We start from the raw sequence: 72,089 nt of genomic DNA, 5'->3' as shown, positions 1-72,089 counted from the left end.
TTTTCTCTCTGTTGGGAAGGTCCCCAGTGTTTAATTTTTCAGTATATCTAGGAAACTTCCTTTTGAATCAGTCATTATATGTTCTTCCTTTCATCCCCATCTGTCAATATTCTGTCCCATTCAAGGCCAAGTATAAATTCTACTTCCTCCATAACGTTCTTTAGAATTTTACCCCCAAGCTCAACCTTCAAAAATATTTCAGTGCTTCTGCACTGATTAAAAAATAAAAATAGTTTTAATACTTAGTCTAGTTCAGCATGTATTTATTTAAAAATATTTGTATCTCTATGCTTTTTAGCTTACTCATTTTCTATCCCATTTTGCCATCTTTGTAACTTTTACAGACGTTTGCAAAAGTCTTACAAGACAATTACAATAACATTCATATTCAATTAAAAACAGGCTTAAATAAAATACTAAACAATGAAGTGAAAATGATGATCTAAAAAGATATGTTCAACAAGTCATAGAAAACACGAATGAACTCTTAAATCAGTTCCAAAAGAAAACAAACATATAAATGAATAAGGAAGCCAGTAAATGTTATAAAAATTGTATTGAATCCAGAGATAGAAAGACTGAATAAAACCAAAATGAAATTATTATGGAAAGAAAATATCATATAAATTTAGTGGGAATTCTCTTATCCTCTTCAATAGAATATGTATGTATAATGGAAGAGAATATCCACACTTGAAAACAGGGAGAAGATTGAAATCATTTGGGCAAGATCAATGATAACTTTTAAAATGTGTGAATATTTGAGCCCCTTAAAATATGGAGTCTATGAAAAATAGCTATAGAAGAGTAAGAAGAATTTTATACCAATAAACCAGGGACCCCTGTGGTTGATTCAGGAAAAAGCTGAAAGAAGCTATGGAGAAGGGTGACCCTATAGGAAGACCAGCAGTCTCAACTAACCTGGACCCCTGAGATCTCTCAGACACTGACCACCAACCAGGCAGCATACACCAGCAGATATGAGGCCCCCAACACACATACAGGACTCAGTGAGAAAAGATGCACCTAACTCTAGAGATACTTGAGGCCCCAGGGAATAGAGAGGATTAGGGTCATGGAGATAGGGTGGCAGGGACATCCTCTTGGAGATAGGGAGAGGAGGTATGGGATTGGGAGCAGTCAGGGTGGACAGACCTGGAGGGGGAGAAGTCTGTAGTGTATCAAAGGATTAAAGAATAAAAAAAGAAAAAAGGAAAAAGAAAACCCTATCAGTGAATTCAATGAAAATCACTCCCCAAATGTAAAGGGAAAAGTTGCCCATTCTGAAACAAAAAGCACACAGAACACCAAATGCATAGAAGACTTCTGATCTTAAGGGCCTGGATTTATAGTAATTTGTGAGATACCATGTGAGTGCTGGAAACTAGTCCTGAGTCATCTGGACTAGCCAATACTAAAAGCTGAGTCATTTCTCCAGCCTTGAATACTTCATTTTTAATTCTATGCAATTTTTCCTCATATTAGTCAACATACAAGCCATAATTCTTTCAAATTTCATATTTGACACTATCATTTCTATACTATATTATTATTAATTTAATATATTTAATACTTTCTTGATTATGACTTATATGTATATTTCAAACATTATTAATTTCAGTAATGAATATTGAACATAATTTGGTTTTGGTAGATATTGTCAAGGTAATGAGTTATTTTATTTATAATGAATGCCAGATACAATTATTTCAAAAGCAAAAGTAGAGATATATAATTTTTATACTTAAATAATTCTATAAGTCCATTTTTATAGAATTGGTCAATTTTGAGAAAATTTATATAGAATTTGTTTCTATTTTCCTTTGATTTGGTGTGTCATAAGCTTGGAATTCATGTAGTATTAATTTATTTTTAAGGAAAAAGTGATATGACTGTTTTCTTATTTTTCTACTTCTTAATTAATTTTATGCCTCTGCATAAATTGTCTTTCAATGACACCTCATTTTTAGGTGGTTCCTGCTTACTGAAACTAATATATATTAAATTAAAATATATATTTTATAATTTCAAATATTTCAGAAATGGTCTAGTGCCACTTAATAGAAAGTAGAGTATCTTTGCAATTACTTGTGGTGAAAGTTGTTTTTACTGTGTTATTTATGACTTTCCTCAAATTAAAGGAAATAGAGGAATTACTTTATATATAAAAACAAATAATTGATGAATTAGTAAAATAATTGGAAATAAAATATATTTAAATTTTTTATGCATATGTTTTTATCAAATACAGATACCTACATTAAAAACATTAGTTAATTTTAAATTGCAAAGACAGTAAACCAGATTAATGTGATATGAACATTATTTGGAAAGAGGTACAATTCTGCTGTAGGACATATACTGCTGTAATGCACTACATATTAGCTAATTTATCTGACTGATGCACATTTGCATACCAATTTATTGAGTGCAATGGCATGTCCTGTTTGCAAACAAACACCAATTTCTTGATACTGTGGTGAAATTTGTAAAATGACCAAGAATTAAGTTTGGATTTACAGGAAATATTATATAAGTTTTAGTATTATTTATGATGAAGCAAACTGATGTCATTTGCCTATTAGTTTGAAAAATATGGATTAGTACTTTAGACCAGAAAAAGCACCTAAATTACGGCTTAAATATGAATAGTCTAAACAGTGTTATAAAACCACATTAAGCCATGTCTCATTGGAATTTATAAGGAAAAATTAACTCACTAATGAAAGAAAAAATGATTTCCCAAACTTGTCATAATGGTTTATATAATGTCATTAGTGAAAAAGATTTGGCAAGAGATAGAAGACTTAACTGGAACTGAAGATTATTTTTTCTTCCTTGTCAAGGAAGTTGTTTTGAATTACTTATGTTGCATGTACATGTGTTATCTCTATAATTTTACATACATTGTATAAATTTACAGAGCGATTATTTTTTATTGTACAATGTAGTCAACGATTCTATCCTTGAAGTCTTATTTCATGAATTAAATGAGACATTGCATTGGAAATATGCTCTGAATTATAAATAAAAACGTATTTAAATCATGGAGTTTGAGTACTTAAAATATTTAATTTATTGATCATTTATATATCTTAGAAACCAACTACATATACAAAATAGTGTTATTTGTATGATTCTTTTCTATTTGTAGATAACTTTATAAGGAATATTTATTTATATAACTTCATACACACACATACACACACAGAGAGAGAGAGAGAGAGAGAGAGAGAGAGAGAGAGAGAGAGAGAGAAAGAGAGACTAACACAGATACCCACACACACCATAAAAATATTTGCACTTAAATATAGGTTCAATAATTTGATGGTTTACTAGGGTTTCCTAACCAGACTACTTTTTTTTTTAAAACAAAATAAGGATGGATGTATTATATATATATATACAATGTGTCCTGCAGAATAAGGTCTACCCTATAACAATTTTGCAGTGCTAGTATGCATGGAACCTATTGCTTGTTTTTCACTCCTTACATCAAGCTTCTGGGTATTCGTGCAGAATATCTTACAAGTTTGTGGGTTGGTTCATCTATAATTATCTCCAAACTTGGCTAATTATCCCCCTGCTCCATTTCCCACGGTGACCATTATATCCATTTCCTTCAAGTTCATAAGTTAAACCCTTCAATCATCAGATACTTTCATGGAAAATAGAAGCAACCAAGGAATTCATTTAATGTTCTATTCCCTTAACTTAAACATTAACTAATTCCAAAATTAACTGTTTCCCTTTTCAATTACCCCTACTTCCTCTACAATTAATTCTTTTAACAGTGGTTTAAAAGAACATATAACATTTTAGTCTTTTCAGTTTTATAGCTCTGCCTTTTGTATTTGAAATGCAGACTCGCATACACATAGGGTAAAAATGAAATCCATCCTCAGTTTTAGCACTTAGAAATCAACATTCTCAATATTAGAAGATTTCTTCCATTATTTATGGTAAAGCGATCTCTTTACAGTAAAATTATATTTGTAAGTGTCTTGCTCTTTTAATTAACAACTTCACTGGAACAATTTCTTGTGGTATAATCTTCTGCAATTAGAATAATGAACTTGCTATTTTCCATGAAATGTTTGCAGAGAGTACGTTATCCTGTATTTTTTCATTATCTTTTCTGAAATCTTTTGTGCCTAACACCCTTTACTGTAAAGCTGAATATTTTCATAACTGCAACTCATTTTTTTCACTGACTTTCCATAAGAGCTGACAGACTTGTGTATTTGTTTAATAAACAAATATTTCTCTCCTGTCCTCTCCCAGGGCAGGAAACATGTCTTGTTTTTTCTTTTTTCCATTAGTGCTTTGTCCATTTCTTGTACTTTCAAACTTTATTTCTTCTTCATAAAAATGTGCTTCCTTAGCATCAAAATAGAACCTGTGATAAGATTGTTGATGCAAGTCTAGGCCTTGCTTAAACTATTGCTAGAAACCTTCCTTTAACAGTAACTTTCAAATAAGAAATGCACATTAATTGTCTTTAGTTCTTCTGCAACTGCTTATTTCCCACACTGAGTGGCGCTAATGCAAGATACTGAATCCTATATTAGAATTTCCATAGCTTTGTCAGAGTTTGTTAAGATCTTCTTATTCTATGAATTCTGGAGTCTATTTTGTTTTTTTCCCTCCAGCTTAAAACAGCCTCTGTTCACAATTTCTGTTAAGGATTTACTGTCTTAACTGCAATGTAATTATGCGTGGAACCTAACCGCTTAACTAGTAATTTTAACTTGCTTTCTTCTCACTCATTACATATTTCTAAGTCCAATTTATTAACCCATAATTTCATGTAATACTGTAGATCAATGGTTAATTATTTCAAAATAAATGGATTTTCTGGATTTAAAACAACTGAATATGAATTTGATTTCCTACTGGCCCTTTGTACACTTATGATTCACAGAGACTGAATTGATGGCATATTTAAAGTAGACCTCCTTATTTTCTCTCACAATAGCTATTCCTATATTGTCTGTCCATATCAGTAAATGGAAGTGTTAAGTGCCAACTTTCTTAATCTACAGTCTTATGACTTATTCTGTTTTCACACTGTAATGTAAAGTCCATTAACAATGCAAGTTTATTTGATCTTATATATATTGCCAGATCTTGTTAATATTGACTACCTTTGTCAATGCAACATTTCACACTTATTTAGTAGTTTACTGGTCCTTTTTTATTATTTTACAATGATTTGTGCTAAAAGTAAAATACAAATTGATTAATAGAAAGTGAAACAAATAAACATTATTAAAAGGGGAGACAAATAAACTAGAGGATATGTCTAATAAAATTTGAAATATTAATTAATAATAAGCCTAAATAGAAAACACTACACATAAATGGACTCATTATTTAATTTTACCAGATATTTATGCTTTACATTATAGCACTTTTTCATATTCAGGAAGGATATGTAATCACAACTTATGATGCAATCATTACCCTTTAATCAAAACTAAATGAAAACATTTTAAACATCAAAAGCAATAGCTCAATTTATTTTATTAACATAGATGCAAAAAAGTCAAAGGAATAATCAGTGAAAATATAAGAAATACAAAATAATTAAAGCCAAAACCAAATAGGATTTATTCTAAATATGTAAGATTGGATAAAAATGTGAAGATCAATTAATGACAAGCACATGTTACCTTACACCAACTAGAATGGTTAGTAGAAATATGGTTATATTGTCTAAGGTAAGTCAGGGACAAAAAAGTGGAAGAGACTGAAGGAAAGGCCATCCAGAGACTGCCCCACCTAGATATCCATCCCATCTGCAGACACCAAACCCCCACACTATTTCTGATGCCAAGAAGCACTTGCTGTCAGAAGCCAGATGTGGGTGTTTCCTGAGAGGCTCTGCCAGCACCTGACCAATAGCAAAGTAGATAGTCACCATCAACCATTTGACTATGTCCTGGGACCCCAAAAGAAGAATCAGGGGAAAGACTAAAGGACCTGAAGGGGATTGTAACTTCATAGGAAGAACAATATCAACTAAGTAGATCCCCAGAGCGCCCAGGGACAAGAACACCAACCAAAGAGTATACATGGAGGGAGCTAGGACTCTAGATACATGTGTAGTAGAGGAGGGACTTATCTGTCATCAATGAGAGGGAGGCCCTTGGTCCTTTGGAGGCTTGATATCCCAGCTTAGGTGGATAATAGAGCAGTAAGGCAGCAGGAATGGGTAAGTGGGTGGAGGAGCACTCTCATAGAGACAAAGGGAGGAGAGGGTATGGGATGGGGATAGATGGAGGAGTAATCAGGAAAGGAGTTATCATTTGAAGTGTAAATGACTAAAATGGTTAATAAAAAAATAAATAAAAAAGAAAACACACATTATCCAATGGACTAACAAGTATATTATCTAACCCAACTACCATACAAAGTATAGAAAATCAGTATACTATTAACAGAAATATCTACTTCCTCATTTGCTACATCATGGTTTCCAACAAGCAAGAAGTTTATTATATTATTATATTTTGTTTCTAATTAAAAACAATGGACGGCACAGCTTGCTCCAGTGGCACGGAGCTTAGGTTCCAGTCTTGAGGCCTCTGGCAGGAGCCCTTGGATCTCTCCACTTCCTGATCCAGAACAGCCTGGCAGCAACGCCACATCTCCGGGTCCTGCAAGAGGCAAGGGGGGCTTCCGGGAGGCCGGCTGTGAGGAGTCAGTGTGCTCTGGTGAATCCAGCAGGCCCCGGCGGGAGCCTTCAGGTGTCTGCTTCTGGATCTGAACGGCCTGGGCCACAACACCCTGTCTCTAGGCAGTGCAGGAGGTAAGCTGTGCACCAGAGGCCACCTGGTGAGTCTAGCATTGACAAGACCAACTAAAACCAGTGAGAACTAGATGGCAAAAGTCAAACACAGGAACGTCACTAACAGAAATCAAGGCAATATGGCAACATCTGAACCCAATTCTCCTTTACCAGCATGTCCTGGATACCCCATCACACCAGTAAAACAAGATTTGGATTTAAAATCACTGGTCATGATGCTGGTACAGGAACACATGAAGGGCATACTTAAAGAAATTCAGGAGAAAATGGATCAAATGTTAGAAGCTCTTGCAAGGGAAACACAAAAATCATTGAAAGAAATTCAGGAGAATACAAAAGCCAATAATGAGGAAACGCAAAAAACACTTAAAGAAATACAGGAGAACTTTGGTCAACAGGCTGAGGTCATGAAAGAGGAAACACAAAAATCTCTTAACGAATTCCAGGAAAGCACAAACAAGCAAGTGAAGGAGCTAAGCAAAACCATCCAGGATCTAAAATCAGAAGTAGAAACAACTAAGAAAACTCAAAGGGAGACAGCTATCGAGATAGAAAGCCTTGGGAAGAAATCAGGGGACATAGATGCAAATATCAACAACAGAATACAAGAGATAGAAAAAAGAATCTCAGATGCTGCAGATACCATAGAAACCATGGACTCAACAGTTAAAATTCAAAAAGCTTGTAACCCAAAATATCCAGGAAATCCAGGACACATGAGAAGACCAAACCTAAGAATTATAGGCATAGATGAGAGTGAAGAATTCCAACTTAAAGGGCCAGCAAATATCTTCAATAAAATTGTGGAAGAAAACTTCCCTAACCTAAAGAGAGAGATGCCCATGAATATACAAGAAACCTACAGAACTCCAAGCAGACTGGACCAGAACAGAAATACCTCCTGTCACATAATAATCAAATCACCAAATTTACTAAATAAAGAAAGAATATTAAAGGCTGTAAGAGAAAAAGGCCAAGTAACATATAAAGGAAGACCTATCAGAATCATAGCAGACTTTTCACCTGTGAATATGAAGGCTAGAAGATCCTGGGCAGATCTCATGCAGACTCTAAGAGAACACAAATGTCAGCCAAGACTACTATATCCAGCAAAACTCTCAATCACCGTAGATGGAGAAACTAAGATATTCCATGACAAAACCAAGTCTACCCAATATCTATCCACAAATCCAGCCCTACAAAGGATAATAGGAGGAAAACACCAATACAAGGAGGGAAACTTCACCCTGGAAAAAGCAATATATTAACCATTCATCAAACCCAAAAGAAGTTAACCAATCAAATTTAAAAAATAATGTCAAAAATGACAGGAAGTAACAATCACTATTCCTTAATATCTCTTAACATCAATGGACTCAATGCCCCAATAAAAAGACATAGACTAACCGACTGGATACGTAAATAGGACCCTACATTTTGCTGCATACAGTAAACACACCTCAGGGTCAAAGACAAACACAACCTTAGAGTAAAAGGCTGGAAGACAATTTTACAAGCAAATGGTCTCAGGAAACACGCTGGAGTAGCCATTCTAATATCAGATAAAATTGACTTTCAACCCAAAGTCATCAAAAGCGACTCTGAGGGACACTTCTTGCTGGTCAAAGGAAAAATACAACAAGAAGAACTCTGAATCCTGAACATCTATGCTCCAAATGCAAGGGCACCCTCTTTCATAAAAGAAACTTTATTAAAGCTCAAAGCACACATTGCACCTAACACAATAATTGTGGGTGTCTTCAACACTGTACTTTCCTCAATGGATCAATAAGGAATACAGAAACTCAACAGGGACACAATGAAACTAATTGAAGCTTTGGACCACTTCGATTTAACAGATATATATAGAACATTCTTTCCTAAAGCAAAAGAATATACCTTTTTCTTAGCACCTCATGGCACCTTCTCCACAATCGATCATGTAATTGGTCACAAGACACACCTCAACAAATATAAGAAGATAGAAATAATCCCTCCTATCAGATAACTATGAAGTAAGAGTGGTTTTCAATAGCAACAAAAACAACAGAAAACCCACATACACATGGAATCTGAACAATATTCTACTCAATGATACTTTGGTCGAGGAAGATATAAAGAAAGAAATTAAAGACATTTTAGAACTTAATGAAAATGAAGACACAACATACCCAAATCTATGGGACACAATGAAAGCAGTGCTAAGAGGAAAACTCATAGCCCTGAGTGCCTCCAAAAAGAAAATGGAGAGAGCATACACTACCAGCTTCCCCCCCCCCCTTGGCTTGTGCATATTTTTACACTTTTTTTAATTTATTGATATATTTATTTACATTTCAAATGATTAAATGATTTCCCCTTTTCTAGACCCCCACTCCCCGAACGTCCCATCAGTCCCCTTCCCTCCTCCTGTTTTCCCACCCAACCCTTCCCACTTCCCTGTTCTGATTTTGCTCTATACTGCTTCACTGAGTCTTTTCAGAACAAAGGGACACCTCTCCTTTCTTCTTGTACCTCATTTGATGTGTGGATTATGTTTTGCATATTCCAGTTTTCTAGGTTAATAGCCACTTAATAGTGAGTGCATACCATGATTCACCTTTTGAGTCTGGGTTAACTCACTTAGTATGATGTTCTCTAGCTCCATCCATTTGCCTAAGAATTTCATGAATTCATTGTTTCTAATGGCTGAATAGTACTCCATTGTGTAGATATACCACATTTTTTGCATCCACTTTTCTGTTGAGGGATACCTGCGTTCTTTCCAGCATCTGGCAATTATAAATAGGGCTGCTATGAACATAGTAGAGAATGTATCCTTATTACATGGTGGGGAATCCTCTGGGTATAAGCCCAGGGGTGGTATAGCAGGATCTTCTGGAAGAGAGGTGCCCAGTTTTCGGAGGAACCGCCAGACTGCTTTCTAGAGTGGTTGTACCAATTTGCAACCCCACCAGCAGTGGAGGAGTGGTCCTCTTTCTCCACATCCTTGCAAACACCTCCTGAATTTTTAATCTTAGCCATTCTGACTGGTGTAAGGTGAAATCTCAGGGTTGTTTTGATTTGCATTTCCCTAATGACTAATGAGGTTGAGCATTTTTTAAGGTGTTTCTCTGCCATCCAAAGTTCTTCAGGTGAGAATTCTTTGTTTAACTCTGTACCCCATTTTTAATAGGGTTGTTTGGTTTTCTTGGGTCTAACTTCTTGAGTTCTTCATATATATTGGATATTAGCCCTCTATCTGATGTAGGATTGGTGAAGATCTTTTCCCAATTTGTTGGTTGGCGATTTGTCCTTTTAATGGTGTCCTTTGCAGTACAGAAACTTTGTAATTTTATGAGGTCCCATTTGTCAATTCTTGATCTTAGAGCATATGCTATTTGTTCTGTTCAGAAACTTTCTCCCTATACCGATGTCCTCAAGGGTCTTCCCCAGTTTCTTTTCTATTAGCTTCAGAGTGTCTGGCTTTATGTGGAGGTCCTTGATCCATTTGGATTTGAGCTTAGTACAAGGAGACAAGGATGGATCAATTCGCATTCTTCTGCAATACACTACCAGCTTAATGACACACCTGAAAGCCCTGGAACAAAAAGAAGCTATTTTACCCAGGAGGAGTAGAGGGCAGGAAATCATCAAACTCAGGGCCAAAATCAATCAAGTAGAAACAAAGAGAACCATACAAAGAATCAACAAAACCAGGAGCTGGTTCTTTGTGAAAATCAACAAAATAGATAAACCCTTAGCCAGACTAACCAAAGGACACAGAGACAGCATCCAGATTAACAAACTTAGAAATGAAAAGGGAGATATAACAACAGAAACTGAGGAAATTCGAAAAATCATTAGATCCTACTACAAAAGACTATACTCAACACAACTGGAGAATCTGGAGGAAATGGACAGTTTCCTAGACAGATATCCAACACCAACACTAAATCAGGATCAAACAGACCAACTAAACAGTCCCATAACACCTGAAGAAATAAAAAGGGTCATAGAAAGTCTCCCAACCAAAAAAAGCACGGGACCAGATGGCTTCAGTGCAGAGTTCTATCAGAACTTCATAGAAGACCTAACACCAATACTTTTCAAACTATTCAACAAAATAGAAACAGAAGGAACTCTACCCAACTCATTCTATAAAGCCACAATTATGCTGACACCAAAATCACAAAAAGATCCAACAAAGAAAGAGAACTTTAGGCCAATTTCTCTTATGAATATTGATGGCAAAATACTTAGTAAAATTCTTGCCAACCAAATACAAGAACACATCAAAACGATCATCCACCATGATCAAGTAGGCTTCATCCCAGGGATGCAGGGATTGTTCAATATAAGGAAATCCATCAATGCTATTAACTACATAAACAAACTCAAAGAAAAAAAAAAACATCTGATCCTCTCATTAGATGCAGAAAAAGCATTTGACAAAATTCAGCATCCCTTCATGCTAAAAGTCTTGGAAAGAACAGGAATTCAAGGCCCATACCTAAACATTGTAAAAGCAATATACAGCAAACGGGTAGCTAACATCAAACTAAATGTAGAGAAACTTGAAGCAATCCCACTAAAACCAGGGACTAGACAAGGCTGTCCTCTCTCTCCATATCTTTTCAATATAGTACTTGAAATTCTAGCTAGAGCAATTAGACAACATAAGGAGGTCAAAGGGATACAAATTGAAAAGGAAGAAGTCAAATTATCACTATTTGCAGCTGACATGATATGCTACTTAAGTGACCCGAAAACCTCCACCAGAGAATTCCTACAGCTGATAAACAACTTCAACAAAGTGGATTGTTATAAAATCAACTCAAGCAAATCAGTTGCCTTCCTATACTCAAATTATAAGCAGGCTGAGAAAGAAGTTAGGGAAATGACACCCTTCAAAATAGCCACAAACTATTTAAAGTATCTTGGTGTGACTCTAACCAAACAAGTGAAAGATCTATATGACAAGAAATTCAGGTCTCTGAAGAAGGAAATAGAAGAAGAACTCAGAAAATGGAAAAATCTGCCATGCTCATGGATCGGCAGGATTAATATAGTTAAAATGGCCATCTTGCCAAAAGCAATCTATAGATTCAATGCAATCCCCATCAAAATCCCAACTCAATTCTTCACAGAGTTAGAAAAAGCAATTCTCAAATTCATCTGGAATAACAAAAAACCCAGGATAGCTAAAACTCTTCTCAAAAACAAAAGTAATTCTGGGGAAATCAGTATCCCTGACTTCAAGCAATACTACAGAGCAATAGTGTTAAAAACTGCATGGTATTGGCACAGTGACAGGCAGGCAGATCAATGGAATAGAACTGAAGATCCAGAAATCAATCCATAAACATATGGTCACTTGATCTTTGACAAAGGAGCCAAAAAATCCAGTGGAAAATAGATAGCCTTTTCAACAAATGGTGCTGGATCAATTGGAGGTCAGCATGCAGAAGAATGAGAATTGATCCATTCTTATCTCCATGTACTAAACTTCACTCCAAGTGGATCAAGGACCTACATGTAAAACCAGACACACTGAAACTAATTGAAAAGAAACTGGGGAAGACCCTTGAGGACATGGGCACAGGGGAAAAGTTCCTGAACAGATCACCAATAGCTTATGCTCTAAGATCAAGAATTGACAAATGGGACCTCATAAAATTACAAAGTTTCTGTAAGGCAAAGGACACTATTAAAAGGACAAAATGTCAACCACCAAATTGGGAAAGGATATTCACCAACCCTACATCTGAAAGAGGGCTAATATCCAATATATACAAAGAACTCAAGAAGTTAGACCCCAGGGAACCAAATAACCCTATTAAAAAATGGGGTACAGATCAAAACAAAGAATTTTCACCTGAAGAAATTCAGATGCCCGAGAAGCACCTTAAGAAGTGCTCAACATCATTAGCCATTAGGGAAATGCAGATCAAAACAATCCTGAGATTTCATCTTACACCATTCAGAATGGCTAAGGTCAAAAAATCAGGAGACAGCAGGTGTTGTCCAGGATGTGGAGAAAGAGGAACACTCCTCCACTGCTGGTGGGATTGTAAGATGGTACAACCACTTGTAAATCAGTCTGGAGGTTCCTCAAAAAACTGGACTTGACACTTCCGGAGGACCCTGATATACCTCTCCTGGGCATATACCCAAAGGATTCCCCGGCATGCAATAAAGGCACATGCTCCATTATGTTCATAGCAGCCTTATTTATAATAGCCAGAAGATGGAAAGAATGCAGATGTCCCTCAACGGAGGAATGGATAAAGAAAATGTGGTATATTTATACAATGGAATACTACTCAGCAATTAGAAACAATGAATTTACAAAATTTTTAGGCAAATTGTTTGATCTGGAAAGTATCATCCTAAGTGAGGTAACCCAATCACAAAAGAATAAATATGGAATGCAATCTCTGATAAGTGGATATTAGGCCAGAAGCCCTGAATACCCAAGGCACAAATTGCATAACAAATGACTCCCATGAAGAAGTATGGAGAGGGTCCTGATCTGATCCTGGAAAGGATTGATCTAGCATTGGAAGGGAATATAAGGACAGAGAAAAAGGAGGAAGGTGATTGGAGAAGGGATGGCGAGAAGAAGGTTTATGGGACATATGGAGAGGGGGGATCCGGGAAAGGGGAAATCATTTGGAATGTAAACAAAGAATATAGAAAATAAAAATATTAAAAAATATATAGTATATAACACACACACACACATATATATATATATATATATATAACAATCTATTGTAGGAACTAAAATAAAAATAAAAATGTGGGTGGGAGGACAGGGGGAGAGAAGGGGGCTTATGGGACTTTCGGGGAGTGGGGGGCTAGAAAAGGGGAAATCATTTGAAATGTAAATAAAAAATATATCGAATAAAAGAAAGTTAAAAAAAAAAGAATAACATACAATAAAATAAAAAGGCAAAGCAGAAAAAAAAAAACATGGACATTTGTATGATCTTCAGTTGCAATGTGGCCCACACATCAGCATGTCTCCCGGCTGTATGAGGACCACCAACCTTCAGTGGCTCCATGGACCATGGACTTCCATGTGGTCTCAGGTGGCTACATATGGCACTCATATCAAGATGGTTCCTGAGGCAGCAAAGCTCCATGACCTCACCAAAGCAATAGCCCAGACCACATATATCCACATGGTTCTCAGGTTTATTGGCACTTGGGGAAACCACACGGACCGTACATACAAACATTGCCTCTGGTATGATTGCAGATAGTTGTGGGCTTTTGTGAATGCACATTTTAGAAAATCTGCCTTTGCCAGGGGGATCACACTACCAGTTGGCAGGTTTAGGGGTTAAGTCTGAATCTACATAAGTTTCAGGCTTTTGTACACCATCTCAGTAACCTCACTGGGCAATGACATAATGTTGACCTCTGCCCTCTCCTCTATCACCACCTCTCTTCATGGCACACACACCACTCCACTTTTTCTTTCTTACTACCTCTTCATTACATATTTATTCATGGTAGCAGCATATTTCCCAAGCGGCCACAGATGTCTTCTACCTGCAAGTGCTGCCAGACAGTAGGCTGGTCCTCCTCAATTTTCTTTTGAAAATAACACTTTATGTATGGTTTTATCATGCTTAGGAGTAAAATTTCATGTCAAAGGGAAAGGTGAAATTGTTGTGTTGACAACAAATAGTAAGGTAGTTGTCATATGTAACTATCAATTTTCAATAGTGAAGTATTAGTTCTTTAAATTACTATAACAATTAGAGGATAGACTTGGTTTTCTTCAAAGAAGATACAGCATTTATATATTATTTCTGACTACTTTTAATTTACTGTTTTGTTAGGAATGGGTAAATTATTCTACTTATTCATCATAGAAAATATTTAGAATCCTGATATTTGATGGAAACACTTGTTAGGTGTTTCCATAACATCAAAACGTTAACTTTTGCTTTCTAAATTAGTTCTGTTGTGAAGTGTTTAAAGGCAATATATTGTGTATTTTCAAAAATATTGTAGTTTTGAAATTTTAAAAATGATATTAATAACTAAATGTAGGATTGGTTGCATAGTATCATTGATATATGCCATTTTACTTTACAGTCCTATACTAATATATATAATTTCAAGTACATACATATATTTAGAATATACAAATAGTTTATCATGTATAGTTATAAATGTCTTTGTCTTCAATATTCTATATAAATATTACATATTTTTAATTCATGTCTAAGCCTAAGATTTTATGTTACATTTCTGCATCAACAAAATCTCTACACTAAAATGTTCCTTATATTCCCCTATATGCCCATTCTGACTACAGGCTTTAATCTCACAAATCCAACACTTACATATATTTCTTCATATGTAGTTATTTTCCATTGTAAATATTTTATCTTCCTAATTACCTTATAAATCCTTGGAATCCACAGCCCATTTCTTATCTATTTATATATGACATTGTTCTATAAGAGGAACCTTGGAATACCAGATTATTTAGGTGATTCAAAAATTCATAAATTCTCCTTACCAAATGTTTACCATTACCAGAGTATTCAGATTTCTGTTTAGTAAGAAAATTTATGGGGAAAAATAAGAAGGGGTTTAGATTCCTGGGTACAATTTTCACCTGTCATAATTTCCTAACTACTGCCCATTTTAGTGAAAATCAACTTAATTCTCTTTATTCCATGTCAATCCCTATCAACTTCACCTTTATATATTCACAATTCCACCTTCCATTCCTTCCATTTCAGCTTTCTCTATTTCTTTAGTGTCATTCCAAAAGGATGAACAAAATCCTACATCCTATTCAAGTTCTTTGTTTCTTCCTTTAGGCATCATGATGCTCATATCTAGGCCTTGGTTTCTACATTACATTCCTCTCTTTCACCAAATTCTTCCTTAAAATGGACCTTATATTAGCCCTCATACATATTGCATAGTTTTCATCTTTCAAACCTAAAATATGTACTTTCGTTTGGTTCGCTAGAAGGTTATATGTAGTCTTGTTCTAACTGAAACTTTTCTCATTGATATACTTATACAATTCAATGAATTGATGTTATTTATTGCCAATTGCCATGTTCTGTATCTGAAATACTTACCTGCAACTTACATTTTCCTTTTCCCCTGTAGTTTTCAAAACATTGCCAGTCTAACCAGTGTTATTTACTATTCATCAATAGTACACAGATTTTTTTTCATTTCTTTGCCTACTCTGCTAATGGACTTTTACATATAAAACGTTTTTTTTTCTTATCCACTCATGTTGGAAATGAATAAAAATTGAAAATGTAGAAGTATGATGTCAACAGTACAAGAATTGTTTGAATTTTGCAACATCTTGGAAGAATAATAAAATTTGCAAAATTTGGTTAATACTATTCATCAGTTTTCTGTAGTGTTAAACATGAAAGGTACATTTAGAAAAATTAATTATTTTGCTTTTCATTTAAATATCATCTTAATAACTAAATATATTAGCATTCTATGTATGCAATTAACAAACCAAAACCTTAAATATATACCTTACATCGATCAGAAACATTTAACAATTGTTAAGTTCTTTCTCCTTTCAGAGTAAAAGAGGTACAAGCATAGTCAAGAAACAAACATAATTGAAGAGATGAGGACTGTGATTGATTTGGGGGTATGAATTGCTACAGGAGATTTTACTAGAATTTTTTAATCTAAAGTCATTGGATAAGGAAGAGAGAAAAGTTTTGTTAATTGGCTCTTAAACTAAGCAAAGGAACACGGATTCATTATTTTTGGTACAATCTAGGCAAAGGGAATATAATAAATATTTAGCAACATTGTGTTATAATGCATTATACTTGTGTTCTTGCATATATTTCTAAGCAGTTAGGTAATACATGTGCTTATAAATATACCCTGAAAGAAGTGCTATTGGGTACACAAATAAAAACAAAAACCTCAATTGAAAATGATTTTTAGTGGTGTCAAGACTAGTCTGGTATATACTTGAAACCAAACCATCCTAATAGCAAACATTTTACTTTAGTCATTGACTTTCAAAGATCAGGCTTATATATTCTCCCCTTCTGTTTCATGCAACATAGATTTGCCAGATGGTTTATTCTTATTAAAACACCTGTCAGTGTCTCTGAATCACATTTTGGCTAATGATTTTGACTTTAGTTTGCATTGTTTGTTTTAGACTTTATTGGCTGTTTGTGCCTGCATTTATTGTAAAGAATGGTCTTAGATCAACTTTCCAGATTTGTGCCCAAGATGTGAGAAAAGGAAGACTTCATTGAAAATGCCACCTGTGAGATAAAGAGAAAGCAGCAATAAGATCTTAGAGGTACAGTTTGAATATAAAACAGTTAAGTGACTCTCACATTTCAAGGAAGGGAAGGCAGTTCAGAGAGGACATAAAACAAGCAGCAAAAGGCCATTCTTTGGATGGCCTAATTATTGAGTAATTGAAGAAATGTTAGCTCTGGGAAAAGACAGAACCCTGCAATAGACAATATCTCTTCATTGAAAGAAATTGACGGGGTTAACACGCTCTGATGCGTGATTATCCATGAGAAATCCTGTGTTTAGGGAATGAATGTCAGACTAAGAGGAATATCTGAGGACCTTATCATGTTTTGTGATTTTTCTCTTTCAGATGTATTTTCAAAATTTCTTTTACCACATGATCATCTCATTAGGTGCTGAAAAAGGCTTTGACAAAGCACAACATCCCTTCATACTAAAAGTATTAGATCAGAAATTCAAGGCCCATAGTTAAACATAGTAAAAGAAATACAGAGAAAACAAATAGCCAACATCAAACTAAATGGAGAAAAAATTGAAACAATCTCACTAAAATCAGGGACTAGACAAGGCTATTCACTCTCTCCCTTTCTGTTTAATATAGTACTGAGTTCTAGACAGAACAATAAAAGGAGGGCAAAGTTATACAAATTAGGAAGGATGAAGTCAAGATATAACTGTTTGCAAATGATATGATTGTCTAATTCAGTGACTCCAAAAATTCAGCCTAAGAACTCCTAAAGCTGATAAATAACTTCAGCAAAGTGTCTGGATATAAAATTAACTCAAATAAATCGGTGGCCTTCCCATACTCAAAAGTTAAACAGGCTAAAAAAGCAATTAGGGAAATGACACACTTCACAATAGTCACAAATAATATATACATTGGTGTGATTATACCCAAGCAAGTGAAAATCTGTATGACAAGAACATTACATTTCTGAAGAAAGAAATTGGAGATCTCAGAAGATGGAAATATTTCCCATGCTTATGGATTGGCATGATTAATATGGTAAAAATGGTGATCTTGCCAAAAGCAATCTACAGGTTCAATGCAATCCCCATCAAAATTCCAACTCAATTCTTCATAGAGTTACACAGAGCAATTCTCAACTTCATCTGGAATTAAAAAAAAAAAAAACACAGGATAACTAAAACTATTCTCAACAATAAAAGACCTTCTTGGGGAGTAAACATCCCTGGCCTCAAGCCAATAGTGATTAAATCTGTATTGTATTGGCGTAGAGATTGGCAGGAAGATCAGAGAAATAGAACTGAAGAGTCAGAAATGAACCCACACAATTGTGGTCACTTGATATTTAGCAAAGGAGCAAAAATCATCCAGTGGAAAAAGACAGCATTTTTCACAAATGGTGCTGGTTCAACTGGAGGCCAGCATGTAACAGAATGCAAATAAATCCACTCTTATCTCCTTGTACAAAGCTCAAGTCCACGTGGATCAATGACCTCCAGTTAAAACCAGATACACTGAAACAAACAGAAGAGAAAGTAGGGAACAGCCTCAAACACATGGGCACAGGGGAAATTTTTTTGAACTGAACCGCAATCACTTATGCTCTAAGATCAAAAACAGACAAATGGGACCTCATAAAATTGGAAAACTTCTGTAAGGCCAAGGACACTGTCAATAGGTGAAAAGGCAACCAACAGATTGGGAGAAGATATTTACCAAACCTACACCAGATAGAGGGCTAATATCTAATATATTCAAAGAACACAAGAAGTTAGAATCCAAAGAATCAAATAAGCCTATTGAAAAATGGGATACAGACCTATACAAAGAATTTTCATCTGAGGAATATTGGATGTCCAAGAAGCAGCTAAAGAAATGTTCAGTGTACTTAGTCATCAGGGAAATGCAAATCAAAACAACCCTGAGATTTCATAGCAGACAGCAGATACTGGTCATCCAACTTTCTCTTGGTGTTGCAGGAGTTGGTTGGGAGCCAGAACACTGGCATTGCTCAGGACACAGGCATAAACTGGAAGGAATCTGTGTCTCTGGCTGGGCAGGGGTTTATGTTTCACTCGTTCCTGTAGGGGCATCAGTCATGCTGGGTATTGGGAAAGACAATGTTGTCTCAACTGTTATCTTAAGTGTATCAGAGCTTTAGTGGTCCTGGGTGTGTTAGATCTCCTGGGAGTTGAGCTTCCTCTGATCCTGGGATCCTTGGATCCTTTGATCCTGAGCATTTCTGAGCACCTAGGAGTCAGACTCCCTCTGGGTATTGTAGGAGTGGGTTGCAGAGGCAGCAACACACATCTGCTCTAGATGCAGGTTTAAACTGGAAGGAATCCATGCCAGTGGCTAGACAGGGGTTCCTGCATCCCTGGATCCTGTGGGATACAGTTGCTCTCAGTGTTGGAGTACATGATGTGGCCTCCTCACATGTGATCCTGGTGTATTACATCGTTAACTTGAATACTGCTCATAGATTAGGTGGTGTGAACACATCCTAGTGAAATTTAATGGGAAAGTGTAAATCTACAATAAATATTATGTAACATGGACAATTCAGGAAGACTACTGTACTTGTATGGATTATACTGAAAATAAGCATTTGCTATTTCCCCACAAAAATTATATATATATATATATATATATATATATATATAATTACATTTTCAAGAAAAATGTTATCTGAATAATTGCACATTATATATTTTATTTCACATTTCAAACATATATTCTGCTATTTTTTACAATATCTTAAAGTTGTATGATTACTGAAATAAAGTAATAAAGTAAAAGCAAAACATCATTAATAACTAATCATTTTCTGAAAAGGTACATTGAGAAAAGATTACTTAACAGTGGAAAATATACTAGGATACTGAAAGATTTGAGGTATCAGGTATCAGTCTATGAGAATTAATTTTCCTTTTATGTTTATTAAAATGTAGCTTATGTACCCTCAGATAAACAATAAAATAATAAAATTTCTTTCCCTTAGTCCTTGCACTAAGACATGTTTGGTTGTCTTTTATTGACTCCAAATTACTGTGTGTGTGTGGGGGGGGGGGAGGTGTTGAACATTTGTTAGCATGTGTATATAGGCCAGTGTCAACAACGGTCCATTATTTTTCTTCATATTTTTTAATTATTTTCAAATGAGAATTCTCTCATACCTTTATAATTTTTTTTCTGAAGCTCATCAATTTGGCTAATCTAGCTGGACAACAAATTTTTCAGATCTTCTTGTATCTGCACACCATTCAAACTTTATAATAAAATTATGTAAAAAGGGTATTTTCAGTTAAGTTTTTACTTCCTGTGAACTAGTCTATTATTTTGTAGTTATATTCTTGGTAATCATAATCTAGAAATGATCTCTACTTAGGGCTCTATATTTCTTATTTCACCTTATATTTTAGAACATTAAATGCATTCAATCTTTTTTCAATTTGTTTAACAAGTTCACCAGTTATATACATTTTTTTTGAAACTGGGAGGATAATCCACTATTTTCTTGAATCAAAGGATTTGGTGGGGAATTCCAGTTAGATATACTAAATAAATCACTATAACAAAGTTTAAAGAAACCACTAGAAAGTAGGTTTTTGTTTGCTATTTAATCATGTTTACCCTTTTGGCATTATTTGTATTTTATGACTGCCAACACGTTTTGTATGTGAAAAAGTATTTATACATGTATCTAATATATGCATATATAAGTATATATTTATATATTATATATTTGAAATATAATTGATATTATAATATATAATTGATACTAAAATAATTGATATATAACTGATATTATAATAATTGAAAACAATTTATTTATATATATATATGTGTATATATATATATATATATATATATATATATATATATATATATATATATACATACATACATACACACAAAATTATGATTTGGCCAAACTTCATTTTCACATTCAATTGTAAAAGAAATATTTTCAAGATAGCAAAAGTGTATAGATGTAAACCATGTTATAAAGACTTCTACAAAAATGTGTAATTATCTCAATGTACAGAATTTGTTAATTAAAATTTATTATAGTTTAGAACATTACTATAGCCTTCTATAGAATATATTCTTATAATATATTGAGAGATATCAAATTTAAACATGGAATAGAGTTGAAGGTTAAGTTACTGAATAGACATAATATTCAGTTCTTAGAATGTAAATCCAGAGTTTGGGTACTTTCCTTTCCCAAGCAGATAGAACTATTTTAAAGTTAAACATTAGAGATACTACTTACAGTATAAATTGTTTCATTTATACTGAGGTATGTGAATTATTTACTGTTATTTTTGCTAAAATATACATATTAGACACAAACTGAGTCAATTAGTAGTAATTTAAATATTTTTCATTATCCATTTTCAATGTGATTTTAGGAAATTCCATCAAAATTTGTCCTCCATTCAAGTGAATTTTTAATGTATGCTCAATAAATTCAAATGGAATTATTCATATGCATAGGAAGTAATCTAATTTCTTTATGAGACTATAATTGTTCTTATTGAGAACATCTAAAATATATTTTAAAAAGGAATTCTACCCAAAAAACAGATTGCACATAACATTTGAAAACAATTATATCAGGCTTATAAAAAACATTATTAGCAAATCAACTTTTGAAACAAAGTAAAGGCTTGAAATTCAAATAAAATTTGATAATATTTAAAACCGAAAGTTTCCAACTTCAGTATTCTCTAAGCTTATTTTTTATGTAAATGTATTTTATTCTTTGGTTACTATATTTGTTGTTTGGGTCCATATTTAATGTAATCTATTCATATAAATGCTAGTTACTGGATATAACTGAGCATTATTTGATACTTATATTTTTAAAATTCCAAAAAGGACTTTAAAATTATTAATTTAAACATATAATAGTAACATATACTTTAAATTATAAAAATAAAATATAACAGTATGCTGTACATTTCTGAATTGTAAATTTTAGCTATACATGAATATCATATATTACTCTATAGATTGTATATTACAGATAATATGTATTTAGAAATAAATATAGATGTAATTTAGTCCTTGTAAGTTTAGAAAAAAGGATGAAGAGACATAGACATTGAGCTGCCAAAAGCAAGATGGGGAGTTGCTTAAACAAATGGAACATTACAAGTAAATTTTTCTGTGACAGTTCCAAAGATAAATGATACGTTCAAGACCAAAAACAGCTTATAGTTTTATGTGTTGCCAAGTTAGCACTTAATATTTTTCACATATGTCATAAGCCATTTCATTTCAATTAACTTCCATGTATTAAGTTCCCTTAATCTAATATAGAAAGACTAAATCATTTGGGTTCAAACTCCATCTTAAAGAACCTGACCTAAGATAGAACTTGTTTTAAATAACGAGCTGGCACCTAGCACCTGTTTCCAGCTTATTCCCCAACAAGCTGACACATAGTATTTGTTTCCAGGTTATTTCCCAACAAATATGTGCCTCCAGGTTACAGGCCTGCCCCTGGAAATTCACCTCTTAACAAACCCCAATCAGGAGAAAAACAGAAGTTAAGTTTATGGTTTGGCTTCCCACAATAGCCAATTACATTAAAGGGCAAATAAAGTTTTGTAATTCATCCCATCCTAATCAGATGTGTGCCTGGCTTCATACCCCTTTCTTATCTCTATAAACACCTGCTTAAAATTAGACTCTGGATGTACCCTCCAATTTTGCTGAATCAGATACAGCAGTGTGAGTCCAACCTTGAGCTTATAAATAAAGACACTATTGTGCTTACATTGCAATTGGGTCCTTCGTATTTTTTTTTGGGGGGGGGACTTGTAAACAGACACAATATCACCAAAGTATAGGTATGGTATATTCACAATATTGTGTTTCTCATGATATATTCATATCTAGTTACAAATTTACAGTAACATTTGCAATGCGGTTTACTACATTTTTATTGAATTTTGGTGGAAACATCAGTTTTTTGTTGAGCAGAATCTCTAGAAACCCCTACTGTGCTTCGTCTAGCTGTTACCTTTATGAGTATATGTTTCAGTTAGTGTCCAAAAACAATACTCAGCAGAAATTGACCCTACAGGAGTTGCAAACATCATCTTAGTTCAGTTGATGACACAATACAGATGAATAACTTGATATTTCAATGATCCATATGAAGGTTAACTCTTCCCAAAGATGTTCCTTATTCAAGTACATATGTAACTTGTATTAAGTTTTGCAGTGTAATCCTATCATACTAAATTTATCATTCATGAGATATTATTTCAGATGAGTTATTGTCATTGTATCATTTTAGAACTTAAAATTAACATTTACACTGCTTCAACTTAATTTCCAGAAAAGCTGCAGGAATGATGTTTAAAATCATAGAAGTTGTTGAAACTACAACCACAGATGGGACACAGATATTTCCAGTTATTGTTATAGGTTATGATTACTAGTCTCAGCTTGTGACGAGCTCTCCAATTATTTTTATAACCTTTTCCATGGGTAGTATTCTGGGTTCGGTTCTGTGGCATGCAGGACCTTGGCCTCACAGAAAGATGGTATCCATTCTTGTTTTCATGTAATTTTGTAGTTTTCCTTGGAGTCAGTCTTTCAAACAGCGGATGGTAGTAGTATGTTCTTAGAGGCCTTCCAAACACTATGTTCCGTTGGAGATTGTTGACATTTTGGTGAGCAAGAACTGCTACATATTTTTGTTTTACAGATGCATTATGTTGGTGACATTCTGGCTGAGAGAAATTTCTGCTGCACAACAGTTGTATAATCATCCGACTTATCTCCTCGGGACTAAAGAATGGAACTCGCCACACAAGAAAAGGGGGGTGCAACATTTTGTCATGTATGGGGTTATGGGAGTAATCACTTATTGTCATCTCCACTCCCCCCAGATGGAACAGCATTTTATCAGATAAGGTCTTCTTTTCATCAAGTTGTGGTTGTGGTATACTCAGATAGATGATTCTACATAATATTAACCTAGGAATGGTCAGCTTTCTTGGAATGGGTATCTGAATTGGAAGAGAGTCTTCTATTCGTTCTTCATCTGCAGGATCATTTTGAGTCTTCTCTGCTTCAGACTGGCTGTTTTCTACTGTCTGAGGTTCTGTATCATCCTGGGAACTTGATAAGCTTGTCTCTGTGCCCGATACAGTGGTTTCCACCTGAGAACTGTTCTTGGTATCAGGAAGTGGATATTCCTCCTCATCCTCACAGACATTTGATGGTTCATTTTCATCATTTTTGATTGAGTTTTCAGCTGGATCACTTCCTCTGTTAGTAGATGTCATTCTAGATGCTCTGGAGAATAGAAGGAGATAAAGATCTATTAAACTGAAGAATGTTTCACTTCCAAATAAGCCAGTAATTTAGTCTTTAAGAAAGTGCATAAATCCATTGTTTCTGTGCTTCTCCACAACTTTAAACATTCTATCACTCATAAAACCAGAAAAGAAAATAAACAAAATATAAAATCATAAGATCAACATAATCTCTTATGACGTATGTCTTCTCATTGTTTAGTTTCAAAATTTATATAAATCTTAAATAGTATATACTCTTGCTAGGATATTTAATGAATGCACTCTACTTGTGTTTATGTAATTCTGTATAGAATATATAGTTATTCATTTTTGGATGTCAAATTTAATAGAATTTTCATCGAATAAAATAGATCTTCCTTTTGGTTAATGGGTATGTTTCTCTTGATTTTGGTCTCTGAATTGAAACCAGTCTAAAAGGACATTTTATGAATATATATGTTTGGGAAACAATTAAGCATCTTTCATGATAGAATATTCATGATCAAATTGGAGCTATATTTTTCCGTTGAATTTTCTCTCTTTCCTGCCTTCCTTCCTTCCTTCCTTCCTTCCTTCCTTCCTTCCTTCCTTCCTTTCTTCCTTCCTATCTTTTGTCTTCCTGTCTTCTTTTCTTTGATTTTAGTCTTTTAAGTTATATGCATACAAAACGGACAATTGGGAAATGTGAAAAAGATGAAAAGAAAAGAAAAAGAAAGATATTGGAGAAAATGATTGAAAAGTTAAACCCAGATTTGTAGTTAACTTGTTAGAACAACTTCCAAATATATCACTCACTTGGAAATTATTTTGCCTTGTTTTTGATTAAGATGATGTTTACTGCAGGCCAATTTTATGGCTGAAGATATCAAATTAAACTGTCTAGTTAGTAATGTAACCACCCCTCTCTTCTCTTATTCTGTCTGATGTTTTTCTTCCTGTTGTTTACCTGCTGAAATATTTTTAGTACTTCCTAAAGTTCTTAACACTGTGTATTCAATTCTCCATCTGAATTGACTATGAATAATCTGTTTGGTGCTTTCTTCAAAGCAGGAAGAAAGATACAGATATTACCCATTCATTTATTTAAAAATGCATTTAGGTATTTTTGAGAACTTCAAACACATATACAATGTGTTTAGATAATTTATGCCACTCTACATCTCCTATAACTTTTCCCAGGCACTCTTGTCCATATTTGTATCCTGTTCTTCATTTTCTTTATGGTGGAGTTAGTCCAATTTGTGCTATCTTTTTGCATAAGGATATATGAAATGTATTACCACATAAGTGTGAGCAAACTATGAGAGGCCTTACAACTGAAGAAGATTGACTTTCTCTCCCACCAGCATTCATAGTACCAAAAGGCATTATAAACTGCTAGGAATGAAAAATTATCAGCAGTTCTACTCTGCTGTTAATACAGTAAGCCAAAAATAGTAACCAGTGTGGCAACATATGCTTATTGACATATTGCTAATATGATTGCTATGGCTTTATGATTGTAAATTATACCCATTACTATAAACCTGGTGAGGAACTCATGGCTGGGTAAATCATACATTCTAGGGAGAATCTACTACTAATTTTCTGGCTAATCAGACAGAAAAAAAACAAATTACTTTGTAAAGTGCCCATAGGTTAGAGCAGTGCTCATCCTTCATCAGGAAAGTTTATTGTCCCAATAGACAGTGGTTAAAACAGAGAACACAAATAGTTAGATAAGAGAAAATAAGTGGCCATGGACTATTCATATCAGTGAGAGAAATCTTTATCATCTTCCTACCAGGATGAGTAACCATTGTGGAAGAGGTGGTGCAAAGACAGTGATAGTTAGGGAGGAATTCTTTGAAAAAGTGGCTTCTGTCCTTTGCTATCATGAGCTCACCACAGCTGTGACTAGCTATACAAAATCTGATCAATATCACCAATCCACATTCAATTCATCTAGAGGCCGTACCTTCAGCTGAGAAATTTTTATTTATTTTTTGATTAAAAAATATAGTGATGGGTAAAGACAAATATAAGTAGTTTGATGTCAATTCTTTGGAAATTTATGAAATTATCATGGCTTCCATTTCATGTTTACTTTTCATGAGCTACCCTAGATAAAATCTATACATAGATCAGCTGTATTTTATGGATCATTGACAATGAAAGATAAAGAAGTTCAAAGGAAACCTCTAAAGTCAAATTTCATGTCTACTGATAAATGCACCTTCTCTGACCATTTAACAGATATTATATGTACTAATAGTCTTGAGTTTGTATTTCATGCTCAACTTTTTCTTCAAATTAAGCTTTAATCTGAAGATATTTTGAATGTCTGATATTAAAGCAAGAATTATATTTTCCTATAAGAAGCATTGGACATTATTTTGAAACCAACAAGTTGTAATGATATTTTATTTCACATTCTTCACTACATAGTGCTGTTTTATGACCATGAAAAATATATCTATTCATTTTCTCCAATATTTAAGCAATCTCCATATCTATTTCTTTCCAGTGTACTCATTTATGATTCTAATCTTTTCATCCTATTTTTATCTTTATTATTTATTGATGAATATGAAAGATTGAGCAGCAAGCACCTCTACCTACTGAATCATTTTAGCCAATTATTATCTTAATTTCATTGAAGTCATTTTTTTTTACTTCCTAGACCTAGTCTAACTTGAGGGTCTCTTCTTAATTCTCTAATCTACTTTTAGAAATCTCTTGTTCAGAGTTTGCTAATTGATAAATACTTTTGAGTTTTAGTGGTTTCATATCCAGCATTTAAGGGAAAAAACCTATCAAAATACTTTGGTATTAACAATTAAAATTATAAGTAAGATAAAACAATAAATAGAATCATTATTTTAGGAAAAGTTAGAAATAAACTCACCAGTTTGATAACAAAATGACAGGATGTGTTTTGGTGAGGATGAGCTCGAGCAACTGGGTAAGATGTTCACTTTCTTGGTTTTCTAAAGATCTTGTTGAATTGATCCTTAAATCAAAGAAAATTATTTTCATAAAATAGAGGAAAAGTCCATTTCTATAATTTCATCCTTTAGAGTGCTGCTTGCACCGATTTTTTTTGGTCTGATTTCTTATATTCAGTCATAATTTTTAGACTCATTGCTTTTTTATCTTTGAAGTGGCATTTCAATAAAAATATAGGTGATAATTTTTCATAAATTCAGAAATATATCACAGATATTTATACTACTATACTAAAATAGAAATTATCAAGGGAGGATATGTCATCTAAAATGTCTGACTTATGGAAAAGAGGCAAATCAAACACCATGTACTATGGATACTGTACTGTTAATAAAAACCAAGTACCTTGAGGACCCGTTAACCCTTCTTCCAATTCTATCATCTTCTATTCTTCACAGTTTAGTTCCATTCTTTTATGACACCCTGTAAACATCAGGCTAAAGGCCCACCCTTCTACAGAAACCAAACAGCTAACACACTTTGCAAAAAGCCAAGGTAAGTTACTACCTATACTTCTTCCTCTCTATTAAGTTGCCTACCTATTCTTATCTTCCCAGCCTACCACCATCCTCTTAGGGTTCACTATCACACATAGTATTGATACATAGTCCCCATAAGTCTCTTTTCACAATACTTTTATAATTTTTCACTGACTTCAGAACCTCTTCCAGAAATCTCATAGCTACCACACGTGAGAGACAACCATATATTCAACATGGGCTAACAGAAGTCTTCCAGACAAAAGCTAAAGTGTTGTGGAGGTAAATAACATTATAAATTAAATCTACTTAATGCACATATACAGAACATTACACTCATACAGTAAAGAACACATTTTCTTTTCAGCAGGACATAGAACTTTCGTCAAAATTGATAACATATTAGGACAATGAGGAATGAACAGAAAAAGGACTTTTAAAAGCATCTGGTAATCTATATTACCACCATGAATTAAAGTAGAATGTCAATAATGTTAATAAGAGAAACAACAGAAAGTACACACATGCGTCGAAACTAAACAAGTCAGTACTGAATGAAAACTAGGCAAAGAAAAAAGGTAATTTGAAATTTTAACATTCTACGAAATTGAGTGAAATTGAAATCACAGCATACCAAAATGTATAGGTCAGAATGAAGTAGTTCTAAGAGAAGAGAACTCATAGCATAAACTGTTCACAATGAAAAAACAGCAGAAATCTCCAAATAATAATAGTATAATTAAAAGATTTAGAAAAATAATAAATAGTACCTAAAAAACCATAGATGGGAAGAAATAACTAAATTCACTTAAAATTATTGACATGAACAGATAAAGAATAAGTAAAAGTAAGAATTTGGTCTTTGAAAAAATAAAGACTGATAAATCTTTAGTCAAATTAAGCAAAATAGAAATTTATAAAAATTAGAGATGAAATGGGAAACAAAATAGCAGATACTTAGGTAATTGAGAAAATCATTGTGTAAATGAAATACATTTTCTGTATTGATTCTTCCATTTTGGGCCATCTAGGTTGTTTCTAGCTTCTGGCTTTAACAAATAAGGCTGCTATGAACACAGTGTAACACATTTTTTGGATATATGCACAAAAGTAGCATACTTGGTTCTTCAGGCAGATCTATTTCCAATTTTCTGAGGAAACTCCTGATTGATTTCCAGAGTGGTTATACCAGTTTAAAACATAACCAGCAGTGGAGGAGTGTTCCCCTTTCTCCACATCCTCACCAGTATCTGCTGTTCCCTGACTTTTTGATCTTAGACATTCTGATTGGTGTAAAGTTGAATCTCTGCATTAAAAATCTGTACTCTCCCAAACTGAAAAGACTAAGAGAAATGTGTGTATTAATGATATACCAAAGTTTAATTAATATAAACCAATTTAAACAAACCCATACTCCCAGTGGAGTAAAAGTGACAATTTAAAATCTGTCAATAAAAACAACAGCAAATCCAAACCAAACAAAAATAAATCAAACTAACAACAGCCACAACAAAAACAGACCCTGTCAGAATCATTCAGAATAAAACTTCAGTGAAGAACAAATTGCAAAGCTACACAAATGATTGTATGAAATAAAAACTTAAGTACATTTTCATTTTTTTAAATGAATCCACTATTACTGTGATCTTTTAGCCACATGGGCTCAACAAAAAAGAGAAAATTATAGACAAATATCCCTTATGAATATAGATACAAAATTTCTCATTAAATACTTGCAAGTCAAATTCAAATATATATCAAAAAGATCATCAAAAAGATTATCCACCATGTTCAAGCTGTTTTCATCTCAGAACTGTATGAATGGTTCATGCAAATATCAATAAATGCAATCTGCCACATAAAGAGATGAAAAGACAGAAACCACATGACCATCTAATTATATATAGAAAAGGCTTTCACAAAACTCCAACATCAACATCACTACATGATGAAAACCCTAGGGAAACTATGAATGTGAGAGCCATAACTTAATAAAGGCAATTTACAGTAAAATGCACAGTCAATATCACTGTAAATGGAGAGAAACACAAACCATTTCCACTGGAATCATGAATGAGACAAAGATGTCCAGTTTCTTCATACCTATCCAAACTGGTACTTGAAGTCTTAGAGCAATAACAGAGTTGAAGGTGTTCAAGGGGATATAAACAAGAAAGGATGGAGTCAGAGTCACTTTATTTGCAGACAATATGATTTTATACATAAATGATTGTAAAGATTCCACCAGGAAACTCCTACAGGTGACAGACATTTTCAGTAAAGTGGCAAAATACAAAATTAACACATAAAAAGTAATATCCTTCAAAAACACAAATGACACTGAGAAAGAATTCAGGTCAGTAATACCTTTCCCAATAGCCTTGAAAGGAAAAAATATCTTAAAATAAGTCTAACCAAACAAATGGAAGACTTGTAGAGTACATTCCTTATGCATCTAAGAAAGAATTTGAAAAGGACATCAGAAGTCAGAAAGTCTTCCCATGGTATTCATCAATAGGATTACTTATGAATACACAGAGACTGTGACAGGCTATACAAGACCAATACAAGTTCAATTCAGACAAATGCAAACAGGGAGAAAGGAAAATGCACAAGAAGGCACACCTAACCATGACATTGTTTTCAAATGATAGCTTCTGAGATAGAAAATTCAGTTCTTTTCAACTAACTGTGGATATCAATCATACTCCAGAAGCAATTAGCTGAAAAAAAAACAGACTAAAAGATGTGTGTGTGTTTGTTTGTGTGTGTGTGTCTGTATGTGAGTGTGTGTGTGTGTGTGCTTTTATTTGGTTTAATGTTGCAGAGAGAAAACACGAATTTGTGTATGTGGGGGCTGGATCTGGGAGAAGTTGGAGGAGGGTAAGGAAACAGGAAAGGAAAATTATCTCAATGGGATTGCTAAATAATTTATACTTCACAATTTATAGTAGGTTTATATTTTAAGGCAAGAATCATTTCATCATATTTTCTAATAACTTAGAAAATAATGTTGGATTAATTGAAAAATATATTCTGAGGATACTCTCCTGTTCTAGGTGCTGATATTTTTATCGGGTGCTCCCTAATAACTCATAATATTTATTTACAAATTTATATTGTAAATTTTATGTAAATATATGTATATATAAACTACATTATAGATTTTCATATATATTTTTTATTCTATATATCTCATATATTTGAATACATATATTTCACAAATATAATTTTACAACCCAGTCTCAAAAGATCAATTATGGTATGCACTCACTAATAAGTGGATATTAACCTAGAAAACTGGAATACCCAAAATATAATCCACACATCAAATGAGGTACAAGAAGAACAGAGGAGTGGCCCCTTGTTTTGGAAAGACTCAGTGAAGCAGTATAGGGCAAAACCATAAAAGGGAAGTGGGAAGGGGTGGGTGGGAGAACAGGGGAAGGGAAGGGGACTTATGGGACTTTCAGGGAGTAGGGGGCCAGAAAAGGGGATATCATTTGAAATGTAAATAAAAAAAATTGAATAAAAAAACATTAACTTTTTTATATGTGATAAAATAAGTGTTAATACATTGAAAAGCTTTCCAAAAAAAACCACTATGTAACATGGAATATTGATACACATATGTAATCCCAGAACTTGGGAGGCTGAAGCAAGAGGATAACTTCATGTTCAAGACCAGCTTGTTCTTTATAGTGAGTACCAGACTGGCCAGTGAAATACAGAGAGCTCCTCTCTCTCCCCCTTTCTCACACAAACATGCACACACACACACACACGTACATACATACATACACACATACATATACATACACAATGACATTTATTATCCGAAATGATTAAATTCAAAATTCAAACACTTAAAGTATTGATAATTAATTTGCTAAAGAAATACAATATTGGTGCCTTAGTCACTAGAAGCTCCCAGGGGTCCAGCTTAGTTGACACTGTTGGTCTTCATATGGGATTGCTACTTCCTCCATTTCCTTCTATACATTCACTAATACACGGGCTGGTTTGAGGAACCCCCACTCTGGCAAATAAGTAGCAGAGGACTGCCTCATCTTGTCTCAGAGGGAAAGCATGTGCCTAATCCTGCATAGACTTCATGCCCCAGGAAAGGGAGATAGGTACAGGTAACCTCTCAGAAGAAAAGGAGGAGATGGGAAGAGAATTCTGGGAGGGAGGACTGGAAGGGGGGCAACATTTGGGATGTAAATAAAATAATTAACACAAAATTTAAAAAGTATCTTGGTTACATAAAAAAGAAATATATTGCACATTGTATTTTAGATGATTATTTTCTGAAAGAGTATATCAAAACATAAAATTATGATAAATTTCAATTTGTATTTCTACCCAGAAATCTTAACTTGTTTTGGAAGACATATGTACATGTGAGGAACTTGAACTGTAGTCAATATTTCATTCTTTATAGATTACATTACTACTATTTTGAAAGTTCTAAAAGAACTTATCAGAAAATGTTAATAATAAATACACTCAAAATTATGAAACTTAAAATCAATGTCAAGATATCTATAGTGTTGCTACATAATAATAAAAGGCCCAAAAGCAGGGAAAACTATCCTATGAATGATAGTTACAAAAAAATAACAAAAGAAAAGAATGTTTTAGTATAACTCTCTGATCCCAGTACTAAGGAGGTAGAGTCAAGAGAATCATGAGTTTAAATTCAGCCTTGGCTAAATAGTGAACTTGATGAAATAGCCTGTCAAGCATGGAGAGAGCCATCTTGGATATCCCAGCTATATGGTGTACAGCACTTAAGAAAATCCTGATGAATGAATTATAGAATAGGGGCTGTTCTAGTGAATTTGAATTTCTTTACTGGGCTTTGTGGTTTCTATAGCTGAGTATTCAATTCTACTAAAACAAATATATAGAACTTCTTTAAAAATGTTTACTGGTGGGCAGGAGAGATGGCTCAGAAAATAAAACTACTGACTGCCCTTCCAGATGTTCTGAGTTCAATTCCCAGAAACCACATCATGGCTCACAACCATCTGTAATGGGATCTGAAGCCTTCTGATATTTCTGAAGAAGCTACAGTGTACTCTGATACATAAAATGAATTATAAATATGTATTTCAAAAGATGTTTCCTGATAATATGAGGAACACTAATAAGGCATAATGCAGACCATTTAAAGAACTATGCAATTCAATTTGTTTGATATTCCTGCTTTGCCTCCTGTGAGGAAGAAGGAACTCACTAGATCTAGATATAAAATTCTTAGATGTATATGGAAAAGGAACACATGTAAAGATATTGGGTTTTTTTATACTAGTATCATTGTATTAAGTAACAGAGGAAAAGTGTGACCTCAGAAATGAAAAAAATTCAGCTTCAGTTGTGGCTAAACAACCCAAATATTGTTTCCTAAAGCCAAAATTACCAACCTCGACCTTCATCCTTATGATTAGCTGACTTGTATGTAGCATGTTTAAGTTTTGTTTTAGTTTAATTACCGGGGCTTAGATAAAATGCCCTGAATAAAGAATCATGGAGGAGAAAGGATTTTATTTCAGCACTCAGGTTTATTTTAGTGGTGTCTATCCAAATCTGCAATAGTCAATGACATCATATGCCCTGTAAAGAGCATCTAGAAATGAATGCATGTATTCTCACTTAAATGCTTAAGTTTTGGTGCTCAGTTCAGTATATCAACTGATATACTTTTACATCATTAAAACCCTCTGCTTATGGAACAGTGCCATCCACAAAAGGCTCATTCTTCCCACATCAATTGATTGATCTACCATAGACATTTACACAGTAAACTTCTATGAAAACAATCCCTCATTCAAACATTTTATTATAGGTGATTCTAGTTTGTTTGCAGTTGAAAAGCTAACCATTATAAACCCTATTCTCTAACTATATCCATAAATAAACCTGGATATAGCTGGGGGCATTAACTGTTCATAGGCCAGTGTATAAATTTTAAATGAAGTAGTGTCCTACCTTTTGTGATAAATGTACCACTGTCCCTAATCTATTCATTACTCACCTATTAGACCTGGCCAGATTGAAAAAAAAATCTTGCTCTCTCTGTGGAAATGACAGGTGCTGATTTCTGAATGAAATGCTAGGTATGGCATATCTATGTTAATATCTCTCAAAAATACTTTCAATATCCAACTTTTCTTATAGACTATATACTATAACCAGATGCATGTCATGAATTAGCTGGGCTCTAGAGATGAGATTCAAAATGTGCACCATGAGGAGATGCACTACACTACCCAGGGAATTCTTGAATTTACTAATTCTTCCTTGTAAAAACCCAAGGAAAATATGAGGAAATGGATTTTAAGAGTATGGGATAAATGGAGAAAGATAAAGCTAGAAAAGCTGACTGTTTTTAAATAGGTCCATTTGAGGCAGGATAAAAAGACAGAAAATTAAGGGGACAAGGAAAGAAAACAGAAGCCTTTTGCCTGAAATTTTCTTGACTTCCCTGCTGATAAGAGCGACAGAGACAGGAGACTTCAAAGACAACTAATAGGGAAAATTGCCTACAGAAATAATGTGCATCCTCTTAAAGTTATTTGGGCTTACTTAGGGGCAAAAAATAACACGTAACCTCAAATTTTAACATTTTGTCAGGTTCCTAAAGTTATCTGTGACTGTCTAGGCCCAAAATAACACTAACTGTAATTTTGACACTATTCTCCCACCCAACAATTTACTCTGTACCTTGAAACTTTGTCTATAAAAGAAAACAGATTTTTTTTTTAACTTTGTTGTAGACTATACTTTTTCAGCAATTTTTCAGGGCATCTTAAAAACTTTAAAAAATGTGACTTGAGAGCTATCTAAATTCTATATATACTATTAATACACCTAAGCAAGACTCTTTTTTGAGAAGCCTATACCCAAACTTGAATATATCTTTTTTCCAGCATGTCATTTTCTTATTCATTATGCTTAAAATCTATACCACAATTTCATAATAAATTCACACTCTGTTTTATAGGTCATTCCTAAAAAGAATTCAGTTTATATGTATGTTGTAAAAAGTACCATCTCATGCTGCAGGACAACAATGAATAACAGTGCTTCCAGCACTGTCTCCCAGGACATATTGAGACAAGATTCTAAGTTTAATGTTGCATTTCTTGGAATTAAAAAAAAATTGTGCCATTGTTTATTACATTAGTTGGATGAGCCATGGGTCAAAACATTTTGTATTATGAATGACCTGGAAATGGCTTAGTGTTAATTAATTAAAGGATTTGTAACTCAGAGGAAATGAAACACTGGAGTGGACTCACCATGTTAAACAAATAGACTCAAAATGGGGACCAGCAAAAGAATAGACCTTCTCAGCACCTCACAGAACTTTTTTCAAAACTGACCACATACTTGGTCAGAAAGCAATGCTAATTAGATACAAGTAAAATAACCCCTTTTATTGTAGCAGACCACCATAGATTAAAGCTACATTTCAACAACAAAAGAAACAACAGAAAGCCTAGAAACACATGGAAACTGAAAAACTCTCTACCAAATGACTATTGGGTAGAGGAATAAAGAAAGAAATGAAAGACTTCCAAAAAAATCAGTGAAAAATAGATGCACAATATGCTAAATCTTATGAGATACAATGAAGGCAGTATTCAGAGGAAAGTTCAAAGCACTAAGTGCATACATAAAAAAATTGGAGACATCTCATATGAAGAACATAAAAGCCCTCCCAAAAGCTCTAGATGAAAACAAAGCAAAGTCACACAACAGCCAGCAAAATCAAATTGAGGGTTGAAATCAATAAAATAGGGAAAAAAGACCAACATAATCAATGAAACAAAGGGATTCTTTTTTAAAAAGCAGTAAAATAGATGCAACTTTATCCAAAATAACTAAAAGATAGAATATCCCAGTTAATAAAATGAGAAGTGAAAAGTCTATAATACCAGATACTGAAGAAATCTAAAGGCTCATTAGTTCATACATTAAAAGTTGGTCCTTCATAAAATCTGAAGAAACGATTAATTTCTTTAATATATACCAATTACATACATTAAATCAAGTTCAGATAAACAATTTAAATAGAAATATTATCCTTAAGGAAATGAAAGCAGTCATTTAAAGTCTTCCAAACAAAATATGTTCAGGGAGAGGAAGTATCTCATCAAAATATTCCCAAATTATTAAAGATGAAGTAATCCCAATACTCCTCAAATCATCTCACAAAATAGAAACAAAAAGAAAATTATCTAATTTATTTATGTGGCCAGAGTCACCCTGATACATAAACCACCAAAAAATTCAACAAAGAAAGAGAATTACAGACTGATTTCCCTCATGAACATAGATGCTAAAATACCCAATAAAAGATTCACAAACCAAATCCAAGAACACATCAAAAGTTCATCCAACATGATCAAGTAGGCTTCATCTCAGAGATGCAGAGATGTTTCAACATATGAAAATCTGTCAGTGTAATACACCATATAATCAAACTGTAAGAAAAAGGATCCACAAATGATCATTTCCTCAGATGCAAAAAACATCTTTTAAAATAGCAACACTCCTTCAAGATAAACGTTTTGGTAGAAAAGAGGTATAAAGGACATACATAAACATAATAATGATAATTTGACAGCAAGGTTACAGCCAATATCAAATTATGTGGAGAGAAACACAAAGCAATTTCATTAATATCAGGAACAAGTCAAGGATGTCCACTTTCTGAAAATCTATTCAACATAATAGGTGAAGTTCTAGCTAGACCAATTAAACTAATGAACGGGATCAAATGTGATCCAAATTGGAAAGGAATAAATCAAAGTATCATTATTTCCAGGTATGATAGTATACTTATGTGACTCCAAAAATTCTACAGGTAACTAGTACAGCTCATAAAAATCTTCAGTGAAATGTATGGATACAAGATTACCTCAAAAGGAAATAAGTCATTAATACTACTATATATAAATGAAATATTGGCCAAGAATTCAATTAGAAAAAAGTATTTGTCACAATAGGCACAAATAATAAAAAATATATTGGAATAACTTCAACCAAGAAAGTAGAAGACTTTTATGACAACTTCAAGGTTTTGAAGAAAGAAATTCAAGAATATATTAAAAAAATGGAAGTATCTCCCAAACTCAAAGATCAATGGTATTGACAGAGTAAATATGGCCATTAAGTCGAAAACATTTCACAAATTCAAGACAATCTCCATCAAATTTCTAACACAATACTCTACATATCTTAAAAGGCAAATATTCAAAGTCATATGGAAAAACAACAACAGTAACAGGATAGCTAAACCAATTATGTACAATAAAATTTCGTCTGAAGGTATCAGCATCATTGGTTTCAAGCTGTATTAGAAAGTATTGTAATAGGAAAAACCACTTGGTACTGACACAAAGACCAACATGTTGATTAATGGAATCAATTTGAAGATATAGAAATAAATCCACAAACCTATGTACACCTTATTTTGTTAAAGGAGTTAGAAATACACAATGAAAAAGAAAGCATCTTCAACAATTGATGCTGGTCCAACTCAGTGTCTGCATGTATACTTCAAGTGTTTGTGTGTGTGTGTGTGTGTGTGTGTGTGTGTGTGTGTGTGTGTGTGTGTATCATATCCCTATACAAAACACAGTCCAGTTGTATCAAAGTCCTGAACAAAAAACCAAATTCTCTAATGCTGATAGAAGAGAATTAGAGAAATAGAAAGCCTTGAATGAATTGGCATGGGAGACAAATTCCTGAACAGAAAACCAATTGCACATGTATTAACATCACTACTTAATTAATATGACCTAATGAAACTGAAAAGCTACTATAAGTAAAGGTCATCAACAATAGGACAAAACTGCTGCCTGCCAAATGAGAAAAGATTTTCACTAACTCAGCATCTGACATAGATCTAGTATCTAAAACATCAACAAAGAAAACAACCTAATTAAAAAGTGGGATACAGATCTCAACAGAGTATTCTCAACAGAGGACTCTCAACTATCTGAGAAACACTTAAAATGCTTACCATCATTAGTCATCAGAAAATTGGAAATAAAAATGACTTTGCCATTCCACCTTACACTTATCAGAATGACTAAGATAAAAAACAGAAGTAACAGCTCATGCTGGTGAAGATGTGGAGGAAAGAGAACCCTTTCTATTACTGATTGGAGTGTGAACTTTTACAGCCACTTTAGAAATCAACATGGCAGTTTCTGAGAAAATCAGGCATCTCTTTATGTCAATACTACTCTTAGCTATATAACCAAAGTATGCTCCATGCTAACATAGAAACAGTTGCCGAACTATGTTCACTGATCTTTATTTATAATAGCTAGAAACTGGAAATCACTTAGATGTCCCTCAGCAGAGGAATGGATGAAAATGTGGTACATTAACACAACAAGGTCTCACTCTGTTCTTTAGAAAATGGCATTATGGATTTGTAGGCAAATGTATAGAACTAGAAAAAATCCTGAGTGAAGTAACTTAGACCAAAATAGAAAAGCATGGTATGTATTCACTTATAAGTTGATATTAGGTCTTAAGTAAAGGACAATCATGACAAAATACACAGACAAGAAAGTCTATGTAATAAAGAATATGCATGGGCTGGGGGACCTCCCTGGGATTTAGAAATTGAGTATATTTTGTAGGTGGACTGAGGGCTGTGGAGATGGGAACAGAGTGGATCAGGTGGAGATTATACAAAGAGTACTGAGAGAGTAGTGAAGTCGTTGAACATTTGGAGACAACTTGGAAACAAAATGAAGGGGAAATTCCATGGCATCTAGTGAAAGTGGCAATAGCAAAGACTCCTAGCAATGGTGGATAATGACCCTGAACAGGCCATTTTCTGTAACAATTCAAAAACTCCAGAAGTGAGACTGACTAGGACATCAACCCAGCTCCAAAAGCTCTGTCCTACCATTTATTCTGCCTGTAAGATATGCACAGGTAATGGTGACACAGAACTTGTGGGAGTGGCCAATCAATTATGGGTCCTACTTGAGGTACATTCCCTGAGAAAGGACCCATGCCTGACACTTCCTGGATAACCAGGAACCAGAGGCTAATCTGATTAGCGGAGTGACCTAGGATAGAACCAAACCACAACCAGCAGAAAGAGAGAGAGAGAGAGAGAGAGAGAGAGAGAGAGAGAGAGAGAGAGAAGAAAGAAACTAAGAAACTCAATGAGACAACTAATGATATTCTTCTCTATTCATAGATGTCTCTGGCTTAATTAGCATTAGAGAGGCTTCATTCAGCAACTGCAGGGAAGAAATCCAGAGATTTACAGCTAAATATTAGGTGGAACATGGATAACTCCATGAAAGAGAGAAGGACTTCAGGAGACAGAGGAAATATTGACACCATGAGAACATAGCCTTAGAATCAAGTGAGCAAGACTGACAGAAGCTCAAATAGGTTGAAGGAATAATCACAGAGCCTGTATGGGTCTGAGCTAAGTCCTGTGCATATATGTAGCATGGTATTACTGTGGAATTCCTAAGAGTAGAACTTGAGCATATCTCTGAACCTTTTGCCTGTTCTGTGGACTCATTTACTTCTACTGCGTCTCCTTGTTCAGTCTTAAAATGAAGGTTTGTACCTAGTCTTATTTTATCTTGTTATGTAGTGTTCAGTTGATATCCCTTCTTGCTTGTTCTTTTCTGTAGGAAAATGGAAAAAGAGTGGACCTGAGGGAGAGAGGATATATAGAGGAAATATTGTGGTAAGGATGTAATGTATGAGAAGAATAAGTAAAAACAAAAGATATTTTAAATTAAAATTAACTGAAGATCCAAAAAAGCAAGTGGACAAATTTCTATATGAATGTGATGTACAATATTAAGCAAGATGATGTATATAATTGATATAGACATATAGAAGTCAACTAGATAGCAGTAATCTTAATTTACCAATTTTAAAAAAGCTTAGGGCCAGGTGAATTCAATAACTAATACTATCAAATGGTCATAAACAGTAACACTGACACACCTCAAATTATTCTCTAAAATAAAAAGGTATCATATCCAAATTGTTTTTATGAATCCAGTGTTCTTATAATACCCAAACTAGTGAAAGAGCCAGATTAGAGAGAGAGAGAGAGAGAGAGAAAGAGAGAGAGAGAGAGAGACAGAGAGGCAAAATGATTTGCCTTACAAACAAAATTCAAGATAACATTATAAAGATCATCCATCTACCATGATCCAGAACAATACAAAGATGTTCACTTGCCTCCCTCTCATTAAGCATATTTCTTGAGGACTTAGCTAGAGCAATTGGATAAGAGAAGTAGGTAAAGGAGATACAAATAGGAAAAGAAGATATCAAAGTACCTTTTTATATGACAATTTTATACATTGCCTCTAAGAGACACTAAAGAAGTCTCCAGAAATGACCTATATGGTAGAATTAGTAGACAAAGTAGTATGATAAAATAACAAATGAATGTCAATAAACTTTCTTTATACCATTTTCAAACACACCATAAACAAGTAATCCAGTATACAATAATGTCCAAAAAACAAAAAGTGAAATGCTGCTATGAAGAAAAATTAAAGATACTGAACCACTGTACCAATATATATGAAAAGACAACAAAATGGAAAGATATACACATACACGTGTGTGGATTAGTAGAGTTTAAACAGAGAAAATGCCTATCCTACCTAAAGTAATCTACAGATTCAATGCATTCCTCATCAAAATTTCAAGTCAATTTTCTACAGAATTTTAAAAACAAAATATTAAATTTTAGTTTAAACACCAAATCATTCAGGACAGCCAAAATTCCCTAAACAATAAAACAAAATAAATGAAAATTAAAACACAGCTTGAAGTACTACCATTCAAGATTTTAATATACCTTATAAAACTAAAGAAAAAAAAACAGCATGGTACCAGCATAAAAGTAGACACATTGGAATACAATTGAGATCCTGGTAATAAGTTCACACACCCACAGGCATCTGAGTTGTGAGACTTATCTGTAGTGTAGATCCTAATATCTGTATTTTAAAAGGGACAGCATGTTTAACAAATGATCATGGGAAAACCAGATAGTTGCATGTGTTGAATAATGAAATGATCTTTCAGTAATAATGAAAGGATAATTTCTTATCATCCTTAAAACTAACAGATTCTTAATGCATCAAAGGTCTCAGAGTTAGATCTGGAATCTTTAAACTTCTAGAATAAAAAGGGAGTACATTTTAGGAAATAGATCATTATCTGTTACCCAGTGTCCAATATCAGCCCTAAAAACATTAAGAAGGGGGCTTATGGGACTTTTGGGGAGTGGGGGGCTAGAAAAGGGGAAATCATTTGAAATGTAAATAAAAAATATATCGAATAAAAAAATAAGTAACATTTTATTGATGAGCAGAACACATTTAGGCATATAACAACAGTTAATGGAAAAAAGTGGCCACGAATTTGCAAAGAATCAAGGAAGGGTATATGGGAGGGTATGGAGTGAGGAAAGGGCAAGGAGAAAGGATGTAATTATATTATAATCTCAAAAATAAGTGTTAACTATGCTCAACTGTTACAAATAATTGTAAATTAAAACTCCCTAGAAATTTCAACTTATTCCAGTCAGAAAGGCAATTGTTAAGAAATCAAAAGAAAACAAAGTTGACAGGGATATCAAGAGAAAGAAATCCTGAAGATACTCTAGGTGGTGAAAAATTGCTGCAGTCATTGTGAAAATAGATGTATCAATTTCTCAGAAAGATATGAATAGATAAACCATATGAACCAAATATATCACTTCTGAATATATGTCAAAGGAATGTATTTAGTATTACAAAATGACATATTCATTCATGTTCACAGCTATTCTATTTGCATTATCTAAGGCATGGTAAGAACTTAAATGCCCAACAATTGATAAGTGGATAATTAAAATGTAATACTGATAACAAATTACTTTTTGGATGAGGAAGAGTTATTCTTCTTTTTACTTTTTTTAATTGAAAGCATAGATTTCTCTCATGACCACAGTATCTCCTCCCTTCACTTCTCCTAGCATGACTTGCTGAAACATTTCCTCTTGACCAGATCTACTACCCTTCCATTTACCTTCAGAAAGTAGTAGGTCTCTAAAAGACAACAACTAAACACAAGAAAACAAGATACAATATGTCAATAAAAAAAAAACTCATATTGAGACTGGACTTTGCAACCCATAGCTTTTCTTTAAGACTGCCTTCTTGTAGGTGTACTATATTCTAGTGGATGGCCTCACATAAAGAAGTAGTTGAACACACAAATTAGAGTCAATAGGCTATTAAATTTTACAAATGAAATGCACATAAATAAAAATGATGTGTAAAAATACTAAAAACTTGTGTTGGAGGAATAATAGTATTTTTAATAAACAGTATTTGGAAAATTGAATGTTCAAATGCAGAGCAATTAACTAGGCATCCTGTCTCCTGTGCTGTAAAAAATGAAAGCAGAGCTATCAAGTTTGCTTAATGGGCAATGATTCTTGACACCAAGACTGATTATTTGAGTTTCATTCCATAAGATCTTGCAGAATTAAAGAAAATAATTAACTTTGGCAATTTGACCTGACTTCTATGTGTATGCTATAATATATGTAATCACTCTAACTCTCAAAATAAATAAAAAATATTAAAATATTTTTAAAATGAACTCAAAATAAATTCACTACATAAATATAAGTAAGACAAGAGCCCAAAAGTACTTGAAATAAAAAACAGAAAAATAGTTATTTCTATTGATATGAACATTTTGGACAATACTACAAATGCAGAGAAAATAAAAGCAAGCAGTAGAAAGTGTATTACAACAAACAAAACATTTTATCATAAAAAGAATAATTAAAATTAAAAGCCACTGATAGCACAGAGAAAAATATTTGCAATTTATACATATGAAAAAGGGTAATATCTAAAATCTATGGGAAAAAATTGGTGGCAAAATTTGAAAATAAAACAGCTGAAAAAAATACCAAGTACTAAATAGATATTTTTGACAGGAAGACACACCAACAAAATATATAAAAAACTGCTCAAAACTGATAATATGTTTAAGAATACATATCATAGTTATTTGAATATTTCACAATTATACAATGTATACATATATTGAAATATTACATATTAGCTTATATAAGTTTTATAGTTTTTGGAAAAGTACCTAAATTAGATTTAGTTTAGATTTAAAATATTCTTTTTTTGGTAACTCTTATAAATCAATTGGATTATTCAGATTGGAATAATTTTACTGTTTTTAAAAATCCTAGTCAATTATATGGTGTCGTACAGTGTACAGTGCCAATATGCTCTAGGACAATATATATTCCATAGACAAAGACTAAAACACCTGAGCAAAAATTAAATACCTCAACTCAGTTCTACAGGTTATATGAGAATCACCTCTCCTCCCCCTCATAAAATGTCATATATATATATATATATGTATATATATATATATATATATGAACATGGAGGCCAGAAGTCAATATTTATATAATATATTAGATTCTTTGGCTGAAAAAAATCAACTATTCCACATTTTATAAACAAGTATAAAGCAAGGAAGCTACCTTCATTATACTACAGTCCCTTAATATAAAGGAACTTAAATAAGATAGCTCAAAATTTAACTTTATTTTATCATGATATTATTTTAAAAGGTTAATGACAATTTCAAGTATTAACTCTACTTGATTTCTGGTCATAGAATCAAATGTGAACATATTTAGTTCCTGATCCAGAGCAGTGAATCTTTAACACTTATGTGGAAAGAAGGCAGACAAATCTTCTTCAACTGATTACAAAATAATTTCTTACATACTGAAAAATAACGATATCTACATTAAGAAACAGTCATTACATTTCTCAAGTTTTCTCTTCCAACTTACCCGTTCTCTCCATTCTGATTAGTAAGAGTCCTTTACTACAAGATGGACTTCAGGACTCCCAGTCTGCTCTCCTGATACTGATCCCTTTACACTGACACTGTACCTCTTGAAAAATCCATTGCTTGCATCACAATGATACTACATGTGTGAAACCTAGCAACGAAAGCCTCTGCAGAGTCTCAGTATTTAAAAGGCTAACCTGAAAGCTTAGAGATCCTGTGACCTTACCATTTTAACTTTCTGCTTAAATCTTATTGTTCCCCAAGATTGGAAAAATGTGAAACAAACTTAGTATACAATATAAGATGACCAGAAACATTTGAATTCCTTATAAGATATTCAGAGAATAAACCAAACATGATCACATATGTCTTCATGATGGTAATATGAGCCATTTCTATATGAAATTATACTATTCAAGTATAATTGATGTAGAAAATCTACATTGGGAATCATGATGAAGCCACATGGTAAAGCTGGTAATGACTTGAAGCTCTATCATATCCTGAAATGTGAAACAGAAAGTGATTGAGGTATCTATGTAAATATTGACTTCTGGCCTCCATGTGCACAGTTCATATACACATACATACACGCACACACAAGCATTAAAACATATCAGTACATATATACTTTTCATCTGTTTTCTTACAGTGAGGTTGTTGTATCCTGCCTTTCTCCCCATTCACTTCCACAACTAACATATTATCTAAATATAGCATAATGATGTTGAGGATATGGTATTTTCCAATGTCAAATTCTTTGCTTGTCACTCTAATACTAAGTAATATGTGGAGAACTCCAGAATTTAGTTAACAGGAATAAATATGTGCAACCTTCTAGTGGTTAACAATCGTTTGGCTAGTGTATGATAAATATGTAATTATGTAATTTTCTTCTAAAAATTCCAAATTAAAAATATAGATAGACTTCCATATATTGATGCAACCCTGCATCCCTGGGATAAAGCCTAATTGATCATGGTGGATGATCTTTTTGATGTGTTCTTGGATTCGGTTGGCAAGAATTTTATCGAGTATTTTTGTATCAATGTTCATAAGGGAAATTGGTCTGAAGTACTCTTTCTTTGTTGGATCTTTGTGTGGTTTTGGTATCAGCGTAACTGTGGCTTCGTAGAAAGAATTGGGTAGTGTTCCTTCTGATTCTATTTTGTGGAATAGTTTGAAGAGTATTGGTGTTAGGTCTTCTTTGAAGTTCTGATAGAATTCTGCACTGAAACCATCTAGTCCTGTGCTTTTTTTTTTTTTTTTTTTTTTTTTTTTTTTTTTTTTTTGGTTGGAAGACTTTCTATGACCCCTTCTATTTCTTTAGGAGTTATGGGACTGTTTAGATGATCTATTTGGTCCTGATTTAATTTTGGTATTTGGTAACTGTCAAGGAAATTGTCCATTTCCTCCAGATTCTCCAGTTGTGTTGAGTATAGGCTTTTGTAGAAGGATCTGATGATTTTTTGGATTTCCTCAGTTTCTGTTGTTATATCCCCCTTTTCATTTCTAAGTTTGTTAATTTGGATACTTTCTCTGTGCCCTTTGGTCAGTCTGGCTAAGGGTTTATCTATCTTGTTGATTTTCTCAAAGAACTAGCTCCTGGATTCGTTGATTCTTTGTACGGTTCTCTTTGTTTCCACTTGATTGATTTCAGCCCTGAGTTTGATGATTTCCTGTCTTCTACTCCTCCTGGGGGAATTGGCTTCTTTTTGTTCCAGGGATTTTAGGTGTGTCCTTAAGCTGCTAGTGTATGCTCTCTCCATTTTCTTTTTGGAGGCACTCAGGGCTATGAGTTTTCCTCTTAGCACTGCTTTCATTGTGTCTCAAAGATCTGGGTATGTTGTGCCTTCATTTTCACTAAATTCTAAAAGGTCTCTGATTTCTTTATTTCTTCTTCGGCCAAGGTGTCATTGAGTAGAGTATTGTTTAGCCTCCATGTGTATGTGGGCTTTCTCTTGTTTTTGTTGCTATTGAAAACCATTCTTACACCATAGTGATCTGATAGGAGGCATGGGATTAGTTCAATCTTCTTTTATTTGTTGAGGTCTGCCTTGTGACCAAGAATATGATCGATTTTGGATTAGGTACTGGAATACCCAAGACATAATCCACACATAAAATGAGGTACAAGAAGAACCGAGAAGTGGCCCCTTGTTCTGGAAAGTCTCAGTGAAGCAGTATAGGGCAAAACCAGAACAGGGGGATGGGAAGGGTTGGGTGGGAAAACGGGGAGGGAAGGGGCTGATGGGACTTTCGGGGAGTGGGGGTCTAGAAAAGGGGAAATCATTTGAAATGTAAATAAAAAAATATCAAAAAAAGAAAAAAAATAGACTTTTATTACAGTAAAAACAGAGAAAATCACTATAGCTTTTCTGTTTTATTGAATATAGTTTTTTTTCCCTCATGTGATGTATTGTGATTATGCTTTCCCTATCCTGTAATCTTCCAAGTTCCTCCTTAGTGGACTCCTATCCACATCTACTTCATTTCGGACCCTCATTAGAAAACAAATATGTTTCTAAGGGATAACAACAAAACATAACAAAACAAAATATAATATGATAAAAATAAAAACCATCACATAAGAATTGGACAAAAGAAACATAAGGAAAAGAGCTCAAGAGAAGGAAGAGCATCAGAGAAGCACTCATTCGGACTTTCAGGAATCCCATAAAACCACTAATCTAAAAGCCATAATATATACTCAAAGGACCATGTAGGGACAAATGTAGCCCCTATGCCTGTTACCTCAGTTTCGATGAGTTCATATGTGAAAAGTGACTTAGTATATATATATATATACACTAAATATAAAACCATTAAATTATCTTGACAATGGTTTATTCTGACCTGGAAAACAGCAAGCATTCCCGTTACATGACAAGTGTGTGAATGACAAGTGTAGGGTCTGAACCTGCTACAAGACTTTGCAATAAGGGGAAACTACCAATATTTTAATTGTGTGTACTGGCTGGTTTTGTGTGTCAACTTGATACAGGCTGGAGTTATCACAGAGAATGGAGCTTCAGATGGGGAAGTGCCTCCATGAGATCTAGCTGTGGGCCATTTTTTCAATTAGTGAACAAGTTGGGAGGACCCCTTGTGGGTGGTTCCACCTTTGGGCTGGTGCTCTTGGGTTCTATAAGAGAGTAAGCTGAGCAAGCCAGGGGAAGCAAGCCAGTAAGGAACATCCCTCCATGGCTTCTGAATCAGTTCCTGCTTCCTGACCTGCTTGAGTTCCAGTCCTGACTTCCTTTTGTGATGAACTGCAATGTGGAATTATAAGCTCAATAAACCCTTTCCTCCCCATGTTGCTTCTTGGTCATGATGTTTGTGTGCAGGAATAGAAACCCTGACTAAGACATTGTGTTATGTTTAATTTTATTTTTTTAAATATTTAATGTTACATATTATTTTAGCTTCATTATTTTTCTATGATAAACTTAAGGGAGTAAGGATTTATTTGACTTACACTTCCAGGCTACAGCTTACTATTGAGGGAAGGTAGGCCATTGAACTCAAAGCAAGAACATGGTGGCTGGAACTATGGAAGAACACTGCTCAGTGGCTCACACTCTTGCTGGCACACTAGCTCACTCATAGCTAGAGTTCATTTTTTTAAAATTGTTTTACTGAATATATTCTTCATTTGCATTTCAAATGCTATATTCTTTCTCAGTTATTCCCCTCCCAGAATACTCCCAACCCATCCTCCCACCCCCTTCCTCCAAGAAGATGCCCCTCTGCCCGACCCACTCCCACATACACACCCCCTCAATTTCTCCATGCTCGGGCATCTATTGAGCCTTCATAGGATCAAGGAACTCTCCTCCCACCGATGCCCAACAAGGCATTCCTCTGCTGCAATTGCAGCTGGAACCATGTGTATGCCTCAGCTGATGGCTTAGTCCCTGGGAGTCCTGGGGCACCTGGGTGGCCAACATAGTCATTCTTCCCATAGGATTGAAATCCCTTTCAGTTCCTCCACTCCTTTCTCCAACTCAGCTAGTAGAGACCAGACGCCACAAACTGTAAGGTTCTGGCAGGGCCCCTCAAGAGACAGCCATAACAGGCTCCTTTTGGCAAGCACTTCTTATCATCAATAATCGTGTTGGGGTTTGGTGATTGTTTATATGATGACCCAGGTCGGACAGTCTTTGGATGACCTTTCCTTCAGACTCTGCCCCACACTTTCTCTCCATAATTGCTCCTGTGAGCATTTTGTTCCCTTACTCAGAAAAACGAAAGCACTCACACTTTGGTCATCCTTCCTTGAGCTTCAAGTGGACTGTGAGATGTATCTTATTCATTCTGAGGTTTTGGGATAATATCCACTAATCAGTGAGTGCATGCCATGTGTGTTCTTTTGTGACTGGGTTACCTTGCTCAGGATGACACTTTCTAGTTCTCTCCATTTGCCTAAGAATTTCTTGAATTCATTTTTTTAATAGCTGAGTAGTACACCATTGTGTAAATGTACCACAATTTCTGTATCCATTCATCTGTTGAGGGACATCTGGGTTCTTTCCAGCTTCTGGCTATTATAAATAAGATTGCTATGAACATAGTGGAGTATATGTCCTTATTACATGTTGTAGCATTTTCTGGGTATATGCCCAGGAGTGGTATAGCTGGGTCCTCAGGTAGTACTATGTCTAATTTTCTGAGGAACTACCAAACTGATTCCTAGAGTGGTTTTACCAGCTTGCAATTCCACCAGCAGTGGAGAAGTGTTCCCCTTTCTCCACATCTTCTCCAGCATCTGCTGTCTCCTTTGTTTTTCATCTTAGCCTTTCTGACTGGTGTTAGGTAGAATCTCAGGGTTGTTTTAATTTGTATTTCACTGATAACTACCAATGCTGAACATTCTTTAGGTGCTTCAAAGCCATTTGAGTTTCTTCAGTTGAGAATTCCCTGTTTAGCTCTGTACACCATTTTTAATAGGTTTATTTGGCTCTCTGGAATCTAACTTCTTGATTTCTTTGTATACATTGAATATTAGCCCTCTATTGGATGTAGGATGTGTAAAGATCTTTTTCCAATCTTCATGTTGACATTTAGTCATATTCACACTGTCGTTTGCCTTATAGAACCTTTGAAGTTTTATGAGGTCCCATTTGTCAATTCCTGTTCTTAGAGCATGACCCTTTGGTGTTCTTTTCAGAAAATATTCTCCTGTGCCTATGTGTTCAAGGCTCTTCTCCACTTTCTCCTATATAAGCTTCAGTGTGTCTGGTTTTATTTGGAGGTTCTTGATCCACTTCTGCCTAAGGATGGTATTTCTCAGTGTATTGGGCCCTCCTATATGAATTAATAGTCAATATATTCTCCCTTAAACCAATCATATCTACACGTACTGAAATATAGGGTTTCCTCTCAGATTACTCTAGATTGTGTCAAGTTGACAATTAAAAGTAACTAGGGTAAACATAAAATATATTGTATAGCTTTTTAAATTTGACTTACTTTAGCTTCACCTCCCCACAATTTCAAGGAAAATTTCAGTGGATATTAATGTCTATGTGCACTGGATGTCAAACAGATATATGTTAAGCACAACTAAATTTTAAAGGAGACAATAGGGCAATAGAATATATATATATATATATATATATATATATATATATATATATATAATTAAGATTATTCTATGATCCACAAAATTATTTTACAAATATAGAAGTAGATTTGTGGGCCTATGCAGAAGTACCAAAACTTGATACATTGAAAGATATTAGAGAGAAAGGTATCAGCCCAGTATTATGTGGATTTATGGCTTGGTAGTCAATTTTAGTTATGAAAAATATTACTGATGTGGATTCTGAATGAAGCCGGAAAAAGCTTGAGAATAGCATATCTAAACTTAGATATGTTTACAGATGAAAAACACATAAAATCCAGCACCATTTTTGAGGTCATTCTTTTCACTGAAAATAGATTCTTTTCATGTTGTAATGATGAATCAGAGTGCAAACCATAAAAATCACAAACTAAAATTGCCAGGAGAAAGCTAGAGAGAAGTAAAAATTGAAAGCAGGTTTAAAGGGAGATGGTGCTCCAGTAGTGAGGCCTTCTTTAAGATATCAACAGTCATGTTTTGTTTTTTCCTATATCCCAAATAATGACTTACAAGTTAAATATTACATCCCACTTTGCTGTTTCCAACCTACATTTCTTAATTCCTTCTTATCTCTATATTGTATCAACAAGTTTCTTTCTGATAGGTATAACCATAGCAAGTATTCCCTAGGGAGTCAAAGTAGTATCTTAGAAAATATATTTAGTAGAGTTATCTATGTACAATTAATGCTAACAATAGTCGTTAACTTCTGTTCAGTCTTAAAATTTATGAACTCTACAAATCATAAATCATAAGTGAGTTAAACAAATATGTAAAAAATTTACAGAGCTCCTTATTGATCCGTGTATATAGTGGCTTTTTATATGTCTTCATGAGAATTATAGGTCTAGTGCTAATTTTGAATAATTTATCTTTTGTTAGTGAGTTAATGGAATGTATTATCCATTCTACCTATCAATTTCAGTCAGATGAATATATTGAAAATATTTCATAATATTTAATAGAATGCCCTTGAAATGGTTCAAGTACTTCCTTCCTTATGCAGATCCTTGTTAATTATATACAATATCACTTAGTTTTTTTAAATTTATTGATATATTTATTTACATTTCAAATGCTTTCCCCTTTTCTGGACCCTCACTCCCCAAAAGTCCCATCAGTCCCCTTCCCTCCCCCTGTTTTCCCACCCAACCCTTCCCACTTCCCTGTTCTGATTTTGTTCTATACTGCTTCACTGAGTATTTCCAGAACAAGCGGCCACTCCTCCATTCTTCTTGTACCTCATTTGATGTGTGGATTATGTTTTGGGTATTCCAGTTTTCTAGGTTAATATCCACTTATTAGTGAGTGCATACCATGATTAAACTTTTGAGTCTGGGTTACCTCACTTAGTATGATGTTCTCCAGCTCCATCCATTTGCCTAAGAATTTCATGAATTCGTTGTTTCTAATGGCTGAATAGCACTCCATTGTGTATATATACCACATTTTTTGCATCCACTCTTCTGTTGAGGGATACCTGGGTTCTTTCCAACTTCTGGCAATTATAAATAGGGCTGCTATGAACATAGTGGAACATGTATCCTTATTACATGCTGGGGAATCTTTTGGGTATATGCCCAGGAGTGGTATAGCAGGATCTTCTGGAAGTGAGGTGCCCAGTTTTCAGAGGAACCGCCAGACTGATTTCCAGAGTGGTTGTACCAATTTGAAACCCCTCTAGCAGTGGAGGAGTGTTCCTCTTTCTCCACATCCTCGCCAACACCTGCTGTCTCCTGAATTTTTAATCTTAGCCATTCTGACTGGTGTAAAGTGAAATCTCAGGGTTGTTTTGATCTGCATTTCCCTAATGGCTAATGAAGTTGAACATTTTTTAAGATGTTTCTCCACCATCCGAAGTGCATCAGGTGAGAATTCTTTGTTTAACTCTGTACCCCATTTTTTCATAGCGTTATTTGGTTTTCTGGAGTCGAACTTCTTGAGTTCTTTATATATATTGGATATTAGCCCTCTATCTGATGTAGGATTGGTGAAGATCTTTTCCCAATTTGTTGGTTTCAGCCCCTTTGTCGAGGATCAAGTGGCCATAGGCGTGTGGGTTCATTTCTGGATCTTCAATCCTGTTCCATTGATCCTCCTGCCTGTCACTGTACCAATACCATGCAGTTTTTTAACACTATTGATCTGTAGTATTGCTTGAGGTCAGGGATACTGATTTCCCCAGAATTTCTTTTGTTGCTGAGAATAGTTTTAGCTATCCTGGGTTTTTTGTTATTCCAGATGAATTTGAGAATTGCTCTCTCTAACTCTGTGAAGAATTGAGTTGAGATTTTGATGGGTATTGCGTTGAATCTGTATATTGCTTTTGGCAAAATGGCCATTTTAACTATATTGATCCTGCCGATCCATGAGCATGGGAGGTTTTCCCATTTTTTGAGGTCTTCTTCCATTTCTTTCTTCAGGGTCTTGAAGTTTTTGTCATACAGATATTTCACATATTTGGTAAGAGTCACCCCAAGATACTTTATACTGTTTGTGGCAATTGTGAAGGGGTTCACTTCCCTGATTTCTTTCTCAGCCTGCTTATCCTTTGAGTATAGGAAGGCCACTGATTTGCTTGAGTTGATTTTATAACCTGCCACTTTGCTGAAGTTGTTTATCAGCTGTAGGAGTTCTCTAGTGGAGTTTTTTGGGTCACTTAGGTAGACTATCATGTAGTCTGCAAATAATGATAGTTTGACTTTTTCCATTCCAATTTGAATCCCTTTGACCTTCTTATGTTGTTGAATTGCCTGAGCTAGTACCTCAAGTACAATATTGAAAAGATAAGGAGAAAGGGGGCAGCCCTGTCTAGTCCCTGATTTTAGTGGGATTGCTTCAAGTTTCTCTCCATTTAGTTTGATGCTGGCTACCAGTTTGCTGTATATTGCTTTAACAATGTTTATGTATGGGCCTTGAATTCCTGTTCTTTTCAAGACTTTAAGCATGAAAGGATGCTGAATTTTGTCAAATGCTTTTTCAGCATCCAATGAAATGACCGTGTGTTTTTTTTTTTTCTTTGAGTTTGTTATGTAGTGGATTGCATTGATGGATTTCCGTATATTGAACCAACCCTGCATCACTTAGTTTTTTGTTCATTTGTTTTGGAATCCACCTTTAAATGTCTAAAAATATTACCTATATTTTATTTTATTCAGAGCTGTTCGATAATTTCATTTATTGTACTGAAGTATTATAGCTATCATAAATCTATCTTTATAGTTTACTAGATATATGAATCAGCCCTAATTCTGCATTTGCTCATTAATTTTCCTGCATTTTCTTTTACGAAAGTAACCTTCCCTTTCTCAATTTATGATCTCGCCATTCTTATTGAAATTCATTTGGCCATATGCATATGGTACTTTTTAACTTTCTACTCTATTGTATTGGTCTGTTTCTCTACTTTTATGACAACATGATACTGTTTTAATCATTATAGCTATGCTGTTTTTCATTATGGCAATGAACTAAATCTCTCAATTTGTAAGCAAGATCCAATTAAATGCTTTCCATGGGAGGAAGAGAGGAGGAAGAGTGGAAAAATGGGGGAACAATATTAGGTATGGAAGGAGACAGGGATGATAGAAAGAGGGTCAGGAAATTGAACAGAGTTTTGTAGTGAAGGGGGTTGGGGGAACTGGAGGTAACCACCAGAAAGTCCCAAATGCCAGGAAATCAAGAGACTCTCACGACACAACAGGAATGACATTAGCTGAAATACACAAGAAAAGAGAGGGAAAACCTGCATAGACCATATCCAGAGTTTAGACAAGGCCCCAGTTGTGGGATGGGGCCACCCACTCAACCCCAAACTTTTAACCCAGAATTGCTCTTGTCTAAAGGAAATGAAGGGACCAAGTGTGGAACAGAGACTGAGGGAAAGGCCATCCAGAACCTGCCCCACCTGAGGATCAATGCCATATACAGACACCAAACCTAGACACTATTGTGGAGGTCAAAAAGTGCTTGCTATCAGGAGTCTGATATAGCTGTCTCCTGAGAGGCTCTGCCAGATCCTGACAAATACAGTTGCAGATGCTCGCAGCCAACTATTAGACTGAGCACAGGAACCTCAGTGGAAGAGTTAGGAAAAGGAATGAAGGAGCTGAAAGGGTTCGCAACCCCATAGGAAGAACAATAATATCAACCAACCAGACCCCAATACACACTACCAGAGCTCCCAGGGACTAAACTAACAACTAAAGAGTATACATGTAGGGACCCATGGCTCTAGCTGCATATGTAGTAGAGGATGGCCTAATTTGACATCAATGGGAGGAGAGAAGCTTGGTTCTCTGAAGGCCCAATACTGCAGTATAAGAGAATGCCAGGGTAGTGAGGTAGTAGTGGGTAGGTAGGAGGGAGAGCACCCTCATAGAAGCAGGTGAAAGTAGTGTGGGATAGTGGGTGTGCGGCAGGAAACTCAGGAAAGGGGATAACAGTTGAAATGTAAATAAATAAAATATCCAATAAAAAGTGTAAAAGAGGAAAAAAGAGTTGATAGGTCATAGCAAGCAAACTCTAAGAGAGAGGAAGACTATAGGCTTAATGTTTAAGGTTATTATTGCTATGTCCATCTCTGTATTTAATATCCGTGGAATGTTTGTCTCATAAAACATTACATCATTAATTTCTTCCTCCCCTAATTTTTCTATAACTTACAATAATTATTTATCTTGGATAGGTCTAATGGTTTTAAGTAGTTGAGCCATCTGATCCCAGTCATTTTCTTTGGGGCAATCTTTTAGTTGTCACTGGCTTAATTGTTTCTGTCTTGGTATATTTACAGAAGTTTGTGTTTTTTTTTCATTATTTCATATTACTAAATTTGTTGTCACAGTTTTTTAAAGTAAGATTGCTAATAAACTTTCATAGTATTTCTGTGCTGTAAATTTGAGTTCTTACTCTACACTTGTTAGTATATTTAAAGATTTCAGTATCTTTATGATGGACTTGTTTATTGTTACATCCATCTTTTGTGTTGTTCTCTTTGGATACATCTTATTTGCTTCTGCTGTGAATTTTATAATTTCTCCACAAATATAATTGTACATTTTGTTTATTTGTTTCTTATTCTTTTTCTAAGACAATTTATCATGCATACACAATGCATACTGACCACTCACCCCCTTCTAATTCCCCTAGCTTCATTGTATATCCCCAGTCTTCCCAAAACCTTTTCACATTCATATATACTCATTCTATTTTATGATCCACTGACATTACCTAAGGCCATCTGTTTGACTAGACGATCTGTGGGAGCCTGGTAGAAGCAGAAGTAGTGTACAACTGAAGGCAATGATTCTTCAGAATATATCAGTAGCCAATAGTTCAAAGGTAAAGGATAACATCCAAGAGCTCTTTTCATCAGTGATCATTGGCAGCGCTATTCATGTGAGGGTCCAGTGCAGGTAACCACAATTTTAATTTACTCTTTGCAATCGTTTCTCAGCTAGAGGATGGCATTTCACAGCCCTTTACCACATTTCCTGGTTCCTATATACTTCCTTACTGTCTCTCTAGCAATGTTCACTGAGCCATAGAGCAAGTGGCATGTATTCTTTGCTTAAGATTGAGCACTTACCTTTCACTTATTGTCAATATTTTTGACAGCCATCAGTCTGAATTCATTATAAGTCATTATAAGGAGTGCCTTCATTCCTTGAGGTAGAGAAGAGCTTTTGGCAAGTCTGTGGAAAAGATTGTGGGGCATTTTCTTGATTAATGATACATATGGGAAGGCTAATATCACTGTATATAGTACTACTCCTGGGAAAGTGATCCTTGGTAGGAAAGTAGGCTTATCAAGCCATGAATAAGCAAGCAAACAGGCAATATATTACCATGGTTTCTGTTTCATTTCCTGCCTCCAGTTTCCTGCTCTGGCTTTCCTTAGTGATGACATATGATATCAGACATATACTTTGCAATAAACCCTTTACTCTTCAAACTACTTTTAGTCATGGCATTTTATCATAGCAATTGAAAACTTAACTCTGACAGAATTTAGTGCCAAGATCTAGGAATAATATTAAACATATTTGGGGAGGATTGTAGAAAGAGTTGAAACTTTGTGTTAGAAAAATTGTTGAGAGCTCTGGGTTTAATGAGTTACTGTGGAAATTTACTGAGGGCAATGCAAGCTGTGGAGGGCTAATTTGTGAACATTTAAAGGGAAATAAGGAATATATGTTGGCTGTTTCAGTGAATTAAGAATATGTGGTTCTAGTCAGCTAGATTTGAAGAATCAGACATGATTGATAAGAGACTGAAATGAAAACTTGGCTTACTGATACAGTTGATACTGGTTAGGAGGAGATAGTGAGAGTAAGAAGAAACCATACCAAGAAAAGATCATAAGTCTGAGGGTTTTTTTCTCAGGGTGTGGACACAGAAACTGGAGTCATCAAAGGCTCTATTTCAGGATGACAGGTGAACTTTGCAGCATGTAAGAATCATTTAGATGGTACTGTTTTTTGAAAGCATGAAGGGGTCATGGAGAACAGCTGGTACTTGTTACTGTGAAGTTGGGCTGGAGTGCTTAAAAAAAGTCTTAAAGCAATTTTTAAAGTATAGTTTTAGTTGTAGGATAAGCCACAGGTTTGATATAGTAACAATGGAGATAAAATATGGCTTGGCATCAAGTGGCAGTATCATAGTGTGGAAAGACTAGCCCATTTTCAGTGCACACTCCAGCGATTTCAAGATGCCTGTACCACAGTACAATTGTCAAGGACAGTATCACCTGAGAGGTGGAGCCAGCTTGAACCTAGGAGACAAACTCAATAAGCTGTGGATGGGAAAGCAAGAGAGATGAAGCTGACAAGACTTTGGGAACTCTGAGGAGCAATAGTGGGTCCCACGTCTCAAACACCTAAATGTTTGACAGTATTGTTTTGATTTCTATGCGACTGTTTCCTGATTCATCATTCATGGAATAAGAAAACATATAAGTTATTATCTATAATAAAGTACACCACAGTTCAAAAACTTTGAATAATATTTTGATATTTAAAGAGACTGAACTTTAAAGACTATGAGACTTGTAAAATTTTGAATGTTTTATATTGTCATACTAATGTTAATATGAGAACTTGGGAATAAATGAGGGAGAAGTTGTTATGATTTAAGAAGAATGTATTTGTGTGTCACAATGACAAGGAATCAACAATCCTGGTGGGTATTTTTGTCAGCTGTACATAAGCTAGAGTTATCCAAAAAGAGAAATCTTTATTGAGAAAAATGTCTCCATAAGATTGGTTTGTAGGCATGTCTGTGACACTACCTTTTCTTGATTAACGCTTGATATGGGAAGGCCCAACTCAGTGTTATGGTGTCAATTCTGTGTATATTGTCCTGAGTTATATAAGAAAGCAGACTAACCAAGCCCTGGTGGCCAAGTTAGTAAGCAGCAATTCTCCATGGATTCAATCTGTGATCACTTGCTTTCACTCTGTCGTGGCCCAGTATGGCATGGCAGAAAAACAACATTTGTAGTCTGTTTAGCACATAGTGGAAGCAAGCAGAGAAGCAGAGAGGAAGACGTAAGTCTTGAAACACTCTTCATGAGACATTGGACAATGACGTAACTTCTTTCATCTTGACTCAAACTTCTGAAAGTCACACCAATAATGTCAAAAGTTTCAACACATGACCCATTGAGAAATTTTAAGATCCAATTATAGTATTCACTGTCTTCTGAGAAGAAAGTTCTTTTTTCTTCAGTTCTGATAAAGAATTTTAGATTAGTTAAAAACTCACATATTCATTTTTAAAATGCCAGCACCTACTATACTCATGGCATAAAAAATAACATGTGTTTAGAATTGTTTTCTTCCTTTGTGTTTTCTAAGACTTCATTGTCTATTCATTACTACATTAGTTACTTTAGGAGAGAAAAGGTCTAAGTATACTGGGAATTTCTGAGAAAAAACAAATTAAGATTTGTATGATGTTTTTTGAGAGGACACATACAGTTTTTATTGTCAACTTGTCTAGATTTGGGATCACCCAAGAGACATACTTGTGGGGATTATATATATATTCTCTATATGCTTTGTTTACAATCCAAAAGCTTTCCGCTTTCCCAGTTCCCACCTCCCCATATGTCCCATAAGGCCTCTTCTCTCCGTCCATTCTCCTATCTTTCCCTCTCCCTTTTCTCTCTCCTGGTACTCCCCTACAATGCTGGATCAAGCCTTTGCAGGATTAGGGCCATCTTCTTCCTTCTTCATTGGAATCATTTGATATGGTAATTGGATCTTCAGTACTCAGAGCTTCAGGGCTAATTAATATCCACTTATCAATGATTGCATTCCATGTGTATTTTTTTGTGATTGCATTACCTCTCTTAGGATGATATTTTCCAGTTCCATCCATTTGCCTAAAAAAATCATGAATTCATTGTTTTTAATTGCTGAATAATACTCCATTGTGTATATATACCACATTGCCTGTATCCATTCCTCCACTGAGGGATATCTGGGTTCTTTCCAGCTTCTGGCTATTATAAATAAGGCTGCTATGAACATAGTGGAGCATGTGTCCTTATTGCATGCTGGGGAATCCTCTGGGTATATGCCCAGGAGAGGTATAGCAGGGTCCTCCGGAACTGTCATGTCCAGTTTTCTTAGGAACCGCCAGACTGATTTCTATAGTGGTTGTACCATCTTACAATCCCACCATCTGTGAAGGAGTGTTCTTCTTTCTCTACATCTTCACCAACACCTGCTGTCTCCTGAAATTTTAACCTTAGCCATTCTGACTGGTGTGAGGTGAAATCTCAGGGTTGTTTTGATTTGCATTTCCCTAATGGCTAATGATGTTGAGCATTTCTTAAGGTGCTTCTTGGCCATCAGAATTTCTTCAGGTGAAAATTCTTTGTTTACCTCTGTACCACATTTTTTAACAGGAATATTTGGTTCCCTGGGGGCTAACTTCTCGAGTTCTTTGTATATATTGGATATTAGCCCGCTATCAGATGTAAGGTTGGTGAATATCCTTACCCAATTTGATGGTTGCCATTTTGTCCTTTTAATAGTGTCCTTTGCCTTACAGAAACTTTGTGATTTTATGAGGTCCCATTTGTCAATTCTTGATCTTAGAGCATAAGCTATTGGTGGTCTGTTCAGGAACTTTTCCCCTGTGCCCATGTCCTCAAGGGTCTTCCCCAGTTTCTTTTCTATTAGTTTCAGTGTGTCTGGTTTTACATGAAGGTCCTTGATCCACTTGGAGTGAACTTTAGTACATGGAGATAAGAATGGATCAATTCGCATTATCCTGCATGCTGACCTCCAGTTGAACCAGCACCATTTGTCGAAAAGGCTATCTCTTTTCCACTGGATAATTTCAGCTCCTTTGTCAAAGATCAAGTAACCATAGGTATGTGGATTCATTTCTGGGTCTTCAATTCCATTTCATTGGTCCACTTGCCTGTCCCTGTGCCAATACCATGCACTTTTTACACTATTGCTTGAAAGTATTGATTGAGGTCTGGGATACTAGTTCCCCCAGAAATTCTGTTAGTGTGGAGTATACTTTTAGCTATCCTGGGTTTTTTGCTATTCCAGATAAATTTGTTTTAGCTTTTTTTTTTAACTATTTTTATTTTCTATATTCTTTGTTTACATTCCAAATGATTTCCCCTTTCCCAGATCCCCCTTCCCCATATGTCCCATAAACCTTCTCTCCATCCATTCTCCAATCACCTCCCGCCTTTTTCTCTGTCCTCATATTCCCCTCCAATGCCAGATCAATCCTTTCCAGGATCAGAACCCTCTCCATACTTCTTCATGGGAGTCATTTGTTATGGGATTTGTGCCTTGGGTATTCAGAGCTTCTGGGCTAATTAATATCCAATTATCTGAGATTGCATTCCATGTGCTTTCTTTTGTGATTGGGTTACCTCACTTAGGATGATATTTTCCAGATCAAACCATTTGCCTAAAAATTTTGTAAATGCATTGCTTCTAATTGCTGAGTAGTATTCCCTTGTGTACAGAAAATATACCACATTTTCTGTATTTTACCTCCTTTGAGGGACATCTGGGTTTTTCCAGCTTCTGACTATTATAAAGAAGGCTGCTATGAACATAATGGAGCATGTGTCTTTATTGCATGCTGGGGAATCCTTTGGGTATATGCCCAGGAGAGGTATAGCAGGGTCCTCCAGAAATGTCATGTCCAGTTTTCTGAGGAACCGCCAGAATGATTTCCAAAGTGGTTGTACCATCTTACAGCCCCACCAGCAGTGGAGGAGTGTTCCTCTTTCTTCATATCCTTGCCAACACTTGCTGTCCCCTGAGTTTTAGAACTTAGCCATTCTGACTTGTGTAAGGTGAAATCTCAGAGTTGTTTGGATTTGCATTTCCCTAATGACAAATGATGTTGAGCACTTCTTAAGGTGTCTCTCGGCCATCCGAATTTCTTCAGGTGAAAATTCTTTGTTTAGATCTGTACCCCATTTTTAATAGGGTTATTTGGTTTCCTGGGGGCTAACTTCTTGTGTTCTTTGTATATATTGGATATTAGCCTTCTATCAGATGTAGGGTTGGTGAATATCCTTTCCCAATTTGATGGTTGCCATTTTGTCCTTTTAATAGTGTCCTTTGCCTTACAGAAACTTTGTAATTTTATGAGGTCCCATTTGTCAATTCTTGATCTTAGAGCATAAGCTATTGGTGATCTGTTAAGGAACTTTTCCCCTGTGCCCATGTCCTCAAGGGTCTTCCCCAGTTTCTTTTCTATTAGTTTCAGTGTGTCTGGTTTTACATGGAGGTCCTTGATCCACTTGGAGTGAAGTTTAGTACATATAGATAAAAATGGATCAATTCGCATTCTTCTGCATGCTGACCTCCAATTGAACCAGCACCATTTCTTGAAAAGGCTATCTTTTTTCCACTGGATGTTTTCAGCTCCTTTTCAAAGATCAATTGACCATAGGTGTGTGGATTGATTTCTGGATCTTCAATTCGATTCCATTGGTCCAATTGTCTGTCACTGTGCCGATACCATGCAGTTTTTAACACTATTGCTCTGTAGTATTGCTTAAAGTCAGGGATACTGATTCCCCCAGAATTTCTTTTGTTGTTGAGAAGAGTTTTAGCTCTCCTGGGTTTTTTGTTATTCCAGATGAATTTGGGAATTGCTTTTTCTAACTCTGTGAAGAACTGAGTTGGGATTTTGATGGTTTTTGCATTGAATCTGTAGATCCCTTTTGGCAAGATGGCCATTTTAACTATATTAATCCTGCCAATACACGAGCATGGCAGATTTTTCCAATTTTTGAGGTCTTCTTCTATATCCTACTTCAGAGACCTGAAGTTATTGTCATATAGATCTTTCCCTTATTTGGTTCGAGTCACACCAAGATACTTTATATTGTTTGTGGCTATTGTGAAGGGTGTCATTTCCCTAACTTTTTTCTCAGCCTGCTTATTCTTTGAGTATAGGAAGGCAACTGATTTGCTTGAGTTTATTTTATAACCAGCCACTTTGCTGAAGTTGTTTATCAGCTGTAGGAGTTCTCTGGTGGAGGTTTCTCAGTTCACTTAAGTAGACTATCATGTCATCTGCAAATAGTGATAATTTGACTTCTTCCTTTCCAATTTATATCCCCTTGACCTCCTTATGTTTTCTAATTGCTCTAGCTAGAACTTTAAGTACTATATTGAAAAGATATGGAGAGAGGACAGCTTTGTCTAGTCCCTGATTTTAGTGGGATTGCTTCAATTTTCTCTACATTTAGTTTGATGTTGGCTATCGGTTTGCTGTATATTGCTTTAATGATGTTTAGGTATGGGCCTTGAATTCCTGTTCTTTCCAAGACTTTTAGGATGAAAGGATGCTGAATTTTGTCAAATCATTTTTCAGCATCTAATGAGATGATCATATGGTTTTTTTCTTTGAGTTTGTTTATGTAGTGGATAGCATTGATAGATTTCCTTATATTGAACCATCCCTGCATCCCTGAGATCAAGACTACTTGATCATGGTGGATGATCGTTTTGATGTATTCTTGGATTCGGTTGGCAAGAATTTTATTAAGTATTTTTGCATCTATATTCATAAGGGAATTTGGTCTGAAGTTCTCTTTCTTTTTTGGATCTTTGTGTGGTTTTGGTATCAGCGTAATTGTGGCTTCATAGAACGAGTTGGGTAGAGTTCCTTCTGTTTCTATTTTGTGGAATAGTTTGAAGAGTATTGGTGTTAGGTATTCTATCAAGGTCTGATAGAATTCTGCACCGAAGCCATCTGGTCCCATGTTTTTTTTTTTTTTTTTTTTTTTTTTTTTTTTGGTTGGGAGACTTTCTATGACCCTTTTTATTTCATTGTGTGTTATGGGACTGTTTAGATGATCTACTTGATCCTGATTTAGTTTTGGTTTTGGATATCTGTCTAGGAAACTGTCCATTTCCTCCAGATTCTCCAGTTGTGTTGAGTATAGTCTTTTGTAGCAGGATGTAATGATTTTTTGAATTTCCTCAGTTTCTGTTGTTATATCTCCCTTTTCTTTTCTAAGTTTGTTAATCTGGATACTGTCACTGTGCCCTTTGGTTAGTCTGGCGAAGGGTTTATCTATCTTGTGGATTTTCTCAAAGAACCAGCTCCTGGTTTTTTTTATATTCTTTGTATCGTTCTCTTTGTTTCTACTTGATTGATTTCGGCCCTGAGTTTGATGATTTCCTGCCTTCTACTCCTCCTGGGTGAAATAGCTTCTTTTTGTTCCAGGGCTTTCAGGAGTGTCATTAAGTTGTTAGTGTATGCTCTCTACATTTTCTTTTTGGAGGCACTGAGGGCTATGAGTTTTCCTCTTAGCACTGCTTTCATTGTGTCCCATAGTTTTAGGTATGTTGTGTCTTCATTTTCATTAAGTTCTAAAAAGTCTTTAAAACCTTTCTTTATTTCTTCCTTGACCAAGGTATCATTAAGTAGAATATTGTTCAGTTTCCGCGTGTATGTGGGTTTTCTGTTCTTTTTGTTGCTATTGAAAACCACTTTTACTCCATAGTGATCCAGTAAGAGGCATGAGATTAGTTGGATCTTCTTATATTTGTTGAGGTCTGTCTTGTGACCAATTATATGGTCAGTTTTGGAGAAGGTACCATGAGGTGCTGAGAAAAAGTTATATTCTTTTGCTTTAGGATAAAATGTTATATATATTAAATCTAATTGGTCCAAAGCTTCAATTAGTTTCACTGTGTCCCTGTTCAATTTCTGTTTTCCTGATTGGTCCATTGAGGAAAGTGCAGTATTGAAGACCCCCGCAATTATTGTGTTAGGTGCAATGTGTCCTTTGAGCTTTAATAAAGTTTCTTTTATGAATGAGCGTGCCCTTGCATTTGGAGCATAGATGTACAGGATTGAGAGTTCTTCTTGTTGTATTTTTCCTTTGACGAGCAAGAAGTGTCCCTCAGAGTCTCTTTTGTTGACTTTGGGTTGAAAGTCAATTTTATCTGATATTAGAATTGCTACTCCAGCTGGTTTCTTGAGACCATTTGCTTGTAAAATTGTCTTTCAGCCTTTTACTCTAAGGTAGTGTTTGTCTTTGATACTGAGGTGTGTTTCCTGTATGCAGCAAAATGTAGGATCCTGTTTATGTATCCAGTCAGTTAGTCTATGTCTTTTTATTAAGGCATTGAGACCATTGATGTTAAGAGATATTAAGGAATAGTAATTATTACTTCCTGTCATTTTTTATGTTATTTTTTAAATTTGATTGGTTATCATCTTTTGGGTTTCATGAAAGAGGTTTACTATCTTACTTTTTCCAGGGTGAAGTTTCCCTCCTTGTATTGGTATTTTCCTCCTATTATCCTTTTTAGTGCTGGGTTTCTGAACAGATATTGGGTAAACTTGGCTTTGTCATGGAATATCTTAGTTTCTCCATCTATGTTGATTGAGAGTTTTGCTGGGTATAGTAGTTTTGGCTGGCATTTGTATTCTCTTAGAGTCTGCATGAGATCTGCCCAGGATCTTCTAGCTTTCATATTCTCAGGTGAAAAGTCTGCTGTGATTCTGATAGGTCTTCCTTTATATGTTTCTTGGCCTTTTTCTCTTACTGCCTTTAATAGTCTTTCTTTGTTTAGTACATTTGGGGCTTTGATTATTATGTGATGGGAGTTATTTCTATTTTGGTCCAGTCTGTTTGGAGTTCTGTAGGCTTCTTGTATATTAATGAGCATCTCTCTCTTTAGGTTAGGGAAGTTTTCTTCCATAACTTTATTGAAGATATTTGCTGGCCCTTTAAGTTGTAAATCTTCACTCTCATCTATGCTTATAATCCTTAGCTTTGGTCTTCTCATTGTGTCCTGAATATCCTGGATTTTCTGGGATACAAGCATTTTGTATTTTGCATTTGCTTTAACTGTTGAGTCCATAGTTTCTATGGTATCATCAGCATCTGAGATTCTTTCTTCTATCTCTTGTATTCTGTTGTTGATATTTGCATCTATGTCCCCTGATTTCTTCCCAAGGTTTTCTATCTCCAAAGTTGTTTCCCTTTGAGTTTTCTTAGTTGTTTCTACTTCTGATTTTAGATCCTGGATGGTTTTGCTTAGCTCCTTCACTTTCTTGTTTGTGTTTTCCTGTAATTCTTTAAGAGATTTTTGTGTTTCCTCTTTCATGACCTCAGCCTGTTGACCAAAGTTCTCCTGTATTTCTTTAAGTGATTTTTGCATTTCCTTCTTATTGGCTTTTGTATTCTCCTGAATTTCTTTCAATTATTTTTGTGTTTCCCTTGTAAGGGCTTCTAACTTTTGATCCATTTTCTCCTGAATTTCTTTAAGTATGTCCTTCATGTGTTCCTGTACCAGCATCATGACCAGTGATTTTAATTCCAAATCTTATTTTTCTGTTGTAATGGGGTATCCAGGACGTGCTGTTAAAGGAGAATTGGGTTCAGATGTTTCCATATTACCTTGATTACTGTTAGTGATGTTCCTGCATTTGCCTTTTGCCATCTAATTCTCACTGGTGTTAGTTGGTCTTGTTGTCAATGATGGACTCACCAGTGCAAGCTGTCTCTTCCCAGCTGGCCTCTCGTGCACAGCTTACCTCCTGCACTGCCTGGAGACTGTGCTGTGGCCCAGGCTGTTCAGATCCCAAAGCAGACACCTGAAGGCTTCTGCCCAGTGCCTGCTGGAATCATCAGAGCACACTGACTCCTCTAACCTTGCCTCTGGTGTGCCTCTCTGGCCTCTTGCAGGGCCTAGAGATGTGGTTTTGTAGCCCAGTCTGTTCTAGATCCCGAAGCAGAGATCTGAAGGCTCCTGCCAGAGGCCTCAGGACTGGAACCTAAGCTCTGTGGGGCCGGCCCTATTCCAGATAAATTTGAGAATTGCTTTTTCTAACTCCGTGAAGAACTGAGTTGGAATTTTGATGGAGATTGCATTGAATCTGTATAATACTTTTGGCAAGATGGCCATTTTAACTATATTAATCCTGCCAATCCACGAGCATGGAAGATTTTTCCATTTTCTGATGTCTTCTTCAATTTCCTTCTTCAGTGACCTTAAGTTCTTGTTGTATAGATCTTTCACATGTTTGGTTAGAGTCACACCAAGACACTTCATATTGTTTGTGGCTATTGTGAAGGATGTCATTTCTGTAACTTCTTTCTCAGGCTGCTTATCCTTTGAGTATAGGAAGGCAACTGATTTGCTTAAGTCGATTTTATAACCTGCCACTTTTTATGTATAAGTATCCTATACTAGAGTCTACGTTAGTTTAATATTTTTTTGCTATGAATATGTACTCTGACAAAAGTAACTTAAGAACAAAACAGATTATTTTAGCTCACTGTTTAAGATGAGGAAACAAGGCATTATGAGATTGATGCAGAAAGAAATCCATGGCTAAAAAGCAGAGACTAATGAATATGATCTGGTGTTCAGCTTGCTTTGCATACTTTGTGCAGTACTTAGCTGTACTGAGGGGGATACTATTGCCTATAGATGAATCTTCTCTTATAAATTAATGTGATTAGCATGATACCCCATAAGCATGACAGTGTTTATTTCTCAGGTGATTCTGCCAAGTTAACAATCAACATAATCCATCATAAAGACTGTGTGGGTTCTTCAGAGGGGCAGAGCCAAAAATGAAAAAATTGGACAGCCACACATCAAAGAGTGAAGTGAATCCTTTTTGTACAACAAATATCAAGATAGAGGGATATAGAAATGACTCAGTACTTAAGAGCACATACTACTGTTTCAAAAGACTCAAGTTCTGTCCCTACCTAGTCTGCATGTTGGGTGGTTCACATCATTTGAAACTTTGTATCCAGCAGATGTAATCCTTTATTTCTGAACTCTGTTGGCAATTGCAAACATTCACAGACACATGCAGAAACATAATTTAAAGTAAAGTAAATATTGTTAAAAGTACATGAAAGTTGTAATTTAATTGTGGAAACTAAACTATAAACCTCTCAGTAAAAAACATGTAAAAAATGTCAATACATTGTCTTTGGTTATTATCATAAGTCAAGATTTGCAGATAATTATTTCTCCTTTAGTTTGAAGTGACTTTCTTTGTTGCCTGTTTTCTTTCTCCTTTTCTATAAATTAAGTTGCAATCTCATTTTTCGATCTGACCATTCTGGCTATTCTTTCTCTGTCTCTGTCTCTGTCTCTGTCTGTCTCTGTCTCTGTCTCTCTCTCTCTCTCTCTCTCTCTGTATGTGGTGTGTGTGTGTGTGTGTGTGTGTGTGTGTGTGTGTGTTTATGGGTGATGTGTGTGTGTACGTGCATACATTTGATAACTCAGAATATGATTCTCTAACCCAATTCATTACCAAATAAACATGATCCTACATTCCTTGGAATTAAAAGTATTCACACATATGTGCATATATAGAAACTAAATTTAACATCCTATATGAATGGCTATACTAAAATATATTCTATAACGTGAAAAATGTATAGTTGTCATTGCAGTTTTATTGTTAGACAATTGAAGACATGTTTTCTGTGTAAAATTAATAGCCATTCATAATATCCAAGTGTAGGTATTCATTCAGGGCCACAAAATTGCTGAAAGAAAATTACATTATCAATAAATACAAATTTGTTGACACAATTTTTATTGCAAAAATTGATTTTCAGAACTTATCTGTCAATATATCTTTACTTTGTTAAATTGACTTTACCATCAAGATTAGTTTTGCATTTAGGTAATTTATTCAAATGGTACTGGGAAGAGCACATTAATTAAAAATTGTTCACCTGTAACTATCCTGTTCTCTGCAGTGAAGGTAATGACTTAGTGTTCTGTGTTGGGGATATTAAATCTTAGGGTTTTATATGGATATATATCTTAGATATATCCATATATAAGATTTATATCCATATATTATATTAGATATAAGCTTTGAAATTGTTAGGCCAGCCATTAATGGGTTAATCTTCTGGAAATATGCAACATCATTCTTTACTGCATAAAGAAGATTTCAATACTATGAACAATATTTTGTTTCTTAATCTTTTTCAAAAAGAACAAAAAAATGTATCCTGTACATGAATACAGAGAATTATTCTCTGGACTTGAGGGATGCCACTCCAATTCCTAATTGATCAAGATTTATTCTTCTTCAAGGGGATTGTGAAAATTTTCTTGTTGCTCTAACTTTTTGAAGCACCTTCCTTCTATTGCATTTGTTGTCTACTATTCTTCACAAGTTGTATTTCCTCTTGACCTTGATTTTATCAGGAAACTGTGTTTAAGGATATACATAAACTTTAGGGTATATGCATTTGCATTCTTCCTTAAGCTGTTTTTGTAATGGTATTTTGTCACAGCAATGAGAAAAATAATTAAACACTTCCTTTTACAGATAAGTAATGCTTAGAGAACTATTCCTATTCTTGGCTATGAGCTTAAACTAAACATTATAAAGAAAATTGTTTTCTCCCATTTGTACAGAACAGTTATATATTTATGGACACCTGAGCACTTAACTTCCCATTTATAGCTTTTACTTTCCTTCCTGTGAATGTTAAGAAAAAGTTGAAAGCTATATATGGTCTTTCAGATATTTCCTGAATGCTTGTCCTTTACTAAGAATCTGTGTCATGGCTCCAAATCTCTAAAATAGTTGAAATCACTAAAGTGCCTTATTTCTTAGAAAGATTCTTTTTCTTATCAATTCTTCCTAAGTTCCTAGCATGTCTGTTCTGTGTCTTAACAATGATCTTTTGTGCATTGTATCAGTTGTCTGCTCAACTATTTTTGAACAATACCCTCATGTAGCTACCTTTATATTATTTAAAAATACATTTAATTATTTAATGTGCACAGTAGAGGAATAAAACCATAAAATGCAAAGAAAAAAGAAGGAGTTCATTAAACATGGCCTTCTAGTTCTTGCTTGTAGGCATGTAGCTATCCACTCTGGGTAGTGGAGACTAGTTGATGTGTGTCAAACTTTTCTACATGTTATGATTATTATTCTGTCTGCACAAATTTTAAACTGCATTAATATTTTTTATAACCCAGCATATAGTTCACCAACACAATTCTTTAGGGAACAAAAGTAATCTAACATTCCTTGGAAGTAAAAATATTCATAGAAGGAAAAATTGATAGTATAACTTTAGATAGAAGTATTCGGAGAGTTGCAATCAAAATCATGCATTCAATCAATCCTCCATGCAAAATGTGACACAAAAGATCAAAGATTATAGATTATAGTGTTTCTTTCATCATATATATTTATTTAAAACTAGCATATAAAGTGCTAAATAACACTATTGAATACAGTGTGTTTTATTTAGTATATTTTCTACCCTCCATCACCCACTCCCTCCCCTAACCTCCCTTGCACCTTCTTGCTATGTGTCCCCCTTCCTTAATTGATCTTTACCATTTCCAATCTCATCTCTGTTTTAAGGCTTAAGAAAATTGTGCTTTTGAATAAGCTTATTACCAGTGAATATTTAAAAATATTAGCAAGATTATCTTTCTAATAAGTTAGTGTATAACTATAATATAGGTAGAAGATTCCATCCAGTGAATCAGTACATCTCAGCAAAACTTAAACACAAGCATATCTGCACATATAGCTCCCTGTAAGCTTCTTTCTAGACATCTGTTGCCAGAATACTGAGCAACTCCTGACTCAAAATATCCAGAGGTAGTTTAACAATTTAATATATCTAAGAAACATCATTTCTATTAAGTATAGAATGTTCAAAATTTGGATAATCTACTAGGTTTACATTTATAGCATTATCACATCAGATCATTCATATATATATATATATATATATATATATATATATATATATATATGCTATCAAAATATGGTAATGGTAAACACTTGTATCTTAACCAAATATCTATGTCAGTACCTATTGTTTGTATTTGAAAACTGTCTTCCATACATAGATATGATAAAAATATATTAGATATATTCTTTGTTTATATTTCAAATGGTTTCCCCTTTCCTTGTTCCACCCTCCCCAAAAGTCCCATAAGCCCTCTTTCCTCCCTCTACTCCCCAATCAAACCCCTCCCACTTCCCTGTTTTGGTAATCCCCTACATTGCTGTATTGAGCCTTTCCAGGACCAGGGGCCTCTCCTTCCTTCTTCTTGGGAATCATTTGATATGTGAATTGTGTCTTGAGTATTTAGAGGTTCTAGGCTAATATCCATTTATCAGTGAGTGCATACCATGAGTGTTCTTTTGAGACTGGGTTACCTCACTTAGGATGATGTTTTCCAGCTCCATTCATTTGTCTAAGAATTTCATGAATTAATTGTTTTTAATAGCATGAGATTATAAAAATTAAAAAAAAAACAAAAACAAAAAACAGTCTTTTATTTTCCTGATTGTGTACATGGCCCTATGCTCTAACGTGGTTCCCAATCTTTCCTCTACAAACTTTCCTTGGACCATTCATCCCTCTAAGGATTCTATTTAGCTATAGGTAAGTTACAGATCTTCTTATTTTTACACACCACTGTTAAAACATGTGTCTTCCTTCATTTAAAAGCTGGTCACTTTTAATAGCAATATGTGATGTTCCAAAAAAATCAATCAAACTTTTCTGCAGCTTTCTCTGGGACAGCAAATTTAAAAATTGTTTATGTTATGTCCTAAGAGCAACCCCTAATTAATGGCCTTAACCAGTACCTGGCTCCTCTGTATGCTTTATCTTGAATATCAGAATTATGTGAAACTTCCCTTTTCCTGTAAAAGATTATTTAAAAAAAAACACTTTTTTTCTTTGTCCTGGGATTAGTGTAGAGACTCTTCAGTGGGATTTTCTCACAAAAGTGATCTGAAGACTATCTACTGAAGAGCCTCCTCTGGCTCCCCTTTCTCATCTTCCTCATAGAAGCTTTCTTCCTATCTGTCATGTCATTCTCCTTCTTAATGAAACTCCTCATATGATAAGTTACTATTTACCTGGAAACAAACTGCCACACAGCTTTCCCACATTGTAACTGTTTAAGAGGGTGACCAGGTATATATAAGTAGTTGTAGCTTTCACAATTTTGTCTACATTTAGATTTGAATAGTTCCTTTCTTTTTATAATTTCTTTATGATTTTTCAAGTAACTTGCACAGGCAAATAGGTATAAGGAGTAAGAAGTCAGACTTAAGTATTATGCTGCAAAAAAGCTCGATATGATGAGTCAACAAATAATAATAGTGCATGGGAGGAAAATGAGAAAAAGATGAGAATTTGGTAATGCAGAAAAATCTAAGCTATACTACTCCTTTTCTATGTCAGAAAATGTTAACAAATCAATAATGCTTATTTTGAAAGAAGTTTCTTAGCAGTGTTACAGTAGAATGTTCCATTCTCAATGAGTTCTTGGAAAATTGGTTTGGGATCTTTAACTGTTTTGGTTTGGTTTATTTTTTTTTTTTATTTATTTTTTTTTATTTTTTTGGTTTTTTTGAGACAGGGTTTCTCTGTGTAGCCCTGGATGCCCTAGAGTTCACTCTGTAGACCAGGCTGGTCTCAAAGTAAGAAACCCACTTGCCTCTGCCTCCCAAGTGCTGAGATTAAAGGCATGTGCCACCACTGACCTGCTCTTTGTTTCCTATATTATTGTACATTAAATAAATATAAGTTAGTCAGAAATATTTCTTCCTTTCATGATTCTTATTTGGTTTCTGAGATTTACTGAAGTCAATATGCAGGAACATTCCTCACTGTGATTGTCAAAGATTTGAAAGATTATCAGAAGCTGAAAACATTAAAGTAAATTGAAACTAATATTAGAACAAAATTTATTTGGAAAAATATGAGACAGATAAGTTAAAAAATATATCATAATACTAGAATTATATATATACATATATATATACATACATATACATATATGTGTGTGTGTGTATATATATATATATATATATATATATATATATATATATATATATATATATATATATATAATAGCACAAAAGAAGTTACAACAAACAAGCTGTTATAATTACATTGGATTGTGGTCATATCACACATATCAGGTACCTCACAACTGCCAGAAACTTTAGCCCAAGAGGTTCTGATTCTGCTTTATGGCCTCTATAGGCACCTTCACAGGTGCATTATACAATGCATATGTGTAAGTAGAAATAAAATAAAAAAATTAAAAAGGAAGAAATTTATGTAAGAAGCTACACAACCCTCCACAAGAGTTAGCTTTTCAGGGATATGAGTATATTGTTGCGAGAATGATAAGATGTTATTAAATGAATTAAATAGTCAGTTGCATGAGATATGCAATGGATATTTGAGTATATGGAAGAGTGTGTACCTCAGAGGACTGTCACTGAGGTTTGGAGGATTCTTTGTTCTCCTGCTATCACAAAGTATTTTAACCAACTATTCTTTGTACATGAAATATCAATTCTCAGGACCTATTTGGCATATCAGAACAACCATAGGATCCTTTGCGCTCTTCTGGTTTCTAAAAACACTAGTTACTTCTCAAATAACTCTTAATTTTAATCATATCTCTCTACTCTCTGCCCCTCTATTCCTTTTCCTAACAAACCAGATCCCTCCTTTTCCTGTGTCAACCTGCTCCCAGTGTTCCTGTACAACCTATTCCATTTCCCCTTCCTAGGGAAATCCAGGTCTTCCCATACTTCAGAGACCTGACATTTACCTAATTCCTGTGAATCTCTAGATTATAGTTTGATTTTCAGTTACTTAACAGATAGTACTCAGTTATAATATATATCTTATTTGTATTTTGGGTTTGACTTACCTCACTTAGGATGATTTGTTTTTCTATTTCCATTCATTTGCCTTCAAATTTCATGACATGATTTTTGTAACAGCCGAGTAATGCTCTATTGTTCTAATGGACCACATATTATTTTTCCATTCCATTTTATGGTTACTATGAATAAAGACTCAATGAACATACTTGAGTAAGTAGTAGGATGGAAAGTTTTAGGGTATATGCCCAGGAGTGGCTCAGTATTGATATCCTTCAATTAACAATTTTCCAAGAAACCGCTATATTGATTTCCATAGTGACTATATATGTATGTACTCACACCAGCAATGGTAGGGTGTTCCCCTTGGTCCATATCCTCATTAGCATGAACATTTGCTCCAGGTTTTTATCTTTGTCATTCTGATGGGTATAAGATGGAATCTCAGAGTCATTTTGAGTTGAATTTCCCCGAAGGGTAAGGTTGTTGAACATTT

General features: G+C 34.6%; 1 protein-coding gene across 1 annotated transcript; it reads right to left on the bottom strand.

Annotated features, from left to right (window-relative positions):
* Nucleotides 1-23,419: 23,419 nt before the first annotated feature.
* On the bottom strand, nucleotides 23,420-24,385 carry Cpxcr1 (CPX chromosome region candidate 1). The gene has a single exon (XM_052170633.1). It carries the CDS (start codon nucleotides 24,383-24,385, stop codon nucleotides 23,420-23,422), a length of 966 nt encoding a protein of 321 aa, XP_052026593.1.
* Nucleotides 24,386-72,089: the final 47,704 nt, after the last annotated feature.

This window comes from Apodemus sylvaticus, chromosome X (genome assembly GCF_947179515.1).
Source record: "Apodemus sylvaticus chromosome X, mApoSyl1.1, whole genome shotgun sequence".
Lineage (NCBI taxonomy): Eukaryota > Metazoa > Chordata > Mammalia > Rodentia > Muridae > Apodemus > Apodemus sylvaticus.
Note: the sequence above shows the minus strand (reverse complement) of the source record. Positions and strands in the feature narration are given on the sequence as shown.

What these genes read in the sequence shown, in the direction of transcription:
- Cpxcr1 (XM_052170633.1), bottom strand. Translation starts at nt 24,385, where the DNA reads ATGACATCTACTAACAGAGGAAGTGATCCAGCTGAAAACTCAATCAAA.